Source organism: Ailuropoda melanoleuca, chromosome X (genome assembly GCF_002007445.2).
Source record: "Ailuropoda melanoleuca isolate Jingjing chromosome X, ASM200744v2, whole genome shotgun sequence".
In the NCBI taxonomy this organism is placed as follows: domain Eukaryota; kingdom Metazoa; phylum Chordata; class Mammalia; order Carnivora; family Ursidae; genus Ailuropoda; species Ailuropoda melanoleuca.
Window position 1 is genome coordinate 76,611,793 of NC_048238.1, and position 71,794 is coordinate 76,683,586.

Here is a 71,794-nt window from a genome sequence, read left to right on the forward strand (position 1 = left end):
GTGGGCTGGGATTCCCACAGGGCAGAGAGGAGGACCAGGGTGGAGGACCCAATTTTGTGGGGGTCTGAGGACCAAAAGAGGGCCTTCATTTCTTTGAGCTTAAAGTTTAGGTGGTGGATGTGGGTAGGTGGTAGCAGAAAATGGCCCTGGAAAGGGATCTCCTTTTTCTGACTGGAAACAGAAGGAGAATGAGCTCAAGGACTGGCCCCTTTACTTCAGGAAGTGAACGACTTCTGAGGGTGTGACAGAGTTCACTGGGTGTTTCTCCTTGAGGGAGGTTAGTCCCTAAGTGAAGCTTTTTGGCCGGTAGAGGGTAATTGGGTGTTTCTCAGTCGACATAACCAGACCCTCAGGTGCCCCTTTCTGTAGGCTTTTCAGCTTTCTTCATCCCTTGCTGAGCTCTGCCATCCCCTGGAATAGGTGTGAGAGAGAAAAGATGGCCGGTCTCTCTCTGCCCCTGCTCTTCACAGAACACACCTTTAAAGGAGGGGGCAGAGACATGACCCCCCCACACACAGTGATTCTACCACACCCTGCAAACCCCACACGAGTATGCTTATTCTGAAAATCCGTGGGCGTGTTCATAGGAGCTATGGGGCCAAATATTTGACATCATTGTGACAATAACAAAAACCAGTTCTTGACCATTTGGTTAATTCCTTCAGGATGCATTGCCAGGGCCCACTTTACATACAGGTCTTGAAAGTGGGCCTAAGCTGAGGCGCAATGGGGAGGTTCCCCCTGCTACACACACGCACACGCACACACACAGCTCTCTTCCTCAAAATGTGTCCATGGTAACGAGGCAGCAGAGTTGGGGTACATTAGAGACACAAGCTCCGTCCACAGCCAGACGTTCCCTGTCATTCCCAAGTCCTCCCGCTAAACCAGAGTCCCCTTAAACAGATCCATAGTCCCATATGTATCATTCCCAAACCCCAAAAGCTCAGAAAACTGAGAGCTTTTTGCAAGGGTATGGCTAACTCATTTGGCAGCAATTCTTGAATCGGCGTGAGGCCATTTACAGTCTTTATCACACCCTGTATGAATACTCATGGGTTTGTGCTCGAGAAATATCCATGTAGCTGATTACTGGGTGCTCTCTCAGACCCCTCTGGAGGTGAGATATACTGTCATGCTATGAGCACCCGATTGCCTTTTTAAAATCCAAAGCATTCCCAGTTCCTTCTGTTACAGGAACACAGAGCCCCCTTCACGAGCCTGCAAACTTCTCCAGTGCCCAGCACACAGTCTGGCGTGTGGTTGGGGTTCTACCAATGTTTTAGGATGAAGAATGAATGAACTTTGACAGTTAAGGAGACTCATTGTTACAAAGTTCTTTCTCATGTCTAACCTGAAGGGCCTCATGCTGCCATTCCTGTAGTCTGTGCCATCCATAGCGAGCCAGAACAGCTGGCTAGCTTCCTTCATTTTCTTTGTCCTCTTGGGGCTAAATCGTCCTTATAATCCTAATACCTTTAACCTTTCCCCCTAGATCCTCTTTTCCAATCCCTTAATCGTCTGCACTGCTGTCTTCTGAAGCCTTTACAGGTTCTTTCATGCCAAAATTGTGGCCATGTACTTAGGATGGGGCTGCAAAGAGCTTGGCTATTACACATAATAGACCTTCCGTTTCTATGGTGAACTTTCCAATCAGTTTCATTTGGCTGGGTTAAGAGGCTTTGCCTTTTAAAATACACTTGCAGGGCAAACTCGAGGGGCTACAAATGACTTTCTCCAAGTGCGCTGGTGGGTAAAAGGAAGGGAAAACAGCACTATCTGACCATAAGAAACGGTAATTACAGAAAGTTGAAAGCAACAGGTATTACATGTACTAGGAACCTCCATGCAAAAAGCACTATTGATAATTACGGTGACCTCAGCCTGTCATTTCTACTTTGGGTAAGCAGCCTTATCATCATGTGCCCTTTCTCTAACAAGATTGCTAAGGGCCATTTCTGACCACTTACTTTCCATTAAATGTAGGGAGTGAGATGGACTTGGTCTGGGTTATTGCAAAAACACTGGCTTAAGTTAAACCCCTCACTAATTAAGCCTGTTAGACTTCCTGTAACTCACAATTTTTTTTTTTTTGGCATACGTAAAAGCATTTGATTCAGAGGCAAAATGTACTGTATGAATAACCAGGAAACAACAAAATACGCGTGGTTGCATTTTCCAAAGCAAAGGCGCTCATCCACATTCTGTTGGAATTGCCATAATGATGTCTCATAATAACCTATGGTGTTTTCTTTTGGGGTGGAAACTAGACATACTGTGAAGGAGATTCAGAGAGCAGCTTTTCGCCCGTTAAATTAGAAAAAAAATCTATTCAGGTGCGCGTGTTGCTACTCTTAATCACGAATCAGAGCTTTTTGTGGGGTCTTGTGTACGCGCATTTTCTAAGAGGCACCTTTGGGTTTTTAAAGTACTGGTCATTCTTTTTTAAAAGGTCACATTACAATTTTCCTATCCTTTCTTGTGTTGTTATATACCTCAAGGAAAGAGATGTAGGAAGCCTAATTGCAAGGGCAGGTTGTAAGGAAAGGAATATGGAAATCAGATGACCGACAGCTCCCAGGGAGGGGTTTCAGTGGCAGAAGGGAGCCCCTCTGGGCAAGTAGGTGGGAGCATAAAAGCCAGATTAACCTGGAGGGGGAAAGTTGCTATTGTATGAGTTACTTTCTTTTTTCCCCCAGATTTTATTTATTTGTTTGAGAGCAAGAGCAACAGACCAAGAGAGCAAGAGAGAAGAAAGCATGAGTTGGGGAGGGGAAGGGCAGGGGGCAAGGGAGAAGCAGACAACCCGCAGAGCAGGCAACCCTATACAGGGCTTGATCTCAGGACCCTGGGATCATGACCTGAGCTGAAGGCAGACACTTAACCAACTGAACCACCAGGCACCCCTGCATGAGTACTTTCTTTACCTCAGCATCTAGATGTCTTTGGCCAATGCGAGTCATGGTCATTTTCTCTCTTTTATTTCGAAAAATCATTTTTTTTCTAATCCGAGTATAGCTGACATGCAATGTTACATTAGTTTCAGGTATACAGCATAGTGATTCAACATCTCTCTGCAGCATGTTGTGCTCACCACAGGTGTCGCTCCCATCTGTCACCGCACATCACTATTACAATACCACTGACCATATTCCCTACACTGTACCTTTTAGTCCCATGATTTGTATTCATTCCATGATAAAGGCCATTTGTGAAAAGGCTGCAGCTAACATCATACTCAATGGTGAAAAACAGAACTTCTCCGCTAAGATCAGGAGCAAGACAGGGATGGTCACTCCTGCCACTTTTATTCAGCGCGGTATTGGAAGTCCTGGCCACAGCAGTCAGACAAGAAAAAGAAATAAGAGACATCCACATGGGTAAGGAAGGACTTAAACTGTCACTATTTGCAGATGACATGATACTATACATAGAAAACCCTAAAGACTTCACTGAAGAACGGCTAGAAGTAATAAATGAATTCAGTAAAGTCTCAGGATACAAAACTAATACCCAGAAACGCATAGCATTTCTATACTCTAACAACAAAGGAGCAGAAAGAGAAATTGAGAAAAGAATTCCGTTTACTATTGCAACAAAAAGAATAAAATCTGAAGGCATAAATTTAACCAAGGAGATGAAAGACCTGTATTCTGAAAACTACAAAACACTGATGAAAGAAATTGCAGGTGACACAGACAAATGGAAAGACATTCTATGGATTGGAAGAATTAATGTTGTGAGGGTGTCCCTACTACCCGAAGCAAGCTACAGAGTCAATGCAATCCCTATCAAAATACCAATGGCGTTTTTCACAGAACCAGAATAAATAATACTAAAATGCGTATGGAGCCACAAAAGACCCTGAATAGCCAAAGCAATCTTGAGGAAGAAGAACGAAGCCGGAGGCATTCCAAGTCCAGATTTCAAGATATACTACAAAGCCGTAGCAGTCAAAACATTTTCTGTCTTTTAAAGATCACAGTAAGCTACCCTGCCACCTTTTTAAGGGAACATTAGCTATGTGGTAGGTTCTATGCTGTGTGCTTTACATCCCATGTCTCTTTTAATCCCCACAACCATCCTTCAAACAAGGTGCTGTTATTACCTTCAATTTCCACAGGGGGAGACTGGCTCAGAGAGGTTAAGCAACCCAAGCAAGGTCACACAGCTAAGAAGATAACAGAGGCACAACTGAAACCCAGATCTGCCCAACACCAAAACCTTACAGAATCACTCTGTAAGTCCTTGTCAAGTGAAACAGCCACCCTGAGAAGCTTGACTGTATTTTTTTTTTTTTTACCAAATAGCAGAACATCTGGTCTGGTTGATTTTGTAGACTTTAATTACAGCAACTGAAAGGAGGTTGGCCTCTTCTGAGAGTTTTAGCTGAAGGGCTTTCTATTGCTTTTTCTAGGGACTTGTTCTTCTCCCCCCCCATCCCCTCCCTTGCCACACCTTCACTCACCCCCCAGCTGAAAAGCAAGTTCTTCCAGGGAAGGTTCTAGACCGATTCTTATACTCCCCTGCTTTCGATTGCCTGCGTAGTGTCACACACATAGTAGGTGCTCAGTAAATAGGGACTGACTGATGAGTGATTGGAGGTCCCTGTCAATGGTTTCTGCGTTGTTCAACACCCTTTCTTAGTGTGAAGTAAACAGGTGAGAACATTCAAGATGTCTGTTACCTTAACTTAGCTGCTTGCACTGAGATGACTTTTTAATATTGTCTCTGCCTGGGAGCTGAATGCTCTCCTTGGCACCTGGATGATTGATTGTGTTTTCCCCTTCTCCTCCAAAAGCTCTGACACTGCTTGAGGTAATTAAACATGCAGCCCACTTCACCGGACATCTTTCTGGACAGTTCTTGAATTTTCTAAGGAAGTGGGCACCATATTTAAATATAGTTCCTAGTTAATTCTGCTTCCCCGTCCTTGTCTGCTCCATGACTGCATCTTGGATTTCTATTGTGGAATGAGACAAGGGCAGGAAAAATCAAAACACATTCTGGTCAGCCCCACAAAACCTTCTAATTTGGTCCTAGAAGATAAAGTGGAAACATGCAGGATGGGACAAGTAAAGTTTGCAGAAGCCAGTTTTCAGCGCATACCACGTGATTCCCAGACTAGCAACAGTAACTATCCTTTTCTGGTGGATTAGTATGTACCAGGCCCGCTGCTAAGCATCTTGTTGGCATTCAGTCCATTTCATCCTTAGAAGGACGCTACGTAGGTAGGTACCGCTATTTTCATTAATCCTATCTTCTGGGTGAGCCAACTGCAGCTCGGGGAGTCATAGGGACAACTCCAAAAGACCCTCAGTAGGATGAGGTATAGACCCTCGATTGAAACCCGGAGATGTCTGATTCCAGAGCACATAGTCTCGCCGATAATGCTCTGCAAGGGAACTGGGCGGGCTTCTCAAATGGTTTGGGGCTAACTGTGTGATGCTGACGGAGAAAGAGTTTTAAAGGCTGGTGGAAGAAAGCCCTGGGGCTGATGCTCGTTATCTTCTTATTTGCATAAGAGAATTCTTTCCTTTTTCAATATCCTAGGGGAAGCTAGCTACAGGCAAAAGGCTGTGGGGGTCTGGGACCCAGGTTCCAACCTGGCTGCATTGGGACCTGTTTCTACTGTTTCTTAAGCGGTCCAGGGCAGTCATGGAGGATGGGCTGGGGGCCGGTGTGCAGAGAGAAAGGTATGATATCTGTAGCCTGGGGTAGTGGCCCACTGGGGATGGGGTAGGAGACTCAGCTGCAGGAGCTGAACTCAGTGGGGGGGGTGTGCCCAAAGAGAGTGGCAGCAACAGGTTACAATATAGGCGAGCAGTTGGCTTTGGTAGAAGCAGCAGTCCTATCCAGCCTAGCTAGCTGAGCTGATCAAGAAGAGGTGAGGCTTATGAGTCCCAGCAAGGCACTGGTAGCAAGGATGGGACTTGATTCCGATTCTCGGGGCAGGAGTAAAGGGGATGAGGGACCAGGGAGAACTAGACAAAACCCCAATTCTGCTGGATCTGAAAGATTAGATCGGTGACTGGCAACTGAGGCAATACTGCCCCCTAGGGGAATTTTGGAAAATTTGTAAGGTCTTTCAGTGGACTGGAAACGGGGAAGCTAGATGTCCGCGATGCCCAGGACCGTCTTGCAAAATGAAGAATCGTCTGGCATCCCGCAGGATTTATACTATAAATATTTTACACATAGGCACAAAGTGTCTGTTCCTCCCAGCACCCCACAGCTGCAATGGAACTATTGTGTAAAGAGATAGAAAATCGGCTTTTTTTTTTTTCCAGAGGTTTACCCAGAGTTGTTATCCATTTCAGAAAATCATGTTAATTGTGATGCTGCTTTTGGAATTATAGTCATCGATGCAATAGTCCTTTATTGGTTTGTAGCTGTTGCATTGATGGGGATTCTAGCTGAAGGCACATGCCTCTGCCGCCTTCACTTCATCTTTCAGTGCAAGTCCTGTGTGAGCATTTACATATTTAAATACACAGTAGTTTATTATGGATTACTTTCATTTCCTCTTGATGTGGCAGAACGTTTATTGATCTTTTTGAATTTATGTGTGTAGACAGATTACAGCATCTATGAATTTCATTTCAGGGTAGTAGAGGGGTGCAACAAAGAAGATGTATTGTAAGAAGGAGATGTTGATTCTGATAAGGTTGAAAATGATCGTGCTAGCTTGTTGGCTTCCTAAGGGCCAGGACCATGTCTGTTTTGCTTCCATTTGGCCTAATTAACCCAGTGCCAGGTCAGAGTAGGTGCTTAGTAAATTACGGGCGAATGGAGAATGAATAATGAACGTGGACTGAAGCATAGAGTGAGAGAGCCAGGGATCTAGGTCAGCAGACTTGGGGGGATGAAGCCGGCAGGAGACGGGGCTCTTGATTGCCAAAAGAAGGCAGGATCCCAGTTATGAGAAGAGGGCCCCATGCTTCTCATAGGCTTCTCATTTCAAGTCATGTTTCAGCCCAAGGACTGAGGTCAGATGGTCCCCGTGGAGGAGAGAGAGGTATTCACACCCTCGCTTGCTGGTATCAACCCCAGGAGCCCTAAGACCCCACCAGCTAAAGGGAAGTCTGTTTCCCAGCAGGGCTCTGCCTCTCTGCATTGTGCTCCCCGGGCTGAGGCAGAGGTGATCCCATGGAAAATGAGCCTCGAGTGTGATGATACGTCAATGATATGTCAATGTCCTATACATCCTCGGTGGCATCTTAGGCGGATGCAGCCCTCCATTTTCCTGCTGTTGCTGCTGTTGTGTTTCACTTTCCTGACCCTCATCCCCATCAGCGATGTGTGAACCCCTTCTTTCTGGGTCCTGGCCTCAAAGGTGATTGCTCACTCGCTGATAAATGAATGGCTAAAGCTTTCAGTGCTCCTGATGAGATAATGGGCTCCCTTCTTGTGTGTGTGTGTGTGTGTGTGTGTGTGTGTGTGTGTGTGTGTTGAGGGGGGGTTGGGGTGGGTGAAGGGAATCACCTCTCTTAGAGAGGAAATACAGAAATGGGAAAGGAGGATTGAGCCCCCTAATGTCAGAGGCGGAAGTGACCCTGAGGTCACCTGGATCATGGCACAATGGAATAACAGAGGCATTTGGTTGAAATCCAGATATGGTGGCTCCCGACACTCAGATAGTCTGATTCAGTAAGTCTGACTTGGGGCCTGGAATCTGCATCTGGATAAGTAGCACTGGTGATCTTGACAAGGAGCCTGGTTTGGGAATCCACTCAGACTGACCTTCTTCTTGTACTGGAAGCCAGCTGAGTCCCAGAGAGGGTCAGCGACTTGCCCGAGGGTGCACAGCAAGTCACCAGACAGTCAGAGCCGGATGGAACTCAGGTTTCTTTCCACTGTGTTGGTTGTGGGAACATCCGACACTGTGGCTGGTTAGTGAGATCCTTGGCATGGAAAGAAAGACCTTAAATCTCACAGCAGAGACCAGCTTCCCCTTCTGCCTATAGGTTGGGGCCAGAGAAGATGCTAAAAAGTTGTTTCACCCTATTTCCAGCTGTAAATTTACGGCAGGGATTTAGGAGAGAAGCAAGAAAAAACACACCAAGGGTAGCAGGATAATAAGAACTCGCCGGCGCCTTTGACTGTGTCTGTCCATAAAAAGCCAAGTGAAATGATGCAGGCAATTATCCACCTATTTTGTTCGAACGCCTTGACCGAAAATCTCCCCGTAACTGATGGAAAATATCATCTTAAAAAAAATGTCACTTCAAGTCACCCAAATGACTTTGACTCCCACTTCCCCTTTCTTTCTTTTCCCTGGAGACACCCCACTGCTTGCCCGTCACTTGGGGAGACGGGGTAAAAATGTCCATAGCCCCAGGAAATGTAGAGGGAGAAGGGCAAGCCTGGATAGGAAACGCCAAATGAAATGCACTATGAAGCCAAGCTGCATTGGAGGTGGTGTAAACACTCGTCCTTGCATGATAACCCTGTGCATTCTAGGTCTGTTCTAGCTGGAGCCACATAATACATCGTATCCCTTTGGCATAATTTGAGGCAGCCCCCTTGGAAGGTTCCATCAGCAATGGAACAAAACACAACGCCAGATTTCTTTATTTAGAAGAAACGGTTCCTAAATGGCGAATCTGTCTGCCCTCTGCCCCCCAGCCCTCTGCAGCCAAAGCTGCCCTGATGCGAGGTTATCTCAGCAGACATCAGCAGGTGTTTGCCTATTTATAAGTAGCAGAGCTGCTACGGGTCACCCCACTTCTATCCGTGAGCAAGAGGTCAAGGGGCTTATTGGAAAGGGGAGGTGCCTGTGGTGTGGACCCAGAACAAGCTTGGCTGCATATTGTTGCCATGAAAGTCAGCGCCCCTGGGACCTTACATTTCTGCCCAGCTCTGTCACCACTGATTTGTTACGTGACTCTGAAAAAGGCTCTTCCTGTCTGTGGGCCTTGCTTTATCATCTCTGGGGACACAGACTCACCACTTAATACATGGTACCATTGATTGTGACAACTGGCCTGCCATCAGAAAAAAATAAAAATAAAGCTGAATCTCTCTCTCACTTCTTATTCCAAAATATATTCCACCTTTGTCCAACTTTTAGATTTTAAACAGAGAGATCATGGAAACATTGGACGAACGCACAGGAGAATATTTTTTAACTCCTAAGGTGGGAAGTCTTTGCAAGGCAAGAAGAAACCCTAGGAGGTATAAAAACAAAACAACGACAGATTTCACTCTGCAAAAACTGAACAACTTCAGCTCGGCAAGAGATCTCATGCAAAGCTGAAAGACAAAGGACAAACCAGGATAAAGTCACACACAGAAGGCAGACAGCAGGTTATTATTCATAAGGTTTTAAGAGCTCCATTATAGGAAGTGCATTATTTTCCTTATAGCACTCACCCTGATCTGCAATCACATTATTTAGTTATTTGCCGATTACCTGTTTCCCCGACTCACATGTTGGCTCAAGGAGAGCCGAGGCTTTGCCTGTTCACCACCGTCTTCCTAGAGCTAGGACAATGTCTGGCACACAGTAGGCGTTCGGTAAATACTTGTTGAAGGCATGTAAGTAAGCATGAGCTTCTAGAGATCAGCGAGAACATGATGAACAGTCCGCTGGTAAAATGGTCCGATTAACAAATAGGCAATTCACACGGGAGACACAAAGGGCTTCTGCCGAATGAAAACGTTCACAGCCTCAGTAATAAATGAGTAAGAATAATGCAAATCAAAACAGCATTTAAATCATTGAAATGTCACGTCTCACCTTGTGGGGTGGCCAGAATTTCAAAGGTTGCTAAAAACCCCGCGTTTGTGAGGATATGGTGAAAGAGGAACACCCATTCACTCTTGGAGCACGTCTAACTGAGCGCAACTTCCAGAAAGTGACTCGAAATAATCATCTGACCCAGCAAGGTCTTTTTTTAGGGGTTTCGTCTGTTGGAAATGGTCTATGTCTGAGGACGTTCCTTTAGATGTCATTGGTAAGGAGCAAGAAGCTGGAATCAGTTACAGAGCCTCTAAATAATGGCACACTAAATTTCACAACGCTCATGATTAAGGATGTGGGTTCTGTGCTCGGAATGACTAGGTTTGACTTCTTCCTCTTGCCTTTTCTGGCTGTGGGACCTCGCTCAGGTTCCTAAACCTCGCTGTGCCTTGATTCTCTCATCTGTAAAATGGGATACTAACACCTTTTTTCATGAAGTTGTGAGGAGTACGGAAGCTAATCCAAATGAAATACTTAGCACCTGGCACAGAGCTTTCACTAAGTGCCACCCATTTCTACCCCTACTAAGTACTCTAATGATGACAATAGCGACAGAACCATGGATCAGGACAAACTAGATCTTTACACGCTGATATGCAACGAGGTTTCCAATATAGTATTGCGACAAAAGCCAGCTGCAGAAGAACTGGTAGAGGGGCGCCTGGGTGGCACAATGGTTAAGCGTCTGCCTTCGGTTCAGGGTGTGATCCAGGCATTCTGGGATCGAGCCCCACATTAGGCTCCTCCGCTATGAGCCTGCTTCTTCCTCTCCCACTCCCCCTGCTTGTGTTCCCTCTCTCGCTGGCTGTCTCTATCTCTGTCGAATAAATAAAAATAAATAATAAAAAAAAGAAGAACTGGTAGAGTAGGATCTGATTTTTGTTAAGGGTATTATATGTTATACATAGGGAAAAAAAGTCTGGAAAAATAGACAGACTGTCAACAGTGGTTACCTCTGGGGAACGGTATGGGGGAGGCGGATTTTCACTTCAGCAATGATTAAAATTGTTTGAAACAAGCATGTGTTACTTTTATAATAAACAAAAGACGTAAAGGGAAAAAAAGCTCCATTTGGAAGTCTGAGGACAGTTAATCCCACCAAGCCTCACATCCCCCAGTCATTGGCTACAACCCAAACGTGAGTCTCCCTGCCTGTCATCTGTCCTCTCCCATACCATCCCCATTCTGCTCTTTGCTTACAATCCCCACTACCCCTGACTCATCTGTCTCCCTCCTACTGCCCTCTCCTATTCTTCTTTGCACTGTCTGGAATCCCCCCCCCGCGCCCCCCACCCCTGCCTCATGGGAAACAATCCCCAGAACACTGTTCTCTACCTTGGCGCCTGCAAGCGCTGAAACCTGTCTCCACGGAGGGGCTCACGCCTTTGCCTGCTGCGCCCTCTAGTGGACACTGCTCACACCACAGGCACCCTAGGGCTAGGAGGTGGGGTCTGTGCTCCAGCTTCTCCTGTTTGCTTCCAGACCGTTACTCCTCCGCCTTCGGCCAAGAAATCCTCCTTCTCATGTCATCTGGCTACAGCACCCTCTTCTCTCCTTTCCTCATCGATCCTTCTTTTTAACCACCCCTTCCTGGCCAAACCACCCCCACTCATCCACTCAATGAAGAGTTCGACATCTGGCTCACTGTCTTCTCCACCCCAAGTCCTGGCATCATTCTGGGTGAGTTCAACATCCATGATCCATGTGCAGGACACATCCCCGTTCTAGCCATATCATACTCCATCACCGGTCGGACCTACTCCATCTCAGCACCCCCCGCCATCCACATCCCATTCACTGAGCCCCAAAGCTCATCCCCCCCTTTTTTAAGCCCAGGAGGATCTCCGGGCTCTTGAGACCCCTTCATTCTTCCAGCCAGTCAGCCCTCCCACCTTCCTCCCTTCCCTATTCATCTTCGAAATTGATGATGATGATGATAATGACGATGATGATAAAATAATAATGAGTATATATGTGTGCTGGGCACATCCTACACCATCCTTTCAATAATCTCGTGTAATTCTCACTGTAACTTAATGAGACAGATACTGTTGTCTTTTTAAAAAAATCGTTTTACTGAGTTGACTGGGGCTCAGAGAGGTTGAGTGACTTACCCAAGTCCCACAGCTAGTACTAGACAGAGAGGAGACTGGAAGCCAGGTCTGTTTGCCTGGCTCCTGGAATCCTGTCTATATCCTAAACTCCCTTTGCCCCGTGTCTTTCTGACACATCCACTAGGCAAAAACCCAAGCCCGGATAAATTTAACTGACAGCCTCCTCCTCTGTGCTTACACCCAGATGGAGGAACACTGCTGGAGAAAATCCCATCACTTTGTTGATTAGTCCCACTCGAAAGTCATAGTTTCCAACCTCAGCTGGGCCCTCGACTCAGCTAAACAATCCTTCTAAGTAACTGTCCTGACAACGGCACTTTCAAACTTTCTCCACTGCCCTCTGGAGTCAGACTGTCTGGGTTAGCATCCTGCCTCGGCCACTTCCATGCTCCATACCGCGCGTGCCTTTAAGGAAGGGTGAGGTGGAGGAGAAGGGAACGAGGGGGAAGGGGCAGTAACGTGCGTGGAGTGGCTTCCGGGGAGCAGCCAGTATGCCAGGAGCTTTGCATGCAACATCTCATCTAATCCTCCCTCCCCACGGCTCCACCAGGGACAGGCTCTGGTTATTCTCGCTTCGCACAGGAGAGGAGACGAGGGCACAGAGAGGTTAAGTCGTGTACTAAGGTGGCACAGAGTGTAAGTGGAGAAGCCATCTGATTCATTCAGACCCTCCTCAGTCTGGAGCGATTGCCGTGACAGCCTGCAGGCGCCCTGTTACCTAGCTCATGTCCTCCCATCTACCCTACATCCTGTTGCCGGGGCAATCTCCCTAAAATGTACATCTGACTGTGCTCCTGCCCTGCTTAAAATCTTTCCCAAGTTCCCCCACAGAGTCTTCAGAATGAAACCAAAACCTTTCATCTTGATGATTTGCTGCCCCCCCCACCTCCTTCCCTTCTTGCCGTGGCTACTGCTGTCTGCCTACAAGCCAGCCATTCTGCACGATTTGTGGCTACCCGATGATACCTCGTTTTCCTCTAACCTCATGCCTTCGTGTAGGTTCTGCCTGGTCTCCCCCCACCTTCCCCTCTCTGGTCGCCCACACCCCTTTCCTGCCCACCTGTAGTGGTCCTTCCCCTTCTGTGCTCTCCATTGCCTTTATGCGTTTTTCCTAGTGTGCTGGCATTTCCTGCTGACTTGTCTGTTTCCCCCACTAAACTGCGAGCTGCTTGAGGGCGGGGACCGTGACTTAGTTATCCCCATCCCTGTGGTCCCCAGGGCATAGCACCAGAGCCTGGCTAAATCCATGTTTGTCGAATGACTGACTGATTGAATGAATGGAGTGAATGAGGGAGGAAAAAGCCCTCACTTGGAAAGTTTAGTGACATGAGCTGTATGGTATCTGGTTCTTGGCTGAAGCTGCTACAGTTTTTCCCTATGACTACAGTGCTGTAAAAATATGTCTGCACGTGGATAAAGACTGGAAGAGAACTTTCCACACAAAATTAAGAGTTGTGTTAGAGTGGTGAGTTGATGGATGCTTTTTTTTCCCCCCTGTTTTCAAAATGTTCTTTGGTGCTGCTTTCCGAGTGCTTTGGCAATGTAGCAGACATTGCAGAAATAGAATCTGGGGCTCCCACGGAGGATTCGACAACCAGTGTGTATTGATGCCCAGTGTACCCTGCTGGGTTCTGGGTGCTGTGGGGAGGGTGGTGGGTAGAGGCGACTCATTCTGATTCAGGTTCACATGGCCAGGAGTCTTGCCAATTCGGTTGGACTTGCTGGAATCAAATGAGAACTTTCAAGAATTTTCCAAGCTCCTGGGTTGAGGTATTTTTTTCTCCCAAAGCTGGGCAGCAAACAAAGATGGCTTTTGTTTGCAAGGAAAATACTCATTCCTTCGATTTTGTCCTGCAAAGTGCCTTCTGCAGCTTTTTTTGTGTGTGGGGGGGTCAGAACTGCTGACTGGGGAAACTGATTGCCCATGCTTGCGTGGTTTAGAAATGACCAAAAATGTTTCCCTTTTTCTGGCTGTCGGATACAATGTTTAGGAATTTCATTGGCAAAACGATGAAATCGTTCCTATACTGCGGTAGGATTTCCAAAACTACATGTCGTGTGTTAACCCAGAAGAGGCAAAAAAAAAAAAATGGCAAGCAGCACTCTCCCAGATTCAAATGATGAGTCCTCTTGCCTTTGTGGGGTGTTAAGTCACTAGGCAGTGTCAGGCGCTATGTTCACGACCTCATTTAAACCTTGCCATGGGCTTGGGAGGGAGGACTGGTGCTGTCCCCACATTAGAGATGGTAAGATTGAGGCTCAGAGAGCCTCGGCTCTAAAGTCACGTGACCAGGGTGGGAAGCAGAGCTCGGCCAGCGCCACAGGGGGCCAAAGGTATAATTTATTTTTATTTAACCAACAGGCACGTGGTACGTGCTTTACAAACCCTGGCTCGTTTAATTCTCATAAACAACCACGCGAGCAGGTACCGTCAGGGCGCTTTGTGTCAGAGAGGAAAACACGGAGGCACAGGGAGGTTAAGGCACTTGCTCAGAGTCGGGTAGGTCAGTATGTGACAGAGTCAGAGTCCCAGTCCAGGCAGCTGTGTTCTGCCACCTGGCTCTTAGCCTTGACCCTGTGTAGGACAGCATACTACTCCTTCTGCCCCATCTGCACAGCCCTGGCTCAGACACGCTGAAGACAAGGGCCTCTTTTTACAGTCTTAAAAAACGGTTTTGTACCTTTACCATCTCTTCCGAAGGAGAAGGGAGCTTTCTCCTGACACCTTCATTTGCTACTGCCCGTTCTGGGTGTTTTGGGCAGCGGTGGGTTTCCTCGACAGCTGGGCCCCGGCTGGGTGAAGGGCTTTTGGAGTCAAACCCACCTCTCTGCATTCAGCGCAGACTTCAGGATAACACCCTCCCAAGGCAGTGTGCTCAGAGTAAGCCAGGAGCGGCCAGAGCCTTCCTCCCTACCTTGCCTTCCCAGCTCGTCCCGCCTCCCCCTCCCCACCTCTGCGTATCTCTCCTCATCACCCAGCCTCATTCCCCAGAGCCACTGAGACAATGGCGGCCGCTGAGCTGGAAGCGAGGGGGAGTCGAAGGGGCAGCAGCAGGCCCAACCCACCAGCCTGAAAGCTTCGGTTGACAGGGGAGGAGGCACATCTGGTTTGGGTTTTCAATTCAATTCAACAATGATTTATTGTGGGCCTGCCAGCTGCTGAGGTTCTGGGCTAGGCTAGGCAGGGAGAGATGCACAGATAAGTAAAATACCGTCGGTGCCCTGAAAGGAGTTTTATAGGTTGTAGGGCTGTGTAGATGCGAATGGCAACTTTGATGCAACAAGCCCTGTCCTGAGTGGTTTACCTTGCCTACTTGACGTCTTCGGACCCTCTCAAGGGTTCCGTGATGGGGGTGGGGAAGCTCTAATGACTTCAAGTCACAGGGGCAGAAACTGGGCCTCCAAGAGGAAGTGACTGGCCCAAGGGCATGCCGTTAGGAAGTAACGGAACCACGCCCAGAACCTAGATGCATCTGGGTCGCAAGCCCACATTCTTAGCCATTTACTTCACCCTGCTTCCTAGAGACGGAGGGGATGATGATAAGTAGCACTTACTGAGCTCCATAGGCCAAGTCTTGTGTCGAGTGGCCGGCGGATCGCGTTATGTTATTGGCAACCTTCCAGATCTCACTGAGGCGGGTTGTTATCCCCTTTTCCAGAAGAGAAAACTGAGCTTGCCGGGAGGAATAATGGCGTTGGAATCTGAACCTAGTTTAAACCAGCCCACTGGCCCGTAGCCTGGAAGGGGCAGATGCAAGGTGCCCTGAGGGGTCGGGGATGATGGCCCAGGGCCATGGCAGAAACGGCATTCGGATTTGACCTTGAAGGGTGAGTGGGGTTTTGCTAGGCAGAGAGGACCTGCTGGTCGGAAGGAAGACTATGAGCAAAGAGCCACGCTGCACTGTGGGGCATTTTGATGGAGAATCCTGCAGGTCCATCCAGTCTGCGGGCAGGTAACCGCCCCCCACCACCACCCAGGCTGTAGGGGAGCAATGGAGAGGAAACCGGATGCCGCTGAGGGTGTTCACGGTTTCATCAAGTTCAAGTTCTGGTTTTCCAGTGAAGAGCAGGTACCCTACCCAAAAGGCTTTTCAAATGCTCCTCTGGCGCAGCTCCTGAGGAAGAGCCCTTTGGGGCTCTTGGTGCGTGCAGGCGACAGTGCCCAGAGCTGTGGGGAATACAAAAGCAAGCGCCGCAATTCCTCAGATGTGAGCTCAGGGCCCCCGTGTGGCTGGGGAGACGAGATACACTCAGGCAGTTTGAGATCAGGGCCAAATGAGTTTTCCCCAACGGTCAGATTTCCAGGAACCCGAAGATGGGGAGGAGTGGGGGGGGAGGTGTTGAGAGGCACTGCCAGGGGACGCTTCACCAGGAGTCTGGGTCTGGGCTTTGAGGGCTATTTTAATAGGCGTGGGTGAAGAGGAGGGCAGGCAAACTTAAGATCAGGTAGAGTTACCCAAATGGCTTCCCTTCCCGCCCGAACCTCTGCTGCCCCCATCCATGTCTTGACCTCTGGGAGTTTCTCAGGGAAGATGGGACGATATGGGGTCAGAGGCAGCCTCTGGGTGCTGGGAAACGGGGCTGGGTACCCGATATTCCTGATCCTCCAATTTTCTACACTTAGCCTCAATTCCTGGCAGCTCCCCCGGCTGCTGAATTGTATGTGTATGTGTGAGCGGTATTTTAAATTAAGCAGTGAGTGCTTTCAGCTCATCATAAACATGCTAAAAAGCTTCAGCCGCGGCCTGAGCCCACCCCCGCCCCTTACACTCAGGCGGCAGCTGGGGCCACTCGACCCCACACTCTAATGTGCGTTGCCTATGACTCACCAATGAAAAAGACTGTATGTTTCAGTCTTCCTGGGTAGCTGATCCCTAGTTGTGGTGGGAAATCTCAGTCCGACTTGGAAGGCAAATGGTCTCAGCCCCGCCCTACTGACTGGGAATTCTGCAACATATGGAGCGCCTACTATGTGCAAGGCATTGTGGGTAAGTCCATTAACCTCTCTGGGCTTTCCGTTCCTCATCTTCAAAACGCATGTAATCATCCTGCTTGCTTTTCCTCCCTGCCGGGGCTGTATGTCCCAGCCATGCTGTCCTTTTGACTTCTAGAGCAAACCAAAGTCTCTTCCTGCCCCAGGGCCTTTGCACATGCTGTTCCTTCTGCCTGGACTACCTTTGCTCTTGCTTTTGATGTGGGAGGCTTCTTGACCTTTGAATCTCAGCTTAAATGTTACCTCCTGAGATTAGCCTTCTCTGACCACCTTAGTTCCCTTCTGACCCTCCCTAATGTTCCTTTTATTGGCAGTCCTTCCTTAATCACACTTGCCTCTCTGGGTGATTATGTCTGTTTATATTTGTCTGTGTGTAGTCCATCTTTCCTAGTGGAATGTAAACTCCAAGAGGACAGGGACCTTGTCTTTATCGCTCAGCAATGTGTCCCTTCCCCTGGAGGAGGACTGCTTGGCACATAGTAGGCTGACATAAACAAAACCATCTGGGAAATATTTTCTCCCCGAAGTTCTTGCCAGACATATGGTTGCTGAGGGAAAAATCATGACAGAACTGTGTCATTCCAAATGAGAAAAAAAAAAAAAGGCTAAAGGGAGGAGTTTGTTGAGAGCAGTTCTGTTTTAGAAACCAGTCCTTAGAATCCCATCACCAAACACAGAGTCTTACGCAAATCAAACAAAAGGAACAGAAAGCATAAAAAGCTTTTCACTGGGTGCTTACTATGTGCCAGGGACTGTTCTAAGTGTTCTACACAATTTATCTCATTTAATTCTCGTGATAACCCAATGATGCCAATTCTATAATTAGCCCCATTTTACAGATGAGGGAATCGAGGCTCGGAGATGTTAAATGCCCAAGGTCACACAGCTGGTGAGAGGCAGAACCAAAAGTTGAACCCAAAGCAGCCTGAGCCTGAGTCCATGCACTAAGTCACCTGTTCCCCCGGCGGCGCCCACGATACCCTGCGGTCCCTGAGCATACCTTTCCCAAAGCACTAATCACGCTGCAGTGCCGGGGCTTGTTTATTTGTCTAGCCTTCTCACTAGACTGGGGGCGTCTCAAATGCAAGGACTGAGTCTTCACATTTGCTTCCCCTGTGCCTGGCATAGAGCTCGTTCCAGAATTAGGTACCAATCGATATTTGTGGGTGAATGAATGAGGGAGGGAGGGAGAGAGAGAGTGAATCCCTGTTCCTTTATTTTGTCAGGCTTCAGGCTTCTGGGCTCATGTTTATTTCCCTGGTTTACATGAAAACGTAGCCACAGAGACCAGGTCCCTCTCACCACAGGCTACAGGGAGGACCAGCTCTGGGAAAACCGGGGCAGTGTCTCTAGAGCAAGGCACTCGATTTGGAGGGTTTCATTTTTGTCGTCAATGTAAAAAAAAAAAAAGTAGCTGGACCTGTTTAGGACTTAAACAAACTTGCAGTGTTCAAATCCCATCTCAAATCCTTTGCAGAAGGAGGCAGGGTGTGGGGGAGGAGGAGGGGGGAGTTATAAATAAACAAATACCCACAAACCGGCTGGTTTTTTAAACAGAATTTGCTTCAATCAGCACTGCGCCACATTTTCCCAACTGGCCCCCGTCATGAGAACAAGTGGGAACTTTCATACTGAATGGCTTTATTTTTTTTTTTTTCCGACCAGATGAATGGCAGGAGTTTTGGCCCGGGAGGCAGGTTTCAAATCCTCGGCACACAGTTTGCTGCCCTACTGTGCCCCGTCTATCACACACACAGCACCCTGCACAACATACCCAGTCATCACATCTGCTGCTTCGGCCCTCCGAAATAATTGGGTCATTGTTTTATTACACCAGTGAGAGAGCTGCAAGCCTGTTAGGATTATGTCATTGACATTTGCGTGAAAAGGCAATCATGATATGCTGGTCATTTCACACAGCTGGGAATGCGACTGTGTTGTCATTGTTGGAGGTGCTTACCCGACCCCTCTGACTTCGTTTTGAAGCCCAGTCAGTGTAAATGGATCACTCTTGATGTATGCCACATTTCAACTGCTTTCTAGCCCTTCAAAGGGCCGGGCGGGACCTAACTCTTTTCATGCGCTTGGGCTGTGCTGTTTGTAGGCACAGTGGTTGGAAGGTGAGAGATGCTTGCTTTTCTTGCGTGTGGGAGTTGTACACTCTAGTGGCAGGATGCTGTAATACAGTGGCATTTGTTCGCTCACTGCTAATCAGAGCCAAGGACAGTTTTGGCTCAAGAACAAACAAGGGCTAATGTTGTCTGTGGGGGAAGACAATTTAGACAATTCCTGAATCAGAGTTCTGTTGCGACGTCTATTGTGTGCTAGTTTCCGTGGGGCCTGTGCTTCGATTGAAGCTGTCAGTGTGTTTAAGCTTGGGTCTCTGCTAATGAAACTCAAGCATGTTTGCATTTATCAACAGGTATTAATGATGGCAGAACATCTTACTTCCAAACAGGGACATGATTGGCATTGATTATAGAAGTATAAACAGAGCTCAAGTTCATGGGCCAATTTTTCTATTGCAACTCATCAATCCTCTTCTCCTACGGGTATGCGAGCTGGAGTTGGATGGCATGTGGCCACTGATACATTCTTTGAAGGAATCTGCTGCAGACACCTGTCTACCTGTCTCTCTTTTTTAAAGATTGTATTTATTTATTTTGAGAGAGCAAGAGAGAGCGAGCAGGGGGAGGGCCTGAGGCAGAAGGAGAGAGAGAATCCCAAGCAGACTCCATGCCGAGCATGGAGCTGAATGTGAGGCTCGATCCCATGACCCTGAGACCATGATCAGAGCCAAAATCAAGAGTCGGATGTTCAACCGACTGAGCCATCCAGGTGCTCCATCCCTCTTTTTTAAAAATATTTTTAATTTTTTTAAAGTAATCTCTATACCCAATTTGGGGCTCGAACTCACAACCCTGAGATCAAGAGTTGCATGTTCCACCGACCAAGCCAGCCAGGTGCCCCCTGTCTATCCATCTTCTGGTCTCAGTCCCTACCAAACCAGCCCTTACCAGCCACCTCGGGGCGGAACAGGCAGAGCCAAGCTGAAAAGGGAATCAGCCAAAGACATGGAGTGGCTTAGATGCAAATCTCCCAGTCCCCACCACCATGACTACAAAGAACTTGGGTTCCGCAATGTTTCTTGGCAATGGATTCCAAGTCCCTTGCCTTCTGGACGCTTTGATATTTATGCTCTGCCTGGTCCCTGCTTTTGATCTGTCTTTTCCTTAGGGGTACAGTTTCCCTTTCTGTTAAATGGGGTTCTTGCTGGGACAAAATGAGAGAGCATACCCTGACCTGGCATGGTGCCTGGCTTACAGCAAGTGCTTAATAAATGCTGGTTGTCATCTTCTTTTCCCTGTCTGACTTTCTCCTGCTTCTGCTCTCTACACATCCAACAATGGCCCTGGACCAGGACCTGTTCCCGTCCTCTGACTGGCAAGCCAGGTCACCTGCCCCTTCACCGAGCTTGGCTCCCTTCTTTGGCAGCCTTCTCTTGTTATTACCTGTTGCCATGTGGCACTCAGTAGAACCACGAGCGGACCTCTGCCGGTTGCTGACATTAACCGATTGAATTCTGGCACAGAAGGATAAGTTTGCAGACAGGAATTTGCATGTCTGGGCCAGATACAAGACCGGGAGGAGGCAAAGCCCTATTTACCTGCCCTCCCCAACTGTGAGCAAATCACCCACATCTATTCACATGCATGTTTCACACCCCTGGCTGTGATGCCATACAGTTGCTTACAAGGAGCCCAGAGTGGTTTCCGCATCAGAAATGTAACCAGCATGTCACTTCTCAAAAAGCAGCTACTGTACCTGGGGACTTTTTCCTTGAAAATGACCACTTTGTTGGGTGTCCCGTAGGGACTTTAAATCGGAAGCCCCAGGAGGACTTCTGTGCCCTTTGACTGCTTTAATTTGCAGGGAGGTAAAATATTGGAGAAGATAAGAGATCTTCCCCAAACTCACCTGCTCTTTGAAAATGCTCTTCAGTTGCCTTGGCAAGTGGCCAATCCAAACAGTAAAAAAAAAAAAAAAGTCAGAGAATGTAGGAATCCTGAATGCTATTCTCAGTGCATGTCTAAACAAGAATGGGAGCGGGAGGGGGGCTTGGGGGGCACCAGAAAATGGGAAAAAAGGCCGCTTTTGCATCCTATTCCATCGTGTTGGGTCTCCCCTCTCCTCATAAAAAAGAGAGAGGACAAGGGACATCGCGACGCCAGACTCCTCTGCCAGGGTCACCTGCTCCCCTTGAGAGGTTCTCCAATGTGGCAGGCCACACCAGGGCCGAGAGTGAAGGGTCCGCCCCCGATTAGTTCGCAACTGCTTTGACCTGGGTTCTCTGTTTGGGCTTCCTTAGTCACTGGCACAGCCGCTCTGACCCACTCGGGAGGAGGTGATGAGATCGACTATTCTGTATGTGTTGGAGTCGCCCTCTTCCACACTGAGTCCCATCCTGGGGCATTCCCTGAGCTCCAGCTAGTGGGCGGGTGGGCTTCGAAACAGTGGCTCCTTTCTCTGCGTCTGTATGGAATGCTTTGTTCTGATGGTGTTCCTTTTCCCAGTGTTTCCGACCTCAGATATGACAGGGTCAGAAACGGGGTTGTGCGTTTAACCAGCTCGTGAGGAGTTGTGGCTTCCTTTTCCAGACCTGGGAGGCATGCTTCACATACCATATCTCACTTCGTCCTCGCCGTTTTGTGAGTCAGGTACTTGTCATTACCTTAATTTTACTGACGAGGAGACTGGGACTCCGGGCACATAATACATGATCGCTCAACGGGTAGGTGGGCCGCTGGGATTCACACCCAGGCCGACCTAATTCAACTGCACTGTACTTGCCCCACGTAGCATATTTTGGGCCCTGCATTGCCCTTAAGACCAAAGGGCATCCTTAGAGAAATTTTCCTCCTTTCCCTTTTGCTGATAGTTATTATTACGACTGCGGTTTATTACTGCGATTACTGCTGCTGCTATGATTCTCATGAATACTGTTGCCCGTGTATCCAGCCGTGCATTTTCCCCCCAGCACTGGTAGGTGCTTTGTACCCAGCCACCAACTGTAGGGTGCGAACCTAGGCCCGGAGGAGTCTGGTTCTCCTGCTCCACTTTTTTGTACGGCGTGCAGTGCAACGTGGGAGGGTGTAAGGCATGCACCATTCGGGTAGGTTATTAACTGTGGCTCAGCTCCCAACATTGACTCGGTGTTTATCGAGCACATATTAGATGAACAATCCGTAGCTCCAGCCCTGGGGCTGCTCGTCAGACTGTCCAGGTGGATAGATATGAAAAGCGTACCTTTCATTTATGGGCTGTAAAAACCAAGCATGACCTGTAATGAATCCATCAGACTTCGTCTAAACGGGGCTATGCGGGGGGGCTGAAAGAGGCAGGACTTGTTCAGTAGCGAGGACAGTAAAGTGCTCAATAAACAGGGGCCACGACTCCTATTTTGGGGTCGCTGAGGTACAAGAAACAGAAGCCCAGAGAGCAGAAGGGGACAACCATATTATCACTTTCCCTTTCTGGACAGCTGAGGCTCAGAGACGTTAGGTAGCGTGCCCTAGGTCACACAGCTCTTTGGCGGCTGGTTATTTTGTGTGCCCAGGGCCCTCTCATAGCCTCTAAGTTGTACGGCCTCCCTTACCTTCTGACTAAACGCCCAAGTCAAGTATTCGCTACTGTGTTTGCCTGAAAATTAAAATTAAAAATCAAGGACAATCTTGTTCAACTGAGCCACAAGGATGAACATTAGAAATAGCAATTAGTAGGTAGAAACATTGCCAGGAAGAGCTATACAAAAGCGCAGAAAGACATCCCAGGAAGTGCACGACGATGGGGTGCGGGGAAGGGCTGCACGTTTGTGGTTGATTGGATGCCTGCCAGCCCTCACCTTCCTCCTGCACCTTCCCGCTCCGCAACTAGAACATAGCCCACCTAGGGACAGCCAGGGCTGCCACGGGAGGGCACAAGGCCAGAAACGGCAGGCCTCGGGCAGCAGGGCTGTGGGCTGGGAACCATAAATAACCACGTTAATGAAAAGCAGCTTTGGCCAACAGCCTTGCCATTTCTTGAGAGATTCTGTGCCTCTTATATGGCCCTAGTTACGCGACAAAGGCCTAGCCTCGTACCTCCAACGCGATGATAATTACGATAATTGTAGTTGCCCTTTGGGGAGCCCTTCCTAGGGGCCAGGCCCTGTGCTGAACACCTACATCCATTCACTCAATTGCCCCCTCGCGCAGCCGTCTGAGAGCGAGAGCTATTGTTTCTTCCCATTTTTACACAGGAGGCCATCAGGCTCACAGAGGCTAAGTAACGTGCCCAAGTTCATACAGCTGGTTGGAGCTGGAATTTGAAGCCTGAAGCATCTGGTTCCCAGGCCAGAGCTCTTAATTCCTGTATTTAATGAATGTCTGTTGAAGGAATAAACAGATGAATGAATGGACAAATGTATTAATTCATTTCACTTTACTTTAACAAACATTTATTGAGTGCTCTCTGTGTATCAGCCCCTGTGCTAGGCATTGAGGATTCAAATGTTAAACATTTAAACACAGGCACGCCCCCTACGTGGTTGCTGCCCATGAGCTCACAGAAGCACTCTCTAATGTGGTGTGATTTCTTCTGGGGAAGAGTGATTTGAGTTTTTTGAACAGCGGTTTTTAATGACGCTATTAAATTTAACCCAAAGCGGGGGGTTGTACACCAGTGAGCCAAGAGTTTCAAATGAGAATGTGCCTTTGATTAATCGTTGATTCAGCCAGGGAATGGTTACTCCCAGAAATAGAGCTGCAACTCCTATCACTCTAGCTGTTTTTCCATCTATCATGTCTGTCTCCTGTCGAACCCTCCCATGGTACAAAAGTTATCTGTACTCTAATGGACAATTATCCCATCTATCATCCTGCTGGTCCTGCTGATTGCTGGCAGTCTACTTGCCCACAAAGGAGACTTACAAGCAGTCACGACTGATGATGCACTGGGAAATTGCTCATCTTTACACATTTTAAATACATGCAGAAGGAATGTCTTTGCAGGTTCCCTTTTTAGCTGCATTTGTTTTCCTGGTTATATAAAAACGGGTTATACATTCTTCACCTGCACCTGAAACGTGGCCTCCGAATATTTCACAAACCATCCACGCAGCAGCGCCGCAAATGTTCCGACGACAAATGAATGAAATAAACCCACCTGGGGTTGGAGCAGAAGCGTAGGCCCTGGACCTGGGGCTCGGGTCGCTGGTCATTGCATTAAGGTGATCCCCATCTGCCTCTTCCTTTCCGGGTATTTTGAAGAGAATCCCAAGTTGATTAGGGTCGAGGTGAGGATGCATGGTGCTGAAAGTAAGGGGTTGAGTGGATAGTGAGAGATTCCTGTTGACCTCCCCGAGGCGACAGCTATGAGATTTGAGGACAGGAATGGCCCCCTCCCACCTCCCACCCCAAATCTGGGAACGCATTTAACTTTTGATTATGGTAACCAGCATGGCCGGCACAACCAGTCACCGGCTGCCCTGGGCGAAAACCCAGGAGCTGTCCTTCCTGCATCCTTGTTCCTCACCTTTACATTCAGCCGGTCGCTAAGCCCTGCTGGGTTTACTTCCTAAGCAGTCCTCAAATTTGAGCCATTTTTTCCAGCCCTCCTGCAACCGCTTTGGTTAAGGACTCCCTCACTGTCTTCTCTTGCCTTGATTCCTTTGATAGCTTCCTGCTTTTTTACCTCTCATACCCCCTTCTGTGGCCATTCTCCCCAAAGTGGCCTAAATGATCTAAGATGCAAATTGGATCCTTTCACACACACACACACACACACACACACACACACACACACACACACACACACACACACTGTTAAGTGTAACCAGATTCATAGTAGAGGCCAGAGGCTCTCAGAGTGTGGTCCTGGGACCAGCAACAGCATCTGTGAGAACTTGTTAGAGCAGGTACTTATTAGAGACCTACCAAGTCAGAAACTCTAGGGGGCGCTTCCCCCAGTTTGTGTTTAACAAGGCTTCCAGGTGATTCTCATAGCCCTCAAATGTGAGCACTCCCACCCTAGAGTCATGGTTTAGAATAAACTGGAGGAGCTTTTAAAAATTCCAATGCCTCCCCCACAGACTTATTAAATCTGAGTCCCTGGAGGTGGGATCTAGTCATCGGTGGTTTTTAAAGCTCCCCCAAGTGATTCCAATGTGCAGTAAAGGCTGAGAACTACTGCTCTGTAGGACGAAGTCCCGATTCCTTAGCTTGGCATTTCTGACCTGTCTCTTTGGTCCCATCTTCCCATGCTCCCATAGAGGGAGTTCACGCTGAGATTGAATCAGAGGGCATCACTTACAACTCTCTGAGACCAGAGACAGTCTCTTATCTGTGTCCATTTGCACCATGTCTCCCACTAGCTGGTGCTCCCCTCTCTCCCTCTCTTCACCTAGCTGCCGTCGTCTCATCAACCACACGTAGCTCACAAGACACCTCTGGGGAAGAGATTTCCCTGACCTTTCCCATCTGGGTGAAGATGCTTCTCCCTACTCCCACAGTGTCGATAGCATGGCACCTGCCACATCACCCTGTTATTCTCTGGTTAGTTGTCTGTCTCCGTACCCGTAACTTACTCTGATCCTAGCCCTCAGCACGTGGGGCTGTCATGGTCTGTTTATTTAACTGCCTCCATCACTGTGAGCAGCTTGAGGTCAGGGGTGGAAATCTTGGGCATCCCCGAATCTCAGCCCCTAGCACAATGCCCAGCACGAGTCTGGTGCTCAGTAAACACCTATAGAATGGACAACTAAATAACGTGAAGCCTCTTTTCTTCTCTGTGTCTCCCGTCACTATTCCTGCCTGGGCCCCCATTGCTTTATTGCAACAGTCTTCCAATTAAGCCCCGCCTCTCCTTTCTCCCATCTCCCTGTACCGCATCCACCATGTGGTTTCCGAAAACCACACTCGCAATATCCCTCCTGTACTCAAACACGTTCAGTGAGTCCTCACTGTCTGCAGAGCAAATATCAAAGTCGCGTTCAAGGTCCTTCCCAAGAGTGCCCCTGCTTTCCCAGCTATACACTGCCCCTCCCCGCCCCCCGCTCCCCAAATAGGACTGGCTACAACATTTGTGGGCCCTGGTGCAAAGTGGGAATGTGGAGCCCTGTGTTTAAAAGTTACTGAGACTTGCAAAAACAGTGACAGCAGCGCATTAAACCAAGCATGGGGCCCTTGCAAGTGCCAGGTCCTGTGTGGCGGCCCAGGCCTGTCCCCGTGTGTATCCAGTGTGCTAGCCAAATGACCTCACTGTTCCCTGAACAGCTCTGCAGGGTCCTGTTCTCTGTGATGTTGGTCAGGCTGTGCCCAGTCTCCCCTACCTCCCTCACCAAACCAAAGCTCCTTTTCCCCACGGATCCACCTGTCTGTCCTTCAAGGATCTGTCCCCGTCTCACCTCCTATCCTTCCAGACCACAGCACTTCCTACCACACAGACCAATCTCAGTGGTTATTTTTGTATGAGCATAGCCATGGCCCTCCACTGGATCTTAATCTACTTGAGGGCAGGGACCCTCTCGTGTTCCTCTTTGTTGTTCATACTGATCTCACTCTTTGACTGACTTAAGGGGGAAAATGCCTCGGCTCCGGTAACCGAGTCTGCCAGAAGGATACCAGACACCCAGAACCTGACTCGAATCCCTCATTACTAGCTGTGGAACATTGAAGGAGTCCCTTTGTTCTCTGAGCCCCAGCCTTGCCATCTATAAAAAGACAATACTTTTTCTAATTATTTTCTGCCAGTATCTTGTTCTTTGTTAATGTTTCAAAAATCTTTTGCTTTTTGTTTTTTTTTAAATACATCGAAAACTCTAAAAAAAAGTTCTATCACAAAATTGCAATATCTGAATCTGTGAGGATCTAATACAGCTTTTGTTGTTTCTGGCTTCATTGGGTGCTTTGTGGTTTTGGATTGTGAGTTCATGTTCAGCCACATTTGATCCATGGTAATCTGATGAAAACTGATGGAGGGTGTGTTCCTCTAGGGAGGATTTGTGCTTGCTTCTTCTAGGTGCCGCAGGGCACTGTTTAGTCCCAAAGGCAAGAGCCATGTGTTGTTGGTCTGTATGAACTGGGCTTAGCTCAGGGTGTTGTAGATGCCCAGCGTGTATTTGTTGATTACATAGATGAATGAATAAAACATTGACGAGCTTCCTTTGGAAGCCCAGTAAGAACCGTGACCTCTGGTGGTAACAAAGGACGGTAGGTATATCAGGTATATCATAACTGCTAACATTTATTCAGTTCTTTTTTTCTTAAAGATTTTATTTATTTGTTTGAGAGAGAGAGAGTGAGCACAAGTGGGGGGAGGGGCAGAGGGAGAAGGAGAAGCAGGCTCCCCGCTGAGCACTGAACCCGACTCGGGACTTGATCCCAGGACCCGGAGATCATGACCTGAGCCGAAGGCAGGTGCTTCACTGACTCAGCCACCCAGGGGCTCCGTTTATTTGAGTTCTTATAACGTGCCGGGTATTGGTCTAAGTGCGCCATGTGTATTAACTCATTTAATTCTCTCCACAGTTCTGTAGAGGGGCGCTATTGTTGTCTTCATTCTACAGAGGAGGCACCAGGCTCAGAGGGGCTGAGTAACTTGGTCAAGGTCACGTAGCTAGGGAATGGCAGAACACAGGTATGAACCCAGGCAACCTAGAGACATAGCCATAGCCATCCTATATTGGAGAAGAGAGCAACAGCAGTGACAGTAGCAGGAGGGCGGAAAATTTAAGTACTGCCAAAGGGACTGTGAGAGCCACGCGTCCTTGGGACTTGGCATGGTCTTGGATTGTCAGTTAACCCTCGCCCGTAGCGTTTCTCCCCCCAACTAGAAAAGGGGCTGTGTCTGAAGGCAGAAACCATGGATTACATCTCTTTGAGATACCTGATATACATATGTGCTGACCAAACAAATGAATGTTTTGAAGTTATACTTCAGTGCTTTAAATAAATCACTTCACATCTTGTGTGTCAGACTGAAATTGGTGATAAAGCTTTCACTTTGCTTTAAAGACCTGAAAATGCCTAGATGTGGCCATAACACAGCAGCATAATGACACCTTGCATTTATCCTCGTGTATGGTACTTGGGACCTCCTGGGAATGAAGGAAGGCATTTGGATCCTGCCTTCACAGGTCCCGAGGCTGTTAGGCACCAAAGGCCACTGTGTTTGTAACCCATTCCCTTGGCTTCTGCCCAAATGCAGGAGGGCCTGCAGGAAAGGGGGGCTTTATTTGCTCTTATCCTTGCCAAGGCGAGGAAAGAATTCTAGTGTGGACTCTCAGTAAACATTCTAGGTCTTCCCTGCTGTGCTGCTCTGAGGGAATGAAATCCCCAGTTTCCACCAATCTTGGTTCAATATTTACCTGGTGGGGAGACGGGGGTTGGGGTGGGGTGGCAGGGTTGTAGTGAGCCTAGGGACAGGTTTCCAGAATGAAGAAGAGTGGTAACCAGGATCTTAAAAGCCCAGATTGGGCAGTTAGCCACCCGAGTTCCCAATTTCATTTTCCCTATGGGTGGGAGGTGACTATTATAAGGGTGAAGGGAAGGACTTTCGTATCCTGGCATGAAGACAGGCCCTGGGATCGGGAGTCTGCCCCATGACTGTGCTAACATGCTCATTGTCCCTCGCCTGCTAAGGGACATACAGCAAGTCCTTCCCTCCCTCCCCCCCCCCCCCCCAGCAGACCAGAACTCACTGCTAGAAACCTCCCCTGGGATGTCGTTGCTGACAAATTTAATGTGGGTCACGTTGGGAGGGACATTCGGGCAGCTGGCAAGGTCTGGACTAGAAAGAGAGATATGAAGATCAGGAGCATGTAGGGGAGAGTTGAAACTGTCCAAGGGGAGTGGATGGGAATAAAAGCAGAGGAAAGGGCTTTCAGAGCTATTATGGTCTGTAAGGTAGGAACGGGGCTTGGGAGGATTCTGGGTTTGAGGAAGTTTCATGTATTCATCCATCTGTCCAGTCAACATTTATTGAGCTTTCTGCCAGATACAGAGTTTGAAGAGGAAGTTGAGGATTTAAGAGGGAGAAGGGTTAAGAGGGGATCCCTGGGTGGATTCTGATGAAGGAGAAGGGAGGAGCTGAGTGCCTGGGCTCTCTCTTGCCAGGACAGCACATCTGTTAACACAAAGCTGCATCTGTATCCAAGCCAGCTCTCCGCCCCCCTCATCCCCTTCTTCCCACCCACCCCCACAAGATGGGGAGCCACGTGGTGGCTTCCTAAACCCCTTTATCCCCCCATGTTCTTTCTAGGCAGTTAACGGTAGTGCCAGTGACAACCCTTCTTAGAGCTCAGGCAATCCCCAGGGGCGGGTGCTGGGGGTGGGGGGTTGGTTGAGAGTTTCGAGAAAAAGAGCTGGAGAAGGAGCTGTCTGTCTGTCTGTAATTAGCTCCAGCTGCTGTTGCGCAGAAGCGTTGGGGGCCTTCAGGAGTGTGAATGCACGCGTACGAACCTGTGTGCGTGGCGTCCCATCCCTATCACTCTATTTTTCAAAGTATTGTGCGCTGGCTTCAGCCCCCTGCTCTGCAATCTCTCCTGTCCCTGAGGATCCCGAAGGACAGAGTGTTCCACAGGCAGCACCAGCTTGAATCACTAATGCTGCTAAGCAGGAGGACAACAAATATAGGCCCCCATATGTCCTGGATACGCAAGCCCCTGCTCTCTCCCTCCACCCCCACTTCCTGAATGTTTCCTACTGAGTGAAGCCCCAGCACTTGAAATTAACAACACTGCACTTCTGCACAGCCTTCTGGCAGAGAGCGTTCACAGCTGTCACGTTGTGCACCCTCAGGTGGCCCCGAGGGGCAGCGATTTACAGGTGAGGACCCGTGGGGTGCAGGCAAGCAGAGCAATTTGCGCAGGGCCATCAGGCTGCTTGGTGGCAGAGCTGTGTCTGGTACCCCATCTGCTCCCCTGGTCCCCCTTGGCTGAAACTGCTGCTCTCTTCTGTGCTCCTGAGAACCTGCCAGCCGTGGCTCCAAGACCTGCATCAGCGCTCGCTAAGAACTGGGACCTCCGCAGTGGAGCCCAGCCTAAGAGCTCATTGAGAGCCTGCCACGTGTGTCCATGACCATGCCAGTGCTTATGGGGGGGCCTCCAGCAGGGTATAGCATGGCCCCTGTCCTCAAAGAGAATGACAACTTCTGTATTCACCTCTCTTCTACCCCAGCCCTGGGGGAGGGTGATGGGTAGCGAGGGCTAATGACGAAGGATGGAAAGATGGGGAAAGAAAGGAAACACCGGAGTCCCCACTAAGTGTCGGGCACAGTATGGAGTACATGGGTTATGATATATGTCATCTGTATGATGTTTGTAATACCTATGGATCCACACACGTACACACAATCAATCCATCAGTTTCCATGGACCAACTCATCTACTTAGCTGACTCATCCATGCAACGAGTTTAGGACTGTTTCTAGCCCATAGGTGTTGCTGAATGGATGCTAACTATTCTTCCTTCATACCAACATCTTCATTATCGTTATCTGTACAAATATTAAATACATTATCTCATTTAATTCTTCCAGCACCGGGAAGTAGCAACTATTATTTTCATCTGCAACTTACAAATGAGGAAACCAACAGCTTATGGTATCCAAGCCTGGGGAATACTGAGAATCCAAAAGGGAACCCAATATGGTCCCAGGCAGCCTTTGGGAATCTTTCCATATAGTAGGAGGGACAGAGACACACAGTACTCATAGTCCAATGGGTGCTGTCATTGAGAAAAGTTGCATGGGGGCACTATGAGTGGTATCTGGGGAAGTGAGAGAGGTGTCCCAGGTGAAGGACGTTGGAGCTGGATCCAGAGGGATGGACGGTTTTTCCAGGAGGAGCAGTGGAGGTGGGGGAAAACATTCCAGGCAGAGGGAACAGTATTTGTGGGCAAGTTCATGTTCCGGAGGGTGGGGCACGGGTGTGGGGTGCGCAGTTGGCAGCCGTGGCTGGGGAGTGGGAAAGGGGGCTGGGATCAGCCTATCCAGGGCTTTGTTGGCCAAGCTGAGAGTTTTGCACTTTGTTCTGTGAGATAGGGAGCCAGCAAAGGTTTCTATGAAGGCAGAGGAATGACAGCCCGGGAAGACAACCCTTTTGGGCACCAGAGTGTGGAAGGACTGGAAGGGAGAGAAGACAAATTCAGGTAGACCCATTGGGAGGCCATCTCAAGGGTCCCGGCAAGAGGTGCCAAGTGCTGTGGACCAGGAGAGCAGTGAGAGCAGAGAAGAGGGGCCATTCCAGGGACATGTTCACATGGAGAAACCACAGGGCTGGGTGTCATGGAAGGCCAAGGAGACAGAGAAGGTGACAACGACCCTGAGGTGGCGACTTGGGTCCGTGGTGATATTGTTAACCAAGACGGGGAACACAGACTATTAGTTGGCAGAATGACGCATGGAGACAGGTGAGGAGTTCAGCTGGGGACACGGATGCCAGCGGGACTTGTGCGTGGACATGTCAGCAGGAAGAGGGGTGGGAGATGGAGGCAGAGATGCCACCAGGATCCAAGTGGCATTGGTTGATGCCACAGGACCAGATGGAGTGTCTCTTCTCCCATTTACTGCTCCAGGGCAAGGGCTGGGGACGGAGCAGGGGAAAGGTGAACCTTTGGTGGGGGACACCAGCCCAGGGTGAGAAGATGCTTTTCTTTCCAGCTCCTCCCAGAAACCTCGTCCCTTCCCCTCAGGAGCAGCAGCCACTTTCCAGGGCAAGGGGAGGTGCTCTGCTTGCAGAACTCATGTTCGCACAGGGGCCATGAGCCAAGGAAAGGACAGTCATTTCAGCTTCTGAATTCTTGATGGGGGTGGGTGGGGCGTTGGGGGGCATTTGGGACCACTGGGCATTTGGGACAGAACAGGCAAATTCCACAGCTATACAATGACTTCTGGAGCATTCAGTGCAAACAACTGAGTCTTCAGTGCTAAGGAGCCGGGAGTACATTCACGAGGCATTTTTAAAGATCCAGTCTGCGCGAACCACAGCTGGTCTCCTAGGAGTCCTAAAACTTTAATTAGACCAGGCAGGCCCCATAACCAAATCCCATAATCCCATAAATCTATAACAACAAGTTAGGCATGAGAGTTTTAGTCACACTCTGAATTTGTAAGAGACCCCAAACTGCCATCTCCTTTCTGAGCCTCTGCAAGACCCCTGAGCAACCCTTCCCCCAGAACGATGTCTCCAGAATGGCCTTGGTCTCCCCTGAAACCCTGAAGACATCTACAGATTTCTTTGTGAAATCCCTGGGACCACACTAATAATGGTTCTAAACACTTTACACTCATGAACTCATTTATTCCTCATGAGTGTTATAGACCCCGTTTAGGCATATGTATAATATTTATAGTAACAATAATAGTGGATGTTTGCATGGTTCTGAATTTGTTGTATGAGATAACTTCTAATTCCACATGAACAACACCAGGAGGTAGGTATTATTACTATCTGTAGCCCCAACCAGCTCAAAACGCCTCCAGATAAAGGCTCTCTGTACATTTGGCACCTCGGGCTGATTGAGGTCTGCAGAGCCCTGTTCGGGGTCTTTGTGGAGCAGCCTAGAAGTTGCTGCCTGGGCCAGAGAAGGTCCAGGACGCAGAAGGCAGTTACGTGTCCTCCTGGAGAGAATCATGTAGGCTGGGGCTCATTCTAGGAATCTGAGTCCTGTGACGTTGTCCTTCCTGCCTCCTGCCCCCTTCCATAAGAGGGAGCGCACTCTTTCTGCTGGTGTGGTCCACGGAGAGCTTTCTAAATATGTCAGTTCCAGAGATGAGCCCCAAAGCCAGAGACTGTGTATCTCCATGGAGATAGTAGCTTCGTCTTCGAGAGGATGGAGGCCCGCCTTCCGAGGTGCCATAGGTGTGCCTCGGGGTCCGGTCCTCCCTTTCCCCCGGCCAAGGGGAGAAGCTGGGAGGACTAGAATGCGGAGAGCACGCTGAGGGCATGCCTGCACAGAAAGCGAAGCTCCTTCTGCCACCACACCCCTTGCAAGAAAGTGGATTCTATATCCTCAGGAGAGGGTGGGGAGGGAGAAGAGGGAGGAAGTGAAGGAAAGCCTCTCAAAACTGCAGCACCCTGCAGCGCAGACAAGGGAGTGTCCCGAGGGAGGGAGGGAGAGAAGGGAGAGTAGGAGGCGGAGAGCAGCTGTGGGCCGGTAGCCACAGGGTCAGGGAGCCACGGCTGGTGGAAGTGGTGGTGGGCTAGGTATCTCTTTCTGCTCCAGCCATACTGAACTTCACAGGAACCAGACCAAATTTTAGGTGGGACTCTTCCTTTTTGTTAGTGCTTTGGGACCTGCACCTCCTGGACCCCGTCCTCCCAGAAATGAGTCCCTTTCACCGCTAGGGAGTGGGCAGCAAAGCTCAGACTGTGTGTCTGGGGGAAGCCCAGGGCAGGATCTCGTGAATCCTTAGCAGAGACGTCATCTATTTAGTTAGCTGGGGAAGGGAGTGGAGGCAGAAGTGGTGGAGGAAAGGCTTGGGGATGCTCTTACCTCGTGGGACTTGGAGGAAAAGGAGCAGAGGGCTACTTTAAGGAAATGGTGAGGCCTCCCCACCCCCCTCCAAAAAGCTGGCCGTGTTGGTCTGCACTGCGCAGGACCATGTGCTGCTCTAACCCATACTCCGATGATGATGTGTACAGCAGAAAGCGGGACATCTTAGCCACTGTTCGTTTTGGTTAAGCTCTTGCTCTGTACCAGGCACCGTGCTGCGCTCTATGGCATCAGCTCATTGAACACTATCTGCTAGATCCTACTATTATTGTGCCCATTTTACTGACGAGGCTCAGAGAGTTTACATGACTTGCCCGAGGCGGCGCAGCTAGCGAGTGGCAGAACCAGGATTTAAAGCCAGTTAGTCTTACTCCAAAACCCTGTCCACTAGGCGCTAGGAAGGATGTGGGAATAGGGGGACGCCTTACGGCTTTTGGTGAACAAGGGGAGTCACTGTTATCAATTGTGAATCCCCGGAGATATGAGTTCAGTGCTGGCCCCAGAGGAAGGAAAGGGTGGGAACCGAGTCTCAAAGCCTAAGTCCCTGTGTGGCCCCCTCCTTAGACCCACCTTCCTGGGCTGGAAGTGCCAGGGTTGAGGGGTAGCCATCTGGATGGGTATGCAATCTCTTTGATTCTTTGCGCTGAGGTCTTTTAACCATTTCGAGAGTCCTAGTTCAGTGGCTCAGGTAACTTATCCTGAGGGTGCCCCAGCAAGGAGCCCTCCTACCTCCTGTCCCACTCTAGTACATAGGATTCTTCCTCCTCCCTGTACCCCACTTTCATAAAGTAGGTCTTTGTCTTATTACCCAAGTCCTGAGTCTGCCTCACTACGTTGCCTTGTACTCCACTGTAGTGAGAATAGAACCTTCCTTCCTTTTTTTTTTTTTTTTTTTTTTGCCAGTTGAGTTTTTTGGTACTTTTGGCATTGGCCAGGGTCCTGTTTTTAGACCCCTGTGCTGGGGCTCATCTTTGTACCCACAGTGATCTCACATTCCTTGTCTCTCTTCTTCCTTCTTTCAGAAGCTGCCGTCAGGATGGGGTGCATCCAGGTGAAGCTTAACAGGCTGACCCTCCCAAGAGGTTGGCATTTTAACTGATGCCAAAGCCCTGAGTCAAAGGAATTATGTACTTAAGAATTTTCAAGCCCTTGGGAGTGGATAGGGAGAGATTTGGAAGGGCAAGGGAATGTTCTTAATACTCCTGGAATGCCATAAGGCAGACATAAAATTCAGGCTACTGCCGAGCCAGAACCTGGATTATTTTGGTTATAATCAGAATCCATCACAGAGTGTGAACTCCCTCCCCCCACCTAGCACTCAAGGCTTTGACAAAAAAAAAGTCTTCCAGACCATTAACTTCCACGATCCAAGCATCTTTTTCTCAGAGCTCTTCAGAAAGAGGCGGGCTGAGAAACTCCCTGAGTTACCGAAGACCACACAAACAGGCAGTAGTCAAAGCAAAACCATATTCCTCCTGAGGTCAGTTTCCTTGTAGAGCCTGAGAACTCATTCGGTCTCCACCAGACACAAGGTGAATTTCCTGTTTTAATTCCTCCAGTGCCCAAATTAACGGTCTGAGAAATTGCAGGTAGCCAGCCTTGGTCTAATGAACATCTTACACTTTTCAGCATCTTATGCTAAAGACAGTGTTCCTTCTACTGTGCCGTGTGGAAATAACAGGGCAAGACCCCTGGCCTTGCCCCGTCCTTCTTCATGGCTGAGGAAGTCATTACAAAAGCCTAGAAGGATGCTGTGCTTAGGATGGCTCATGGCCTATTTTCCAAACGACTTCCTCTCAAAGGCACTCCTCACCCTTGCCTCCAAACGAATTCTGTAGCCAACGAATGTTTTGGTTTTGGGGTCGAGGGAGTGGGAGGACGGGTAGGTAATAGGGCCTGGCTCTGTTATCCTGGGCCATTTTGAGGGAACTTCAGTGGTCCCCAAAAGAAGGGCTGAATGTCCCCCCTTTGGAGCTGCGTCAGGACTGACAGGCTGGCCAGAGGCAGTCCAGCCTCTCAGGAAAGTGGTAAATAAAAGCGTCAGCAATGCTCCTTTCTTGGGGAGACTGTAGGCTATTTTGGCCTCTTTCCATTAAAACAGGAAGGCAGTGAAAGGACCATTTCACTGCAGAACATGGAGCCTCCCCATTGTGGCAGCCTTTCTAACTGCGCTGAGCCACACTGCTCCTCCTTTTTACCACGGATGAGTTTCTAAATTCTCATGTACACCCTCCCGCTTACCACATCTTTCCCTATTTTAGCAAATTGCTGCATAAAAGATGGAGAAGCCAGCAGGGGCTGTGCCCACAATAGTAGCTGTGGTGGCATTTAAGAAATTCCAGTGCCAGGGGTGTCCTTCTCCCATTAAGTCCAACATGAGAAATTAGGTGGGCACAGCACTGACCAACATGAGAAATTGGGTGGGCACAGCACTGACGAACAGGAGACCCTGAAGGACAGGTGAAGTTTCTTGTAGGCTCGGGGCTTGGGAAAGAACAAAGAGGCATTTTCATTCTTCCAACTAAGAAGCAGTTCGGAAAGGGGGGAGGGATTGTCAGGAATTCTTCCAATGCCATGGGCCTGTCCACACCTGAATCAGATTTTGATGACCTTCCCTAGGCCCTGCCCCCCTCCCCCCCTCCCCAAAAGACAGCGTGAGTGGCCGTGAGCCCCGGTACTTACAGGTGCGGAGGATTTTAGGGCAGGAAAATGGAGACCACAGGCTCCTGGGTGCCTGCCGAGTCACTTGCATCAGATTAGGAAGTGAGGATTGGAAGATGTTTGGAAAATCTTGTCGCTCTCCACCCCCCTTCCAGCCCTTGTCTTTTCAGTCCACGCGCACATTCAGACCACCCCCTAGGACAGCTGTCTCTCCAGGCTGCCTGGTGCTTCCGTGCCCCCTTACCGTGAGGGTGCTGGCAGCCACACTGCCTCTGAGAGCCTGTGGCCGGGCCAGGTAGCCAGGCTCCCGGGATTAGGTTGGCAAGAGCGTCTGTCCTCCAAACGATCAGCCCACAGAGAAAGAGAGCGCGAGCGAGCCCGAAAATGGGTCCAGGACTGCGAGCTCCGGGTCCTTAACATGTTCCTGGCGTATTCCGAAAGTGGCATCCACAGCAGAGAAAGTGTCCCAAAATAGCTCAGGCTGCCAATGCCTTGCTGAAACCTGAAAAAGAATTGCTGAATTCAAAGATCTGGGTCGCTGTGGGTGTGTGATCAAAGTGCGGATTTGTTGGGGGGAGGAGGAACTTCAGCCATGAGCTTAGGAGAGGCACGAGGTCACCTGGGGCATGGCCTGCCTTCTCTGTTCCAACTCGCTTGAGTTGGTGGCAGTGTCAGAAGGCTTGCCCGTGCTGAGGCAGGGTGCTGGCAAGAGGTCCCGTGGATGCTGCTTTCATTCCCAGATCTCTGATGCACTAACAATATAAAATAGCCGAGCTCTATTTTCTGCATTTCAAACGAGGGAACTGATAAGTGGGCAAAGGTCTCTTTAAGGTAATGCTTCGTAACTGGAGGAATTCCCTTTCCAGTAGATTTTTCATTACCTTCGGCCTTTGGCATAAGTCCATGTCAGCTTCTTAAAGATCAACAGAGAAGAGCAAATAGTAGGGGCTCTGCGACTTTCTTGGGATTTGGGAAATCTCCCGTCTCTGGCTTCTGAGCGGATGGTGCCTATAAAAATTGTCGCCAGTGGTACTGGCAAGGATGAGGTCCCCACCCAGACATACTGTCTCATTTTACTGTTTGCTGAGATCTCGGGATGCTCTCCTTTCATCAGGCATGTTGAGAATATTAGGATGACCTGCAGAGATTGGGGGAGGTCAGTATGCCGAAAGTTCAGCATATTTCTTTCTTGGACCCACCTCGGGTTGAAGAAGATAAAGCACAGAAGTTAGTGTTTAGTACCGGCTTGTCCTGACTTCTGCTGTATGATTTTGGGCAAGTCACTTATCTTCTCTGGACCCCGGCTTCCACCTCTGTAAAATGCAAATGATGACAATCCCCATCCTAACCCTAAGGCAATGGTGTGTTGTAAAAATTACCGCAAAGAGTCAGAAGAATGCCACTATGGGATGGGCTTGCCACTCTTGGTAAATGGTGGCATTCTTCGGTTCTTAGGGGGACCCTCCTAGTAGCCACTAGCATCCTGCCTCAATGTGCGTATCATGAGCCCGATGGACACCACAGTAATAGGCACTGTAGGCTTCATGCCTAAGGGTCGGTATCATTTCTGCCTCCAAGCTGTGAGACTTTTGGCCAGTTGCTTCAGGCTTAGTAGCTCTATTTTCCCATCTGTCAAGTGGGTATGTGAACTAATAATGACATAGATGCACAATACCTTGTTTGAAACCCTGCAGGTAGGTGTCCGTTAAAGTTCAGGAGTTTGGGAGTAAGAGAAGCACTATGAGGGGTGCCTGGGTGGCTCAGTCGTTAAGCGTCTGCCTTCAGCCCAGGGCGTGATCCCAGAGTCCTGGGATCGAGCCCCACATCGGGCTCCTCCTGAGAGCCTGCGTCTTCCTCTCCCACTCCCCCTGCTTGTGTTCCCTCTCTCACTGGCTGTCTCCCTCTGTCAAATAAATAAATAAAATCTTAAAAAAAAAAAGAAAAGCACTATGGTACATATCTGTTATATAACACCCCTACTGGGATCTGGGGGAGTCTCCTGTGCCCGAATACATTTAATATTTACAACTAGGATAAATGAATAGCCTGTCAATTCGGGCCCCATTTTGCCACCAAATCAACTTGTCATAAAATTTCAGGTTTCAGAATCTGTTGATTGTTAGAAAGGTGGGGAGGGAACTGTGGATGAATGAAAGAAACAAAGAGGGGTTCCTGGGTGGCTCAGTCAGTTAAGTGTTTGCCTTCAGCTCAGGTCATGATCTCAGGGTCCTGGGGTCGAGCCGTGTCAGGCTCCCCGCTATTCAGCTTCTCCCTCTCCCTCTGCCCCTCCCCTCCTGCTCATGTTCTCTCTCTCTGTCAAATAAATAAAACATTTTTTTAAAAAGAATTAAAGAAATATTTACTGCTTGCCATGTGCCAGGTATTGTTCTAAGTAGTTTACACGCCTCAACTCATTTAGTTAGACCCACAACCCTGTGAGACGGGCATTAATGTCATCATCCCAAGGCTCAGAGAGGTCAAACCACTTGCCCGGGGTCCCAAAACCAGGACAAGGCAGAGCTGGGATTCTATCCCAGGCAGAATCTGTGCTCTTAACTGCCTTCTCTACCTAGTTCATGGGGTTGAAGGGAGGCTTCGCATGTCTATAGGGGCCAGGCAAGTCATCGTGGAGAAGTAGAGATGGCTGGGTGGGTACTGAAGCGGGCTGGTGAACCAATGCCTCACGTACAAGGAGGAGCTTACTTAGTTCCAGCTGACTGTTGCCGTGTCAGAACGAGGAGCCGAGGCTCTGTTTTTCCCACAGAAGCCAGAAATTCCGCTCTTTACAGGAAGTCTCCTGACTTTTCAGTGTTGGCAATTAATCACACAATGTTCAGAAACATAGTGTGGGTCAAATAAAATCCGCTTGCAGTCCGGATCCGGGCTGGGACCGCCAGTTTGCAAGCCATGCAATGAGGAAATAGACACGAAAGTGCTTTGAAAACTCAAAGACGTCTTCTAGAAACAGACGGTCTCATTTTAGGGTTAAGGTTGTTGTTGCGGTGGTGGTTGTTCTCCCCCTTGCCTGTGGTCTCGGTTTTTTTTTTTTTTTTTTTTGAAGACTGGCGTTCCTGGCCTGATGGAGATGAAAAGTCGGAATTCAAGAGAGACTTCAGTGAACTTGAACGCCTCATTCCTTTGGCAGGCTGGATAAATGAGAAGCCTAGGTGTACTGGACGGGCTAAGCCTCAGGATTCCTGCCACACCCACGGGCCCCTTCTAAGGAGTTTCCATCCACAGACCCTAGCTGGGGGAAGTAGCAGTTTCTTATGAATAGGTGGTTATGTTTGGTACCACGTGACCTGGCTCCCCCCCTCCCCCCGCAATAGCCGATTGAGCCAGGAGAGGGCATCTGATCCAAGAGCAGTCTCTCTATAGGCTGGCAAGCAGCCTATGAGGGACCCCAGGATGAGAACTTGGCCCAACAGGCACAGTGGTGACGAAGTTTGGGCCAATGAGAGCCTCGCGCTTGGGGAGTTTGAATACGAGCCTTAGAAAGAGGGAACAGTTGGCACCTGGAGCAGAAGCCGAACACAGAGACGCAGGGCCCACGAATAAGCAGGACCAGGAGAGATTACTGGGCTTCACCCAGGTGCCAGCCACTTGACACATGTTTTGTTGTTTAAAACATTCCAAGAGCCTGTGAGGTAGGTACTGTTACTCTCCCTGCTTTACGGACAAGGAAACTGAGGCGGAGTCATTAAGTGCTGGGGTCAAAGCCCAGGCTTGTCGGATGGAAAAATCAGGCTGCACGACGCCTCCGAGCCAATGGTTCTTAAACTCGAGGGTGTGCGTCAGGCAGAATCGCTTGGGTCAAAATGCGGATTCCTTGGCTTCACCCCAGACCGACCAAGTCTGACTCTGGGAAAGTGGAACGCACCTCCCTCACCCCTCCACCTTCCACCGCCCCCCCCAATCGTCATCTGCATTGTAACAGTCCTCTTAGGGGGCGGCTGACACAGAGGCTCCCCGACCACACTCGGAGAGATGCGGTTTGGGAAAGTATGGGAGGTATTGTATACAGCATTGCCCTCACCTTCAGGAGCAAGGTCAATGTCGACAGATGGGGTCGGACTCCAATTTAAACTCCTTGGATTTGGGGCCAGTTCTGCACAGAGGAGGACATCAGTTTGCTCTCTTCCCTGATCCGGGAAGTGTACACTGACAGCGGTTATCTCAGGGACAGTGACAGGACTGAGATGAATGCTCTGCAGTTTGTCCGGAGGACCCCATCTGCTCTGCAAGGCACAGAGCTCCCAGCTAACACGTGTTCACTAAGCATCGTCCACGAGGAGCGCAAATTGCAGGAACTTAGTGCACAGGCAACAAAAATAGAGAAAATGACCAAATACGGAGAGATGGATTGTAAACTGCGGCATTTAAAATGTAAACCGAACTTCTTAGGCTGCTCGTGGCAGGTCTTCTCATCCCTACAATAACTGTGTAAGAATTCCATTTGCGCCCTTATTGATGCCATTGATAAAAACGTTGACCGGGACAGGATCGAGGCTAGGTCGCTGTGCAAAGAGCAATGGTATTGAGCCAGTTTTGAATCAGTCCCCCTTTAGGAACTCTGCCTCGGGAAGACAAGTTACAATCTGAAAGTTGCTTGGAGAGCCTTCAGTCAGAGACTGGTTTGTGGTCCAAAGGCTTAATGGCATCAGGCACGTATCAGACATGAGGGCTGCGTCGTCCAAGGTCCAAGGGGTGGCATAGGTCAGATGTGTTGGCTAAGTCCCGCCTCAGCAGGGCTTGAATCTGCGCTTGGCAACTTTTATTTCTCTCACGTTCATTCCTGCAGGCGCTTTCTTTATCTAACATTAGTGTCCTCACTTAGGCTAAGGTCAACCTCTGCTCTTCCCTTTTCTGGCCAGAGAGACTTCCTGTCGAATAGGTATCTGATCTTATCTGTGTTGATATCTTAGCTCTAAGTGATTCTCTAAAGCAGGTCTTTGGACAAGTGCCCACCTTCAGGAAAATTGCAGCAGCCCTCCGTGCGATGAGAAAGCCCGAGGACTATGTAGTGCACGTTTTGTAAAGTGAAATCTATTTTATTTCAATGACTGTCCTTTAGTCTAAGAGCATTGCCTTCTCTTTTGACGTTTGAAGAAAGCCCTTGCTATTTTTTTTAATGAACTGATAACTTGAGGTTGTTTCATTTTGTTTCTTAATGCCTTTCCTTGGAAGAAATAAAAATCTGGCAGCCCACGGTCAGTCCCCCAGTTCTTTGCTTTGCAAGAGCTGCGAATCTGGGAAGCTGCTCTAGGTACCTCCTATGACCACTTATGTCCTAAGTGCTTATAAATTACCTGCTTCATAATCTGCAGCAGAATCTCTCCGAGGATTGACATCAAGCTTACAGCTCTGGAGTTTACAGTATACTGGTCTGTAGTTTCCTTATTTAAGAAAATTGGGACGCTGCCCATTTGCAGTCCTCCGGTATCCCTCCTGTTCTCTCCGATTCCACAGATCCTTCCGGACGGCACCTAACATGAGGCAGTTCCGTTTGCTCTTCATATAACGTTCTTTTCCCTATAGAGTTGGACATGCATATACATGTTGTTTGGGGGAATTTGCCGCACATCCAATGAAAGTGTAATTCCCAACTAACAGTCAAATCCTTCTCTTTGGAGCTACCCAGAACACACCTACCCTCTCTTCCATATGACAGCCCTTCACAGACTTGAAGACAGTGTTGTGACTCTCCCGTGAGTTAAGAGCACCAGCTGAGTCAGACAGATCCGAGTGGCAAGCACAGCTTCACACTCTCAGCTGTGAGAGCCAAGGTAAGTTACTGGGTTTTATTTTCTCTCTACTTCAGTTCTTTAGCTGATTTATAAAATGGGGGTAAAAAAATCCCACTTCATGGTTTATTGGGCAATAAATAATGTAATGTATGCAAAGTACTTAACATGCTGCCCGGCAGTGTGAGCATTCAGTAAATGCTGGCTATTTCCCACCCCCCCCACTCCTCTATTTATAAAAAGCCGGGTGGGCATTTTAAGTGTCAGGGCTGTTGGGGAGTAAGGGGAGAGCGAGGAGGCTTTCTCCCTCCCTAATTGACCAGGGAAGGCAGAGGACCCTGAAGTACACCGGGTATTTCTTAATCCGGAGGTGGTCTATTTTCAGTTATCTGGGTGCCTGTTTGCTAGGGCTGGGGGAGAGCATATTGTCGAGAATCTAGGGAAAGGTTTATTTTCAAGAGCTGGGAAGCTATTTGTTGACATATTGAACCGTCTCTTGTTTATTCTTATTTCCCCGAGCAGCTAGCCATGCAATCCCCCAAACTCAATTACCTTTTGTCATGACACCTCCTAGCGGTATTGATCAGTGCAGACTGGGCAGGACGGGAGGGATCTCGGAGCTAAGCAGCAATTTCTGGGCTTTTACTTCCTTAGAAGGCCTCCCTTCTCTGTGTTTGTAGAGACACCGGCATTAATAAAATGCAAGTCCGTGCCCCAAATGGACTGAGTGTGCAGCAAGAACCGTGTCTCTCTCACTAGCCTCCTTCGAAGTAGGCTGATGACGAATGGTCACCATTGACCAGAACTTGGAATCCTGGAGTGAGCAGTGCCAGAATGGTTTTCCAACTGTAGCTCTTTGCACACACTGGGTTTTGCAAGCAATTGCATGATATGAACTCTGAATGCCATTGCAGCTAGAAAAAGTTTGGAAGGAGACACACCCAACTGTGAACAGACGGAGGAATGGGACTTGAGGGGATGGGGGGTGGGGTAGGCTCAGGGCGAGCTTTATCTACATGTAGGATTTCAAGTTTTTATTCCTAGAATATTCGTGTAATTATCAGGCATAAATAAAAGTTAGAAAAATGAGAAATTGCTTTACAAAACAAAACAGAGCAGAACAAAATACAAAATAAAGGCAAGCCATTGGAGATATTTTTCAGGGGTCCCTACCGACCAAGGAGCCAAGTAGTGCAAGCCTCAAGTGTGTTGGAAGAGAAAGGTTGCTTGGGTCGGGAGGATGTTGGGGATCCCTAGAGAGAGCTTGCAGGGAGAGCAGGAGAGAGGGCTAGACATAGAACCCCAGGGTAACACACCTTTTTGCAAAAGAAAAATAACTTTTTGTTCCCCTCGAATACCAGTAATATGGGTCCATTATAGACAAACAGGAAAATACAGATAAGAAAAAGACAAGTCAAAATCCCCTTTAATCCCACCACTCAGGTATGGTCACTGTTAACATTTTGCCCTGTGTCCTTCCAGACTGTATTTTTTTGATGCAAAAATATAGGTAGTCATTTTATAAAAATCAGCTTGTCAGTTTCAGTGGCTGCTACAGATCCACCATGATTTGTTTATAACCATTCAATGAATTGTGTTCTAACACTGGCATTTGAGCTCATTGTCAAATTTGTCTGATCCTAAACAACCATGCCTGCTAGCTGTGGGACTTCGGGAAAGCTAGTTAACCTCTCTGTGCCTCTGGCTCCTCATCTGGAAATGAAGGTGATACTCATACCTACCTCCTAGAGTTGTGAGTAACGAGATCATGTACGTCAAGTGCTTGGCCCCGTGCCTGGTACAGTAAATGTTAGCTTTCCTGATTAGGTATAATAGTAATCATAGTTGTTGCTGTTGGTGTTGGCTTTCCTGTGAGTATCTTTTGCTTTGGGCGGAGGGGGCTCTGGGGTCGAACAGAGCTGTGTGCTTGTGGTCATGGCAGTTCACCTCACTGGGGCTCAGTTTTCTTATTTGTAAAGTGAGAATTAATAGGACCGAGCTCACAGGGTCAAATGAGAGAATGTTTGTAAAGCCCTCAGCGCAGTTCTTGGCATGTGGGAAGAGCTCAGTCAAAGTCAGTTGGTGTATTATTATTACTATTACTATTATGATTATTATCACTGTGAGTCAGCCACTGGTGGGGGTGGGAAGAGGAAGGTGGCAGTGAGTTGAGTGCTTGGAGCATTTCCAGCCACTTGTCTGATTCCAAAGAGAGGAAATGATTTGGGGATCCACAGTGACCCGGGCCCCAATCTGAGCTTTGCCATTTATTAGCCCTGTGACTCGGTCACAATTTCTCTAAGCATCAGTGCCTACCTCGTAGGTGCACTTAGCCCGAGTGTCCAGGTGATGTTGGTGGCTAATGGTGAGCATGGGAAGGTTCACAGATGACCTGAATGCCTCCCCCCACCCCCAAACCTTCAGACTCTGCGTCCCTCTCTACCTGGGCTACTTGAAATTCACCTGAAGGCTTGCCTTACTCGGGGCTCAGGGACCAATTCGGTCTGGTGGTTAAAAGGATCGTGATTTGGAAAATTCGAGGGCTCTGGTAAACCTTTCTATTAGTTTGACTCTGACCTTGCGCCCCAGTTGTGGAAAGCAAGCTGGAGCCCTGCTTCTGTGAGCCAACCCTCACCTGGTAGGCTCGGGACTGGTGTGCTTTTTGTGCTTGCTGGCCTCACACCCTAGAGACTTGCTGTCAAATTCTAGCCCCGTGGCAGGGACTTGGGTTGCCAGATTTCCCTCCGTGTATCTGACACGGAGGCAAATTGGCTTTTTATTATTATCATGGCAGGCCTCTATTAATAGCAACCACACTCCATCCTCTCAAACCCCAGTTTCCCTGCACCTGAAACCCTTGGAACTGTCCTGATCATTGCACTCAGCCTCCAACCCCGGTTCCCCTTACCTCTCCCCGCTGCCCGCACTTCCACATCGCAGCCTGGCTCCCCGGACTCCTGGGTCTGCTCCGCTGCAGTGCATATGTCTCATTTCTGTCTCATCTCTGGAATTGTGTGAATTTCCTCTTTTCTCTGGGACAGCCAGAGGTGGGCAGAAGGGGCTGGTGCAACTATTGGGGGTGAGGGGGAAGAGGGGTGGAGTTGCATAGGCCAAGTGCTGAAGAGGAGCTTCTGGAGGGCTGTCAAATGAAAGGCGGCCAGAGGCAAATGTCAGAGCCTATATAGAGGCAGGAATCTGGGACCAGAGAGACGGAGCAAGCACTAGCAAGTCAGGAGCAGTGGGGCGGGTGGGCGGGCAGGCTGGCTGGCTGGCTGGCGGGCAGGAGGGGGGCGTGGCAGGGGATAGCTAAGGGAGATTGCAGAGAACAGCTGCTGGTACTGGGTCTTACTTTAATGAACTGGCTGGGCATGGGGCATAAGTAAATTGGCCAGACTGAAAGAGCCAGGGGCGCAGAAGACATACTCTCTTCTCCCTAACTGGCAAGGTAAGATCTTTCTGGGGTTTGCCTGGTGGGGAACTGTAGCATGTTCAGGGATTTTTCTGAAGATGGGAAGTGGACATCTATGAATGCTCTTTTGACTCATCTCTCCCATTGCACCAATTATTAGGGTAACCAAGGTGCCAGCAGGAGGCTAGTATTTCTTTTCCTACGGCCCTTTCCAGGGCTGCCCAGGCTGGAGATCAGGCCTTGGGGGGTGGAGTGTTGGTGATGTGACTAAGAGGGAGAAAAGGCAGACAAGGTGGGTGATTATAGCACCGTGAGATGGCACATTATGGCATAGTAGGGGGCTCTGGCATTGAACGTGCCCGGCAATCTGTGTGACTACAGGCAAGTTATTAAGCTTCTCTGGGCCTTAGTTATCTCGTTTGTAAGAGGAGGACGGAGTACCGAAATCTCTTAGCGTTGTTGTGGGGACCAAATGAGATGATGCATGTGAAGTGCCTAGCAGGGTGCTCGCCGGTCAGCGTGTGCTCAGGAAATGTTCACCGTTGGGATTTCTGTTGCTCGTGTTCTCGTTAGTATTATGGAGGCACAATGCCATGAGATTGATGACTTTTGTGACATTGTCCTAAATAAGCAAGTGTTCTGTTCTTGGCATGGGCAGGCTGCGGGGGTGCATCAACATTGTGTTATGTGCGTGTTGGTTTCCAAGCTATGTGCCAAGAAGCCCCTTCTGGGGCTGCTGATGGGGGCAGGCCGGGGGGTGAAGCTCTGAGATTGCCCACCTATGTGTCTTCGGAGAAACTTGAAATCCAGACGTGCTGTAGGTATTCAAGTGATGTCGGAACGGTAACTTAACACAGTGTTAGGGATGCCCAAGGCTAGGCAGCACCGAGGAGGGGTGATTGTAAAGAACATACAGTTTTTACTGTCGTGGTGAGCCTATTTAGCCCCAGCCCTGGCTAATCTGAGAAAGCTGGCAAAATGAAAATAATACTATCACACAGAGTATAAGATTCAAACGGGATAATGCTTGCCAATCCCCATACGTTATAGACAGTTTGGAGTTGTGTGCAGTTGCCTAAGTATAGTGCCTGGAACACACTAAGTGAGCAACGCATGGTGTAGTAGTGGTTGCTGTGTTTGTGAGTAACAAGAATGATAATAGACAGGACTTTTGGTTCTCGGAATGCTGGGATAATAAACAGGATTTTCAGTCCATGGATCAGATAAATGCCTTGCTTTTCCCGAGAGAGACCTTCAGGGCCATTAGCGTAGCAAAATGGGGACTGAAGCCCTGGGCAGGACTCAATGAGCCCTAGGAACTAATGATCAGCCCGGGGCAAAGGGCCCTGTCCTGCAGGTCCGCCAGTGCCTTGGCAGCCTCGTGAGTGCTCTGATGGGAGAGCGAGCTTGCACCTCTCACACGTTCCCACAAGGTGGCGCTGCCGCTTCATTTGATCTGGGGCGGCCGAGGCTCCCGGCTGCTGAGCAAGCTGGCGTTTACAGCATTTAGAAACGGAAAGGCTGTGCTGTGGGACTGAGTGGATTGGTTTGAAAAGAATAGGGGTGGAAGGGATCTTGGTTCCAGCTTTAAGTCCGTTCGCTGTTGCACAGCTTCTTTAACCTGATAGGCCCATCTCTGGTGCCACGTAGCTGGCAACACGCAGAAAAAGTCTCCATCGCGAATCATTGGTCTATTTCCCAATCTTTTTGATATTGGCTTTTGACCACTAAACTTGTTTCCTGTTTACAGATTTTTCTTGCCATTTGGGCTTCAGCACGACTCCCATCACTTTAGGGACTCTCTCCACACTATCTTGTGGCCATGGCCGATATGTCGGTACCTTTACACTCCCTCCGATTCAACAATATGCTGAGGGAGGAAAATGTCGACCCCCAAAACAGGGGGACGACCTTCTCTGGACCAATAGTAGAGACCAGAGCAGAGGTCCAAATCTTACAGTCTCATGTACAGCCTACAGTTTCGACGTCAGCGTCAGACCCTGGAGCGATGTCTGCACAGTTGATGACATCCCCAGGCTTTGACACCATGTCTGCACCTCTGATGGGAGCACCAAACGCTGGAGCACTGTCCCCACCGCTGATGCCAGCCTCAGACTCTGGGGCACTGTCCCCACTGCTCATGCCAGCCTCAGATGCAGAAGCACTGTCCCCCTTGCTCATGCCAGCGTCAGATTCTGGAACATTGTCCCCATTGCTGTCCACATCAGACTATGGATTAATGTCCCCGGGGCTGATGACAATTCCCGACTTTGGAACGATGTCTGCAGGACTAATGGCAGCACCACCTTCTGCAGAGATGTCACCATTGGCAATGCCGGCTTCATCCTCTGGAGCGATGTCTGCGACTATAATGAGCACTCCATCCTCTGGAGCGATGTCCTCACCATTGATGCTGGCCCCAGATCCTGGAGAGATATCTCCACTCCTAATGCCAGATATAAACCCTGGAGTGATGTCCACGCAGCAGCCAATGCCAGCTCCAGGCTCTGAAGCAATGTCACCATTGCAAATTACAGATGAAGACACTGAAGCAATGTCCAAAGTACTCATGACTGCTCTGGCCTCTGGAGAGATATCTTCACTGCTAATGTCAGGCACAGACTCGGAAGCCATATCCTCGCTGATAATGTCAGCCCTAGCTTCAGAAACCACGTCAGCCCAGCCAACGAGCACCCGAGACTCTGGGGACATCTCCATGCAGCTAATGTCAGGCCCAGATTCTGGAGTAGCATCTTCACCGCTAATGTCAGTGCCAGGTTCTGGAGCCATGTCCACACCACTCTTGTCAGTCCCAGATGCTGGAGACGTGTCCACGTTGCCAAAGGCAGCTCCGGACACTGAAGCCATGTCCCCACTGCTAATGACAGCCCTAACTTCTGGAGCGATGCCCCCCCAGCTGATGTCAGCCCAAGACTCTGGAGCGATGCCCCCGCAGTTAACACAAAGTCTAGACCCTCAAATCATGTCTACTCCACCCATGAGAGCTGCAGCCTCTGGGGGGCTGTCTGCAGTGCCGGCTCGAGCCTCAGACCCCGGAGCGATGTCCATACCACGAAGGAGAGCTCTAGGCTCTGGCACTACGCCAACATTGCTAAAGACAGTTCCAGACTCTGCAGCAATGCCCACCCCACTGATGCCGGTCACAACCTCTGGAGCCATGTCCACTGAGCAAATGGCAACCACGGCCTCTAGAGTCATGTCCACACAGTTCACCATGGCCAGAACTTCTGGAGCGATGTCTACAGGCTTCGTGAAAGCCACAGCCAGTGGGGCAATGTCCACAGCGCGATTGCGACCCCCGGTCTCTGCAATGACGTCCACGCCGCTAAGGAGAGCTCCAGCCTCTGGGCCAATGTCCACACAGCCCATCACAGCCCAGGCATCGGAAACAATGTCCACACCACAAATGTCAGCCCAGGCCTCTGGGCCAATGTCCATACTGCAAATGAGAGCCCCTGTCTCTGGAGCGATGTCTATGCCGCAAAGGAGAGCCACAGCCTTGGGAATGACAGCTGTACCACAGATGAGAGCCTCAGCCTCTGGAGCAATGTCTACCCCACTGATGACAGCCAAAGCCTCTGGAGCCGTGTCCACACTGTTAATGAGAGATGCAGCCCCAGGAGTGATGTCCTTGCCACAAATGAGAGCTACAGCCTCGGGAACATTGTCTAAGCCACTAACAACATCCAAAGCCTCAGAATCCATGTTCATGCAGCAATTGACAACCACAGCTTCTGGAGACATCTCCGCCATGCTAATGAGAGACACAGCTTCTGGAGCCATGTCCATGCGGCCGATGACAGACACTGCCTGTGCAGCAATGTCCACACCACTAATGAGAGCCCCGGCCTCTGGAGACATGTCCACACCGCAAATGACAGCTGCAGCTTCTGGAGCTCTGTCCATGCCTCTCATGGGAGCCCCAGGCCCTGGAGAAATGCCCACAGCATTAATGAGAGCCACAGCCTCTGGAAGGATGCCCAGTCAGCCAATGGGCACCCAAGACTCTGGAGGGATGTCCATGTCGTTCATGAGATCCATGACCTCTGGAGGCATGGCCCCACTGCACATGCAAAGCCCAGCCTCTGAAATGATGTCTACCCCGAAAATGAGAGCCCCAGCCTCCGGGGTGCTGTCCGCACCACTGATGAGAGCCCCAGACCTCGGAGAGATGTCTGCACTGCTCACAAGAGCTTCATGCTCTGGAGAGATGTCCCCACCACTCATGAGACCCCCCGTTGCTGGAGAGATGGCCACATCTCTGAGAGTCCCAGCTTACGGGCCAATGTCTACTCCACAAATGGCAGCTCCAGCCCCTGGAATGATGCCCATGCCACAAATGAGGGCTCCAGTCTCTGGGGCTGTGTCCACACCACTAATGAGATGCACGGCCTCCGAGGTGATGCCCATGCCTCAAATGCCAGCCATGGCCCCTGCAGGGGTGTCCCTGCCACTGATGAGAACCCCAGCCTCTGGAGCAACGTCCGTACCGCAGATGATGCCTGCAGCTTCTGGAGAAATGTGCACACTCTCAATGCGAGCTCCAGCCTCTGGAGTAATGTCCTCGCCACTAGTAAGAGCCCCAGTCTCTGGAATCATGTCCACACCACTACGGAGACCATCAGCCTCTGAAGCTGTATCCGCAGAGATATTGAGAGGTTCAGCCTCTGCAAAGATGTCCACTGCACAAATGACAGCCATGGCCTCTGGAGGGATGTCCAAGCCATTAACGAGAGCCACAGCCCCTGGAACAATGTCCATGCCATTGATGTCAGCCATGGCTTCTGGAGACACGTCTGTGCCGCTAATGAAAAGCATGGCCTCTGGGACAGTGTTCACACTGCAAACTAGAGTCGCGAGTTCTGGATCTATGTCCTTGCCACAAACAACATATGCAACTTCCGGAGGGATGCCTGCGCCGCCAATGAGAGCCTCAGCTTCTGGAATGATGTCCACGCAACTTCTGAGAGCTACCGCCCCCGGAGGGATGTCTGTGCCACCAGTGAGGGGCCCAGTCCCGGGAGCCATGTCCACCCCACAGATGGCAGCCACAGCCTCTGGAATGATGTCCACTCTGGAAATCAATGCCACAGACTCTGGAGAAGCATCTGCCTCTCACATCAATGTCACGGCATCTGGATCAAAGTCCACACCACGCACGACTGCCACAACCGCTGAGACAAGGAAGCCACCCCCACAGGAAGTCCCATCCTTTGGCATGCTGACCCCAGCACTCTGTTACCTCTTAGAAGAGCAGGAAGCAGCCCGGGGCGCATGCTCTGTAGAGGAGGAGATGGAGGTCGATGAGGAGAAGCAAATGAAGGGCTTTTTGAACGACTCAGAGAAAATGGCATTTCTGGTGTCTCTTCATCTGGGGGCAGCAGAGAGGTGGTCCATCTTGCAGATGGAGGTAGGCCACCCCCTCTCAGAAGAAACCAGATCTTTCCTGAGCAGGTCACAGGGCTTATACGACTCACTGTCCGAGATAGACATCCTCAGCGCTGTTCTTTGCCATCCCAAGCAGGGCCAGAAGTCAGTCAGGCAGTACGCCACCGACTTCCTACTGCTGGCCCGACATTTGTCTTGGTCCGATGCCATTCTACGGACCAGGTTTCTGGAAGGACTCTCGGAAGCCGTTACCACCAAAATGGGCCGGATCTTCCTGAAGGTGGCCGGCAGCCTAAAGGAGCTGATAGACAGGTCTCTCTACACGGAGTGCCAGCTGGCTGAAGAGAAGGATTCCCCAGGCAGCTCCGGCCAGGTTCTGCTGTCAGCCTGTAAGCGGAATAATGAGGAGGCAATGGAGAATGAACTGAACTCTTATCAGCAGACCGAGGAGGTAATGATGGGGAAATACACTCGAGGGGAGTGGTGGGGAGTGATAGGGATTGTCCCTGCTCCTTTGAGTAGAATAAGGAAGAGGCTAGGGGGAGGCATGGGGTTTCTAGCCCATAACCCCCAACCTGGAGTTCATCAGTGGACTAGCTATGTAGTTATTAGGGGTGTATTAACCACTTTGAAGCAATGTCCCGGCCCAAGTTCCTTGAGGGGGGAGGGGGGCTGGGATGGCTAAAGGTCTAAGCCTTCTGATTATGAGGGAACCAGCTGGGGCCCAACTCTCCAACTATCCTAGGGGAGGGTCCATCTTTGGGGAGCTGAGTCCTACCTACAGGCACATGTGTTGTGGATCCAGGTCACTAGGGAATTTGGTCAGCCTAGTCCTGGATCACACATTATGCGCATGCGGTACATTAGCCAAGTTTCTTGAACTGCTAAGTTACTGACATTATCCAGGCAGAAACCCTCTTATCATAGTAAGTGTGGCTCTTACCTCTGCTGGTTTTTTTGTTTGTTTGTTTTTCTCACTCCCAGCACCAGCATGTTCCCAAACGCTGTTACTACCTGAAAGAGCATGGAGACCCTCAAGAGGGTCTGCATGACCACCTTCGACAGAGCACAGGCCATCACAAGGCCCCCACCAACAAGTAATGCTTTCTGGAATCTTCTCCTGTGATGTCTGACTCCGCTGCTAACTTGAGGACTGGTTCCTGGACCCATTCCATTCAATTACATCATAAACCTTGTGGCCTTCCCCCTTCAGCTTCTCCCTTCAGGCACAATCCCCAACCCCCTCATAATTCCCAGTTGGCTGACTTGACCTTCTCTTTTACCCCACACGCCTATGACCTGCCCTGACAATCAGAAGTGTGGACTTCAAGAGTGTTTGGTGTATGAGGTTCTGAACTCCTATTGCCGTTGAGACCAGTCCTAGTTGCTGGTCCAGGGAAAAGTCTAGGCAGGAGAAACCATGTCCTACCTCAAAAACACCTTAGAGTGTCTTGCCACATGTCATCAGGCAAACTTGAGGAAGCCCTGGTCCCATTTCACCTGGCAGGGGAGCCTTTAAGGAGAGCAATGCCCACTCCTAAAACCACCCTTTTCATATGCCCCAACTCATACCACCTAAAATGGGTCTCCAGGGCCCTTGCCCTGTTTATAGTCTCCATCCTGAACCATTCATTTTGACCCACAATAGTAATCATAGTAGTGGCTAACGTTAATTGATTATGTATTACGTGACAGGTACTGGGCTAGTTGATAAGGACCATCTCACTACACTCTTATCATAACCCAACTTGTTCTTGTGTTGTCAACTTCTGACTTCTTGATCTTTTGTCTATGGCCCTTGTTATGTTCCTCCGGTGTCAAATTGCTAGTTCCGATCTCTTGGTGGCTCCCTCGGTGATTAAGCGCCCCCGCCCCCCTTGGCTACTGTGCTTTGTGACCAGCACTCTTGATAAGGGTCTTGGTCCTTAAACAGGCATAGATAGTTAGAACATGCTATGAGCAGTGTTTGCCTCCAGGTGGTGGGATTGTGGGTGTTCTTAGTTTCTTCTTTCTACTTCTCTGTACTTTCCAGATTCTCTGCAGTAAGCATGTATTACATTTGTAATCATAAAAGTCAATAAAGTTCATTTATGAAAAAAAAAAGAATAAACTGTGGCTGACAGAATTTGATTTACGGAGTCCTTCATTCAATCAATATTGAATATCTACCATGTGTCAGCCACTGTTTTAGGGACAGACAGATAAAAACCACGACAGAATGAAAACTCCAAAAACCACGACAGAATGAAAACTCCTTTTCATTGGAAGGGGCAATGAGCAAGAAAGACCTAAGTAAGATAGACTGAAATTGTGGTAAAGTCTATGAAGACAAGAAATCAGGATAATGGGGAATCTGATCCTAACAGGGCCAAATTATTTATTTAATAACAGTCCACGTAATTGGGTTACTCAAAGATCTTTTAAAAACAGTAGGAGCAGGGGGCGCCTGGGTGGCTCAGCAGGTTAAGCGTCTGCCTTTGACTCAGGGCGTGATCCCGGCATTCTGGGATCGAGCCCCACATCAGGCTCCACAGCTGGGAGCCTGCTTCTTCCTCTCCCACTCCCCCTGACTGTGTTCCCTCTCTCGCTGGCTGTCTCCCTCTCTGTCAAATAAATAAATCTTTAAAAAAAAAAACAGTAGGAGCAGCGTGATGACAAACATATTTTAGAAAGCGAACTTGGCAACAGTTTGGAGGCAGGATAGGGGAAGGGGTCAGAAAGCAGTTCTGAGCCCCCTGCTATAATAGTACAGGTGACTGACTGGCCAGCTGACTCAGTCGAGGGCTGGGGCAGTGGGGACGGAAAGAGAGGACAGGCACCGAACACTCTCTGAGGACTCACGTCTGCTGCTCCATTACCCTAAACACTGGGTCTGATTCCAGGAAGAGGAAAACGATTCTCAGAAAAAACAGAGATTGGCAGACAAATTAGTGGCCCCCTGGTAATATAGATAAGAATCTGGGTCTACAGTCTGGTGTGGATGTATCAATCACCAGTGCTGTTGCCTCAGGGAAAAAAAGAGGGGACAATAAGTTGGGAAACCCAAATTCGAGGAGGGGGGAGGCAGTGGGCCTCAGGGGAACCAGCTCTTCCTTCTTCTCTGGCCCCGTTGGCTCACAGCTCTTAGCTCAGCAAAGCACAGTCGAGCTTACTCTCTACTGAAACAGAAATGGATGTACCAAGTCATGATTGGTGTCTGGAAAATGTATATAGGAAAGAAAATGTCTTAAAATCGAAACTTTTTTTTTCTTTTTTGAGAGGGAGAGAGAAGGAGGGGAGAGGCAGAAGGAGAAGGAGAGAAAGAATCTGAAGCAGGCTCCACGCCCAGTGTGGAGCAGGACGCAGGCCTCGATCTCATGACCCTGAGATCATGACCTGAGCCAAAATCAAGAGGCATCCGCTGAACCGACAGCCACCCAGGCACCCCTAAATTGATTTTCTTATAGCCATGATCATGGAGAACAATAGCAATTCTTTTAAAAGAACATCTTATCATTGAAGTATAGTTGACATACAGTGTTATATTAGTTTTAGGTGTTCGCCATAATGATTCAACAATTCTGTACATGACTCGGTGCTCATCACAATGAGCGGACTCACCATGACAATGTTATTATGATATTATTGACTACAGTCCCTAGGCTGTACTTTTCATCCCTATGACTTGTGTATTTTCTTTTCTTTTTTTTTTTTTTTAAAGATTTTATTTATTTATTTGACAGAGATAGAGACAGCCAGCGAGAGAGGGAACACAAGCAAGGGGAGTGGGAGAGGAAGAAGCAGGCTCATAGCAGAGGAGCCCTGATGTGGGGCTCCATCCCAGAACGCCGGGATCACGCCCTGAGCCGAAGGCAGACGCTTAACCGCTGTGCCACCCAGGCGCCCCGACTTGTGTATTTTCTAACTGGAAGTTTGTACCTATTAAACCCCTGATATTTTATTTTTCTCCCCATGTTTCTTCCCTTTGCTTTTGCCTCTTCTCTTCTTTACATGAATGTCACCAGAGATAAATGGAACAAAAGAAGCCCCATCAGACCCTGCCAGAGCTCAATCCCTGCTCTTCTACCCATCCCAAAGGTTATATTTAGAAATGTTTCAAGAGCCACTCAACCTCTACATAGAACTGGGCTATCGTATGCCCAAGTACTTGAGACAGTTTTGTCTGCTGTAAAATAGTATTTCAAGTTTCTCCAGGCCTCTCTGGCCTGTGGGTAAAAATAAGGTCCCATAAACAGTAAAAGCTCAGATGGCACTGGCCCCTGTCCCCACCTCTGTGTTACACGACTTCAAGCCCTTGAAGGTTTCCTCCAGGGGTCTGTGGAAGACCCTGGAAGTTTCCCATTGCCACATGAGGATGGTCCCTCTGCACCAGCTGCTGGTGGGTGCCTCTGGCTGTGGGAACACAGAGGCTCCGGCTAGGGTGGGGCATGGACTGGGGCTGCCCTCCCTTCAGGCAGCTTTGGCCGAAGTCACTGAGGATTCACAGGGGTGGGGGATGGGCCGTGGGTTGTGATGGTGGAAATTCCCCTCCCCCTTCTGTGCCACGCTCTGCCACTTTGTCACCTGGACACCAGAGCATTGCTTTTATCCCGTATCCCAGTGAGGCCCATGGGAGAAGAGTGCCTTCAGCTGCTTCCTGTGACAACCTCTCCCTGGTCACACACCACCGCCCCCCTGCCCTTGCCCCAGCTCCGTGTTGGCGTACCAAAGCCACCAAGTTCTCGAACCAGACCCAACCTCCAGCTCCCATCACCACATCTCCATCCGTGCCCCTTGTTAAGTCCACAGATCTCTTCAAAACCACTAGTCTCCATGTGAACAGAGGCCAGGAACTCTGAGAGCCAATGTCACCCTGTCCTGTTCTTCTATCTTCCTGACATTCTGTCATCCACGAGTTGGTCTCTGTCACTGCTCCTCAGGGACCAAGAGTATATAAAGCCTCTCTTAAAGACCACTTTCTCTAGGCAAGTATAGCCTTGGGCTGCCACTGAGGGACCGATGTTTCAGTTTCTGCACATTCAAGTCTCACTTTGGGCTCAGACAAGATCCCGTTGCACTGGACTGGTTTGGTCAGCTCAAATACAGGACCTCTTCCTCTCAACCTCATTCTCCAACCAGAATAATAACAGATAAACTAACTTACCCGCCCTCAGAGCTATAGAGGGATTTTTGTTGTTGTTCCCTTTAGGGATCATGCGCTTCTCTCCTTCTCACCTTGTCGGAAAGCTCTGTGCATCTTGAACACCTGTGGGGCGAGGGAGGCAGGTGGCCTGATCCCCTTGTGATCTAATGGAGGCTTTATAGGACAATAGGTACTGAAGGCCACTCTACCTCTCAGGGCCTTGGTTTCCCAAATGTGAATAATCATCACCATCCCACTAACCTCACAGCATCGTGGAATAAGGGCCAGGAAAGTGTTTAGAAAACTCAAATGCAAGATCTTGCTGTCACCCGTAAAGCTAAAGCTCATTTCTGAGGAGGTTGGGAAGTGGAGGGTAGGGTTGGTTGGGACATCTGCAGCATCCAGTCTCTTCAGGGGTTCTATTTAAACTGTGGAGGAAGATCTAAAAGAAAATTCTTGACTGAAGATTGGCAAAAGCCGCATTTTAATATGAGTTATCTATTGAGCATTGACTAGGGGCCCAAGCTCTGGGCTAACTTCTTTACCTGCATTGTCCCATGTCCTCTTCAAAATAACTGTGAAAGGTGGGTGCTCTCCTTAACCCTATTTTACAGACTGAGACTGTCTGGCACAGAGAGGTTGAGTAACTGGCTCAAGGCTCCAGAGCTCAAAAAAGTGGCAGAGCTGGGATTTGAACACGTGCGGTCAGGCTCCCGAGCCACCACTCAGCTATGTACACATGGCTTTGTTACTCCAAGCCAGATGGCTGCTGTGAAGAGTTATCCTGTGCCCCGGAACAAATTTGCCACCCAACAGCAGCCAACATTCGAAACTCCTCATGTCTGAGGCCTGAACAAAAATGACCCCGATTTCCCCTTTCACTGTCTTAGGTCCAGATGTGAATACTCCTCTGGGTATCTGGGAAAAGTCTTCAATATTCAAGGAAAAGGGAATAATCGTGTGGTGCTACTGGGCTCAGGAGATTCTGCCCAGGGGCTAGCTGCAACCTCAGAGTGCAGCAGCCTCCGTTCTGAGCTCTGGGCTCGAAGGAAACTACGATTCTCCCCTGGGCATCGATCTTTTCCCATTGAGAAAAAAATTCATCCTGGGCCCGGGGAATCTATAGAAGGGTGTGGAGTTCCAAAAGGGGAAGGGTTTTTTGTGGCTGCACCAAGAGCTGGCTTTTCTTTCTTAACAGCTATTATTCTCTCTTTATCATGTCTCTTTTAGGAAATGGGGGAGGGGTAAGGAAGGAAGATGATCCATCATTTGGATACTCCGGGCCCCTGCCTTCCAATACCACCCTCCCATTGGAAGGTGATCCTAATTCTGACACTGGAGTGAATGCACACCAGACACTCCCAGTTTAAACAACTTGATAGAGATAATCTGGAGTGGCTTCTTCCATTACCAATGCAAAGACATGCTGGTTAAAGTGTATGTGTGTGTGTGTGTGTGTGTGTGTGTGTAGGGGCAACTCACAGCTGAACCTCAAAAAAAGAAAGGGAAATCCCCAGGGACAAAAAACTAAAGAGGGATTTTAATGGCAGACCAATAAACTCTTGAGCCCTCCAGGGCGGAAGTGGTGGAGTCAGAGGACGTACAGCCTAGCTGACAATGGAATGCTCACACAGTGCTCTAGGAGCAACACTCTGAGCCTCTGTTCCTACATGCTGCTCACCTCTCACTCAAGAGTCAGTATGAAACGTACACATTTTCCTACAAAGACTGAGTCAATGCACCGTTCCTACAAAAGGTTCTGCTCTTAGAGCTGGGCTAGGCTTGGGGAAGCTGGCAAGAATTTAAGAAAAAGAAATCTCCCTTCCCTTGACAACCTTTGCTGAAAATCTCACTGGGCTAAGCATTGGTGTATAAACGGGTATTGAACAAACTGGCTGTGGCTTTCCCACGATACTCTCTAATATCTTTTTTAAAATTCGACTATTTTCTGGTCAGACATTTACTGAGATATAATTCATATACCATATACTTTACCCATGTATTTTTTATTTTTATTTTTGAGATAGAAAGAAAGAGAGTGCGAGCAGGGGGTGGGGGTGGAGAGGGGCAGAGGGAGAGGGAGGGAGAGAATCCTAAGCAGGCTTCACATCCAGCATGGAGCCCGACACAGGGCTCTATCTCACAACCCTTAGATCATGACTTGAACTGAAATAAAGAGTTGGACACCCAACTGACTGAGTCACCCAGGCACCCCTACTTCACCCATTTAAAGTATATAATGCAAGGTTTTGTTTTGTTGTTTTTAGTATATTCACATATTTGTGTAACTATCACAACAATCTAATTTTAGAACACTCCCATAACCTCCAAAAGAAACTCTGTACCCATTAGGCAATCAGTCCCTGGGCCCTCTTCCCCCAGCACCTGGAAACCACTAACCTACCTTCTGTCTCTGTAGATTTACTTCTTCTGGACATCTCAGATAAATGGAATCATATTACATGTGGCCTTTTGTGGCTGGCTTCTTTTACTTAATATAATGTTTTCAAGGTTCAATCATGTTGTAGCATGTATCAGTAGTTCATTCCTTTTTCCATCTAAATAATATTCCATTGTATGTATATACTATGTTTTATTTATCCATTCATCATTTGATAGAAATTTTGGTTGTTTCCACCTTTTGGCTATTATGGATACTGTTGTTAGGAACATTCTTCCACAAGTTTTTGTGTAAACATTTCTCATGCAGACATAACTGGGAGTGAAATTGCTGGAGCATATGATAATTCTATGTTTAACCGTTTGAGAAACTGCCAAACTGTTTTCTGAAGTGGTTGCACTATTTTGTATCCCCATAATGGTACACAAAGGATGCCAGTTCTCCACATCCTTGCCAACACTTGTTACTATCTCTTTTGGATTATGGCCATCCTAGTGAGTATCCCACTGTGGTTTTAAATGCATTTCCCTGATGGCTAATGATGTTAAGTTTTCCTCTAGTATCTTTTTGATACAAACTCAACAATCTTGCAACATAATACCATCCATATTGTTGATAGCGTCGCTTTTGGGAGTATTCTGCAACAAGCTACTGCTCCCTTGATGTCCAGCCCACCTCCAATCTCTTGCCCCAAATCTCCTCAGAATTAGAGTGGAAGAGGTTAGAAGGGCAAAGTCTCATGGAGCCTCCCAGACCCATAACAGCTTCCCTTCTGTTGCTGCTTTCTGCACTAGAGATTGCCTCAGAAGAAAGGTGAGCATGGGCTTTATATTTCAGGGTTTGCTGGAGGCCCAGAAACCCTAGCTCCAAAGAAAACTTGCAGGGGCATGTGGCCTCTTTCCTGTTGTTCCTTCTTCCTTTGACCAAAATCAAAAATAACCCAAACAAATAGTTCATTGCTGTGGTCTTCTACTGGGCTAAGACACCACTCAGAGTTTCTCTATAACCCAATCAGAGAGAGAGAGACAGAGAGAGAGAGGATGAAACAAGACGAAAATCTCCATTCCAATTCTAGCTGTGCCAGTGACAATATGTGTGACCTTGGACAAGTCATTTAACCTTTCTGGGCTTCAGTAGCCTCATCTTTATTTTTGTTTGATTCTCATTAGAGGTGATAATTCCTTTTCTGTTTGGACAGGCTCTGGGTGTAGGAAGGTGTCTAAGCGGCCTGGGGAGAGGACTGCTGGGTGGAAGCCCAGTGTGAACCATTGCTAGAGGGCAGCATTGTATCAATAATTATCCTAATGACACTGGCTGAGGTGTGGTCGCCTCAGAAGTCTTTAATTCAAAAACGTAGTCTTTCCCTCACCCACATATGGCGTTTTCACAAAAGGAAGGTAGTTTCTGAAAATCTGTAGAGAAACCATAGAGAAGAGTGCATCTGGCCCCCTTCATGTTTCGTTGTCCATTAACAGATCTAAGATTGCAAAAGAGAGACAGTGTATTATAATTTCTAATTAAACCTGTCTGCTTTTGGTCTCAGCTAGATACAGTTGCACAAATATCTTTTCCTCCTTGAAGATCCCACCAGCACCATGATGGAAATATTCAAATTCATTGCAACCTCTTCTAGAGGTTTGATTCACAGATTCAGTGACAGAATTTCTTATTAGAACACTTACTATTTTCAGTTTCTTCCTTCCTTGGCTTGTATTTATTATAACCAAAAAATCGAATACTTAAGAAATGGATCTGTTAATAAAGAATCATCCAGGGGCACTTGGGCGGCTCAGCTAGTTACATGTCCAACTCTTGATTTCAGCTCAGGACATGATCTCAGGGTCATGAGATCAAGCCCTGCATCAGGCTCTGCACTCAGCAGAGTTTGCTTGAGAGTCTCTCTCTCCCTCTCCTTCTGCTTCTCTGCCCCACCCCTTTAAAATAAATAAATAAGCCTTTAAAAAAAAGAATCATCCAGAAATTCCCCATTAAATCTTTTGATTACTTGCCACAATTCATAGTGTCTACGTTTCTGCATGTCAAGGTAGCAGCCCAAGTCACTCATCTAGGCAAAAAATATACGTGGCTGCAAAAACTGTTCAAACCATGTATTTCTGACTGTGTCCCATTTAGCTATTGCAGGGCTAATGAGAAATTAATTAGTAATGTTTGCTAAGAACAGGGATCTGGGCATACAAATTGAGAAAATTGCCATCCCTAAGGTAAAGTCATGCAAATGGATTTATTATTAATAATGATAACAATAAAGAAAATGGTAGTTTCAATAGCAAAGTAGGATATTTGTGAAAGGGAACTGGGGTATCTCAAAACATCTCCAGACTATGACTGGTCCTGGATGGGAGGGTGCAGCTAATCCTCAAGAACTTCTAGAATCAGGGACTTGAATGCCACCAGTGTTCTTGGTTTTTCTCTCTGCTTCTTAGCTCTGCATCTCTCTGCACATTGACTTACTTCTTTTCTCTGTATAGGCTGACTTTCTCCACATGGTGGGTGATTGGAACTTATAGAGCGACTCTGTCCAATGTGGCAGCCACCCATCACATGTGGCTACTGAGCACTTGAAATGTGGCTAATCTGAATTTAGATGCAATGACTGTTAAGTATAAAACACGCACTAGATTTTGAAGACTGAGTATGAGAAAAAAAGAATCAAAGTATCTTATTAATTTAAAAAATTGCATGTGGAAACGATAACGTAGTACATATATTGTGTGAAATGAAACACATTAAAATTAATTCCACCCATTTCCTTTCTTAATGTGGTAATTAGAACACTTAAAATTATATACTTGGCTCACATTATATTTCTATTGGACAGCACTGCTTTACAGCATTGCAATTTATAGCTACTTGGGAAGTGATTGACTGAGTTCTCTTGGAGCAAAGCACAAAAAAATGAGAGAAAGGGGCCTTATTGACGAAGCTGGGCCAAATGTTCACCAGAGGCATTCTTATGTGGCCCGAGGGGGAGGATCAGCTGGATATAGAGTTGGGTTAGCCAGAGAGACAATTCCTGGAAGCATGGATGGGGCTACTAGATCAATAAAGCAGAAGATATTCTCCAATCCGGGATCATCCTAAATGCCTTTTCTCTTTTTTACCCTCAAGCTGCAATAACCAATTATGTAGCAGGTTCTATTGATTCAACCTCCATCCACTTTTCGTCATCCTCAATGTATCATTCTCTTAGTTCACTCATTGTCCTCTCAGCTGGGGCTACGCAGTCATTGGCAAATGACTTTTAAACAAGTGTAATATTGTCTCTTCTCTCAAGATAGGCATTTGGGAAGATACACACTTATTTCCCAGCAAGGTGGTTTCAGTTATGTCCAGGTTCTGCCACTCATCATACATGTGAACAGGCCTTGTCACTTAGCTTTTCTGGGACTCAGTATGCACAGCTCTAAATTGGGACTGGTATGAACCCTCCTTTCCAGGGTGATTGGTATTACTCAGGGAAAAAACACCGTGAGAGTCCTTTCATAAGGAAAGTGTCATTTTAGAGATAGGACCACATTGCAAAGGCAGCAGTGCAACACCGCCTATAGAGCTGCCGTAGCTGCAGGGACACAAGTATTTTCAGCAGCAGCAACTCTTCTTTCTTTAAAGTAGATTGGATTTTGCAAATGGTCAAAATCACTGAAAGTCAAGTCTAATGACGTGTGTGCTCAAACTGGGTAATACCAAGTCTGGCAAAAGAGAGAGGGAGAAATAGAAAGCAATGATACTAGTTTTATTATCCCTCCAAGAGAGGCTCTGAAAGTGTTTATTGGGGAAGCAAACATCGTTGGGCTAAGCAGGTAGTCTTCTAAGCACTGATGGTTCTGAGGTACAGTGAGCATTTGCATGTGGAGGCACTCAAGTGTTGTTTTTATATGTACATTAAAAACTGACCACTGGCTGGCTCGACCTCGAAAATAACTCTTTAGGCTTTGAAGAACTTTTCTTACAAAGTTGTTTCTCTCAAATACTGCTAACAACGTTGTAGCCATGGGGTAGGTCCCATTCCCAATTGAGAGACATGGAAACTGAGACCCAGAGATGCTAAATGACCTACTTTTGATGACACATCTGCCCAGGGACAGAGTCTGGATGTGATTAGACAGTTTGGCTCTGAGTCTTGTCTTCTTTCTGTTGAACATGCTGTCTTCTTGGCATCTCCATTTTTTTCACATAAATCCTAACAATGATAATAATTACAATGATAAAATGGAGGTGCAGAGAAGTGAAAGGATTTGTCCAAGGACACAGCTAGAGCTGAGGTTTGGATGCGGAAATCACTTTGTTAGTCTGCATGCTGATCTGGTCTTTCTGCTAAGCAGCTCGTCCTTTTTTTTTTTTTTTATCATCAATACCTCCCTGTCTACTCTCCCTGCCTGTCTACTAACACCTGCCTGTACTTGCCATCAACATCACACCAAAGTCCTCTACGTCCTCCTCCTGCTGCCACCATTCTACTGGCATAGCTTTCTCTGATGACTTCTTAGATAATAAATCCAGTGGCATGCATATGTAGGTAGTCTCATTTTAGAAGTGGCGGGGGGGGTCCGAATCTGTATAGAAAGACTATAACCACAGCAAAAAATGAGCCAGAAAATGTCAGTGGCTTAACGCCATAGAAGTTAATTTTTCACTCATGTACTAGACCAGTGTGGGTGTTCTTAGTGGCTAGCTTTCAGCCACGGGGTGTTTCAGGAACCCTGAGTCCTTTCATATGGTGCCTTTTCTATACTCCATGGCCTCAGATTCCATTCCATTGGTGAACACTAGTCACACAGCCTCATTTAGGCGCAAGGGGAACAGGAAACCAGAGTCCCTGACTGGGCAGCCACTTCCCTATAACAGTGGTACTCTCAGGAAGAGGAAATGCAAATCTTCATGGACCACTATTCTTTTCTATCACCCAAGCTCAGAAATGTTGCAAGGTCACACAGCTATTAAGTGGTAGAGATTGGGATTTGAAGCCAAGTCTGTCTAAATCTACAATTTGTCCTCTAAATTATCATGCCTTCTGTCTTGTTATAAGACAATTATTTTCTTCTTAAAATAAGAACTCAACTGATCTATCTCACTTCTAATCACACCTTGCAAGGTAAGAAGTACCAGGAAGTCTGTGTCCTGGCAATGCCCTTGCTTCAGACTGCACTCTTGTACATGTGGTTCATACTCAGGAATTCTGAAATTATGTTAATGATGTTCATAGTTTCCTTTTGCAAGTTTTGATCCCCATCCTTTCCTTCCAACTGATCTTTTCCTGATATTTCCCTATTATAGTCTGCCAGTCTGAATCCACTAATTTGTCCTACCTATTAGGAAATTAATTTGCCTTTCATTTTCACATATACTCCAACAGGTTGGAGTCCTACCTATTAGGAAATTAATTTGTCCTACCTATTAGGAAATTAATTTGCCTTTCATTTTCACATATACTCCAACAGGTTGGGGGTGGGGAGGCACAAATGGTAGTTTAATTTATTCAAGTAGGTAGATATTTTAAAAGCAAACAATTCAATGCAAATAACTGGTTAATTGCAACGTTATTAAATGGCTATTTCATTTTATTTTTTAAAAGATTTTATTTATTTATTTGACAGAGATAGAGACAGCCAGCGAGAGAGGGAACACAAGCAGGCGGAGTGGGAGAGAGAAGCAGGCTCACAGCAGAGGAGCCCGATGTGGGGGCTCGATCCCATAATGCCGGGATCACGCCCTGAGCCGAAGGCAGACGCTCAACCGCTGTGCCACCCAGGCGCCCCTAAATGGCTATTTTAAACCCTAAAACCAGTTCTTTGACCTGCCACTGATTCCTTCTCTCCTCAGAAGTGCTTTGAAACTCTGGACCCAACTGTGGAAGGAGCTAAAAAAGATCTTTACATCTCCGTGTATCTATGTTCTCTGATATACAGTTGACCTTTGAGCAATGCCAGGGTTAGCGGTACAGACCCTAACAACCAAAAATCTGTATATAACTTCTAACTCCTCAAAAACTTCACTACTAACAGCCTATAGTTGGTCAGAAGTATTACCAATAACATAAACAGTTGATTAACATCTATTCTGTATGTTATATGATTTATATACTGTATTCTTACAATAAAGTAAGCTACAGAAAAGAAAATGTTATAAGGAAGAGAAAACACTTTTATAGTACTGTATTTATGTAAAAAAAAAATCAGCACGTAAGCGGACCCATGCCGTTCAAACTCTGTGTTGTTCAAGTGTCAACTGTAGTTCTCCTTTTATTTTACTCACCCCAATTCATGTACTTCTTTCCAGAAACCTTGATTAGGAAATCCCCTGGCTGCCTTAAAATAATTGAGATATGTGATCTTTGCTAAGAATTCTTGAATCCTTTAGAAACTCCTGGAGATGGTTGAAGACAGAGACATAGGCTTTACTAGTTGGGGACCCAACTGTTAGGAAGGCTAAGATCTCAACTCCCACTGTGGCCTTGACTCAAGCTTTTATTTTCATTCTGGGAAAGGCTGTTCACCTCTTCACTAATAATTGGGAAGGGCCTAAAGACCAACCTTCTATAGCAAGAGGTCCTATTCTGAGTTTAAACTATGCCCATGACTAGAATTCAGATCTATCCTTCCATGTAAGTCTACTTGCAAGAGGGACTTAGAAATTTCCCAGGAGAGAATTCATCCCTACAGGAGAGGGAGCTAGGCCTGCTGTCTTGGTCCAATTACAGAGCCCCAGTATGGGAAAGGAGGACTGACTTGGAGGAACACTATGATATCTGTCATTTGGCTGTGTCACTAATTCAACATCCCTTTATTAGCATGTGAATAAAATGGAAGAATCATTTCTTCTACTTGGCCGTAGAACTCCATGCAACTTTGGTGCCTTGAAGACTCCAGGTGTCCGTCCCAGTAGAAGCAGAAGCTGTGTCTGGAGGAAGTGACAATGGCCAGCAGATAGAGTGGCACCCAGCAAAACCTGTTATGGAGGCAACAGAGTCAATCTCAGAATTCAAAGTGAGTTATCATTGTTACAAAGGAATAACCCATGTTTTTGATGACTTCGGTGCCTAATTCCTTCAAAGTTTTATCTGAGAGTTCTGGACGTTGTCCTTCAGATAAGCACAAAGAAGTACAGTAAAAAAAAATTTGGTGTCTGCCATTTTCCCTCTTAGCGCTGTAGTAGGCTTTTGAAGACATTGATTCAACCCCAACTCCTGAAATGAGCACATAATTAGGAACCCTGACGAAAGCAAAGGTCATTCTTCAGCATTTGAATTGGTATCAGGGTCTCCAGACCTCAAATAAAAAGGCCACATTCTCATGATCCAAAAAGCATGAACAAATGAACCATGTGGGGAGGTCCAATTCTTTGTGCCAGAAAGATTGATGTGAGATGAAAACTGACCCAAGCAGAAATGAAATTACAAGGACTTGAGTAGAGCCAAATGGTGATGGCTTAATCCACAGAAATAACTGCTTCATGTTACTGATTTTCAAAAATTTTGTTGTATAGAATCTGGCTTATTGGTCTATTACACTTTCAAGACAGCACAGAACATCCAGTACTGTCTTCACTTTCGACATCAGGAGAAGGAGATCACATATCCCTGAATGCAGTTTCTTCTGAGGAGCCCCGAAAGGCATTAGCCACTATTCTTGCTGTATCTGTCGCCTTTACTTGGCCTTGCTACTGAAGATTCTACCCCTATTCTGGACACTCTAGCCTCTCAATTTCTCTCTTTACTCAAACTGTGTCAGAGAAGATTTGAGCTTGACAGGGCAGTAATGATCTTTTTCACTGGGGTACAGATAATTCAGGACAGAGAAGTGTGAAAAACTTGAGGAGAATGTATTTTTGGAAATGTCATTTGTTCATTCATTGAACATTTATTGAGTGACTAAGTTATATTAGGCTCCGTCTGAGGTGTTTACTGACTACATATAGATTTAAATGAACACCTATACATGAATGTGTGACTATGACTCTCTTCAAATGCTCTAAAGATAAACAAAACTGATATGGGTCTTTTCCTTTTGGTATATATTCCTCTTCCTTCGTCTAACCCCTCCCCCTTCCATGTAGAATTATAGATGATCCAGGAGAGGGCCAATTCTAGTAGGCACATAACTGCTGCAAAGATGTCTGCATTCTACTCACTGGAAATTGTAAATATGTTAGGCTATATGGTGAAGGAAAATTAAATTTTGCAAAGGGAACTAAGGTTGCTAATTAGCTAACCTTGAGATGAAGAGATTATTATGGATTATCCAGTTGTGCCAACATAGTCACAAGGGTATTGGTAAGAGGAGGAGGGAGGCAGAAGAGAGAGAACCTGAGTAATGTAGCATGAGAAGGACTTGGCCCTATGTTGCTGGCTTTGGAAGATGGAAAAGGAGAGCCAAAAATTAAGAAACACAGGCAACCTCTAAAAGCTGGAAAAGGCAAGGAAGTAGATTACCTGTGGAGCTCCCAGAAGGAATGTAGTCTTGCCTATCCCTTGATTTTAGCCCAGTGAGACCGGTTTTGGACATCTGACTTCCAGAACTGTAAGATAATAAATTTGTGTTATTTTAAATCGCTAAGTTGGCAGGAAATTTGTTACAGCAGTGACAGGAAAACAAATACAGTAAGAAATTGTCTAAATTAGTAATTCTCAACCTTGATTGCACAATACAATCACTTGTAGATCTTTTGAGATCCTAATGTTCGGGTCACACTTCAGACCAACCAGAAGCTTGGGAAGTGATTATTTAGGCATCATTTTCTTAAAGCCTTCCAGATAATTCCAATGTACAGCAAGATTAAGAACCACTGGTTCAACTAAATTTTTTTGTATCACTATATTTTAACGGTGAAAATCTTGCTTGGCTGAGCATATCTCTTCTTACCTCTTTCTACCAGTTTGTCTCTCAGCAGGACAAGAAAAAGTTAAAAGAGATTCAATGTCCAGAATCCCTGGGACATGAGGCCAAATGAGGAGCTTAACACATCCTCCCAAGGAGCTGAAATAGGAGGTAAAGCAGGGGTGGAGGCTCTCACCTAGCCTCTGTTTTGGTAGATCCATTCTTTTCTGAAAGTCTGGGTATGTATATATTTATCAAATGCCATTTGTTTTATTTTCAGTAAGGCATCTAAAAGTCATTGGAAGATGGACACAAGCTGTCAAGTGCACCTTCAAGGGTGACGTCTCAAGACTTCCATGTAAGAGAGCCAAGTGAATTGCATGCCTGACCAAATAGACCTGTCATTTACCAGAGACAAGTGTGACCCATGTCTGTGTTACCAGCATCAGCAAGCTGGAGTTTGGAGTTCTTGGCCCAGGTAATGTAAAACTGAGAGTTATTTTCTGAAGAATGAGGACTAAGGAATAGGATGTATATGAAATTTACAATTTACTGTGTCTTTAGCAAAAAAGAATTATATATACCCTGAATCTGATTCCTCTTATAGATTCAGGCAGAATTTACTGTGGCAGTTTGGCTATGACATATAGGTAATGTGAGTCCAGACAGTCATATTAAATCTTTCTGGCTACACAAGAACATGCCATTTCATTGCCAGTCTAACAGCGAAGCTTTCCAATGGACCATTTTCTGATCTGGCAAGGGGGCTGATAGATTTCTATACAATCATGTAGAGCAAAGGACGGAGAATACAGAAAGCCTGCTTTAGTCCATAAAGGTAGGACATGTATATAAGGTTGCCATGATCCCATGTTCACTGAGTTAGGGTTTGGTCCAAGGCAGATCAAATGCTTTCTGTAGAATTGACTCCAAAAGCCTGAGCAGGTACAAGGTGCCAAGACTAGGGGTGTGCAGGAGGTGACTTGCCCCAGTTCCTTAGTAGTGATTATATGCATCCCTGTATTTAATACCAACATAATAGTAGCTTAAAATTGGCTACAATGGGAGTATTTATGCCACAGAGCTTGGCAAATGCTACAAGTCAATTTCTGCAGTCCTCCCTCTTCCAAAGAGCTGGTTGTTAAATATTCACCAACACACTGGAACTTGCAATACAGTAAAACGGGCTGGGTCTGAGAGGTATGAGGTGAGAGGTGAGAGGATGAGGAATGTTTTTTTGGAAAAGAAAAAAACCTGGTGTACTGTATGGTGACTAACATACTACAATGAAAAATATTAAATAAAAAAAAAGAAAAGAAAAGACCTGAGTGAACCTAACCGCTGCTAAGGGAAGAGGGCTCAGATACTTTATTTCTTTGTTTCTAAAAGGGTAAATCAGAACTACTGTGCATATGTGCACGTGTGTATGTGTATGTGGGGGGAGGAGTCCATGGAAGCTGGATTCAACTCAATATAAAACCAAGAATTTATTAATGTTCAGTACCATTCAAAAGGGGACAGTTTTATCTTGGGAGATAGTGACATTCCACATCACCGGAAGTGAGCAAATAGAAGCTTAAAAATCAGGAGGCTAAGAATGCAAAACCAGTACGAGGGGAAATATTTCATAAGGGCTCAAAGAATGCTTCTCACCCCATTTGTATCATTTCCCTCCTAACTGCCTGGCTTCTTTCTTCCTCCAGGCAGTAGCTATGGGAACGCAGGAAGAGCATGAGGGTCTTCACCTCCCAATCCTCCTTTCTCTAGATTGACATTGGTAGAGAAGGTCTTTCCTCTGACCAGCTACCTGTATGTATCTTAGAAGAAGGCCGGAAAGATACACACACACACACACACACACACACACATACATACATACATACACTATATATATGTGTGTGTACACTATATATATATATATAATTTATTTATCTATTTATTTATTTATTTAGGCAAGTGCCCCTGAAGGCACAATGCTATCCAAAAGTGTTTCCCAAAGTGAATTAAAATAAGCATTCTACTCAAGCCAGGAGAAAAAAAATATCACATTAAATTAAGCAGGCATTGGAAACAATTATACTACAGTGGGAAGAGTAGTTACATGTTTACATTGCTTGAAACTATGTTCTACAGAGTCATGTCAAACACAGCAGCTATGAAAAATAAACATAAAAAGAAACAGAGGAATTTTATTAGATTAAATGTCTTTTCCTAGCAGCAGCTCATGGTTCTCTTTTCATTAAACCAATCATGATTTCTTGAAGCCCCAAGGTGCATGAACAAGGACTGGTTTCCCTGGTATGGATAGCTATGCACCTGCATGGGATGCTTGAAGTATTCACAGGGAGAAAGGCAGATGAATTTTCAAGTATCTCCATCTTTTATCACAATCTACTTGGCCGTTGATAGAATGGAGTGAAAATTCTTTGTGTGTGTGTGCACGCGCACACGTGCACACGTATGGGCACACACACAGAGCTTTTAATGTGATATAAGTAGTATATATGTATACTGGGTTTGGTGATACTTAGTCCTGGTTTAGAACAACAAACAGTTTAGGATTAAAACAGAGTTATAAAGAAGTATTTCTGGATGGTCAGACTAAGAACTTCAAAAAATCTGCTCATCCATAAAGTGAACAAGACGCAAGGAAACCTTGTCAAAATGAGCTATTTCAGAACTCTGAAAATTGACCCAAATCATTTAACCATCCAAGAACTATTTATTCAAGAAAAATGGCTGTATCTCAATAAGAACAATGAGCTTCATGATATTTTAGCTCGCTCTGTTCCCATTCCTGTCTCCCCAGCTCAGCGGGAAACTTACAGACTCACAGCTTCACAACTATGGCAGTTGTGAGAACCAGTAACCTGGCAGCCACAGAGGGAGGCGAGGTGGGTTTTGAGCTCCCTCATAAAGCCCTGTTTTCAGAAAATTGTAATTGTCATTACTTGACTTGCCCAACACCTTCCCGGAAATCTCCACTTGCTGGGCTTGTCTTTATTTGACCTGACTCAGAGCTTACTCACAGTGAACAGTCTGCTCCCTGGATAATTTAAACAAAAAATGGTGCTAGAAAATTATGGAGGCAGGACAAGTGATATATATGGTTAGGTGGGGTGCTCTGAGAAGTCCTCATTGATAAGGTCATGTTTGTTCAGATGCCCAAGCTAAAATGGTGGAGTGAACCACATAGCTGTTTGGGGGCAGAAGAAGGGAATTTTAGGCTAAAGTAACAGCAAGTATAAAGGTCCTGAAGTGGGAGTATGCTTGGTTTCTTTCAGAAGAAGAAGATAACTTGATTCTAATCTTTCTTCCTCTGTCTTTACTGACTCAGGGATTCATTGGCTCTCATGATTTTGACCACCATTACAAGGCCTCTGTTACACTATCTCCATATTCAAAACACTCAGAAACATTTTCTTGAAACACTGATTCTGTCAGGGTATTCCCCTGCTTAAAGAATGTCTAGGTGATTTCTATTTACCTACAATAAAAAATCCAAATTCCTCCCCAATTCTCCAAAGACCTGCACCAATGTGATCTTGTATTCTATTTATCACTTGTGCTAATTTTATAAACTTTGATTCCTATTAACTCCTGTCCTGACCACTTCAGCTCAGCTAGTCATTCTCTCCTGGATGTAATCTTTTTTTCTTGTGGTAGAATATACGTAAAATAAATTTTGCCATTCTGTTGGAAGTAATTACTGATAATGAAGCTTACTTTTGCCATTTTGTTATTTGTTTTCTTTTTTTAAAAGATTTTATTTATTTATTTGAGAGAGAGAAAGAGACAGAGACAGAGCATGAGCAGTGGGGAAGAGCAGAGGGGGAGGGAGAAGCAGACTCCCCGCTGAGCAGGGAGCCTGACCCAGGGCTCGGATGACCTGAGCTGAAGGCAGACGCTTCACCGACTGAGCCACCTAGATGCCCCTGTTATTTGTTTTCTATAAGTCTTATATCTCTTTTTGTTCCTCATTCCTTTCATGACTGTACTCTTTTGTATTTGCTTGGGTCTTTTCATAAAGGCACATTTTGATTTCCTTCTCATTTCCTTTTGTTTATATGCTATAGATATATTCTTTGTGGTTACCACAGGGATTTTACATATAAGACCCTCGAGTTATAGGATTTTATTTTATTTTATTTTATTTTATTTTATTTTATTTTATTTTATTTTATTTTATTTATGATGTTCAGTTAGCCAGCATATAGTACATCCTTTGGTTTTGATGTAGTGTTCAACAATTTAGTAGTTGCATATAACACCCAGGGCTCATCACCACATGTGCCGTCCTTAATACCCATCACTCGGTTACGCCATCCCCCCACCCCTTCCCTTCTGTAACCCTCAGTTCGGTTCCTGGAGTCCAGACTGGTTTGTCTCCCTCTCTGATTTCTTCCCATTCAGTTTTCCCTCCCTTCCCCTGTGGTCCTCTGCTCTATTCCTTATGTTTTACATATGAGTGAAACCATATGATAATTGTCTTTCTCTGCTTGACTTATTTCACTTAGCATAATCCCCTCCAGTTCCATGGATGTCGATGCAAAGGGTGGGTATTCATCCTTTTTGATGGCTGAGTAACATTCCATTGTATATACAGACCACATCTTCTTTATCCATTCGTCTGTTGAAGGGCATCTCGGCTCCTTCCACAGTTAAGCTATTGTGGATATTGCTGCTATGAACATTGGGGTGCAGGTGCCCCTTCTTTTCCCTATATCTGTATTGTTGGGGTAAATACCTAGTGCAATTCCTGGGTCGTAGGGTAGCTCTATTTTTAACTTTTTGAGGAACTTCCATACTGTTTTCCAGAGTGGCTGCACA

At 47.5% G+C, this 71,794-nt stretch overlaps 1 protein-coding gene across 1 annotated transcript; it reads left to right on the plus strand.

The window, feature by feature from the left end:
• Window positions 1-5,199: 5,199 nt before the first annotated feature.
• RTL9 (retrotransposon Gag like 9) lies at window positions 5,200-52,640 on the plus strand. The gene is made up of 4 exons (XM_011226367.3): window positions 5,200-5,231; window positions 41,717-41,831; window positions 46,949-51,058; window positions 51,592-52,640. The coding sequence occupies exons 3-4, from the start codon at window positions 47,021-47,023 to the stop codon at window positions 51,706-51,708; spliced, it is 4,155 nt and encodes a 1,384-aa protein (XP_011224669.2). The 5' UTR covers window positions 5,200-5,231; window positions 41,717-41,831; window positions 46,949-47,020; the 3' UTR covers window positions 51,709-52,640.
• Window positions 52,641-71,794: the final 19,154 nt, after the last annotated feature.

What these genes read in the sequence shown, in the direction of transcription:
- RTL9 (XM_011226367.3), top strand. Translation starts at nt 47,021, where the DNA reads ATGGCCGATATGTCGGTACCTTTACACTCCCTCCGATTCAACAATATG. An exon ending in CTTATCAGCAGACCGAGGAG is followed by an intron (nt 51,059 to 51,591) that starts GTAATGATGGGG and finishes TCTCACTCCCAG; the next exon opens with CACCAGCATGTTCCCAAACG.